The sequence below is a fragment of the Lissotriton helveticus genome, chromosome 1_1 (assembly GCF_964261635.1).
Source record: "Lissotriton helveticus chromosome 1_1, aLisHel1.1, whole genome shotgun sequence".
In the NCBI taxonomy this organism is placed as follows: Eukaryota; Metazoa; Chordata; class Amphibia; order Caudata; family Salamandridae; genus Lissotriton; species Lissotriton helveticus.
The window spans coordinates 1,421,349,199-1,421,421,287 of NC_136057.1; the positions used below are offsets into that span (position 1 = coordinate 1,421,349,199).

Consider the following 72,089-nt stretch of genomic DNA (forward strand, 5'->3'; position numbering starts at 1 on the left):
AGAGTTTAATTTACTATTCCAACTCCAGTCCCCGTGTATAGTAGGGAAGGTGTTGGATAGTAAATTAAATCTATTCCCTATCCTAGAGCGCCCCCCAGCGCAATGCGTTGTAATGGTTTGCGTTGTAAAAGCATTGCGTTGTAAAAGCATTGCGTTGTAAGTGATGTTTCCCCCCCACGTCTGATGTGCATCCAATTAGACTTGACAGTTTTGCCAGTCATTGTCTTTGTTAAAACAGATTCACAATGGTTTCATTAACCATCCTGCTTTCTCAAATTTGCTTGAAAATGCACCATTTGCCGACTTTTTCAAAATTTTCTTGGGGGGTAGAACCCCCCGAAGGTTGTTCGGGCTCGCTCACTGCAGTACAAGTATTTATTTTACCCCCACCAATTTCAAATGTCACCAGCCGCCAACTGTGTACAATGGGTCCCTAGAGGAATGCTTGTATGTTTTCCATAACTCTTGGTGTAACTGCTTTGCAAGCGGCAGGCTCTTTAAATGCCTCCTTCCCATGATCCAATATACTTGGTAGCATGGGTAGAAACTGGCTCCTCGATTGAATAGGCAGTAAAGTCTCTAAACATGATTGTGGCTCTTCTTCCAGTTGCACTCCATATGGGTCTGCTGCCCTTTTTAGGACTTGGTTGTACAAAAGAATCTCCAAGTATGTATTGGGTCAAAGTAATATACTTTTTATACGCCCAGTTTCAGAGTCACCAGATTGAGATGTAGCCATAAATAATTCAGAAACTAAACTGTAACAAGCAATGCAGAAAAAGAGCTACAAAAAGTGGGCATGAGCTTAATTTTAAACTTTTAAATGCTAAAAGGGCCTTAATGTTCCTTACGGTGAATCTCGGGTGTTTAAATTAATGCTGGGCCACATCCGACACCTATTTAATATAAGAATTACAGCTGAGTTCGCAGCACAAGATAACACATTAACACCAATCAAGATTTGAAACAATTTTATTCGACTACATTCAGCTTACCCCAGATGTTCTGTCTGAATGGTCCAGCGACATACAAAAAAAATTCCCCATTCCCCCCCCTGTTTCATAAAATAAAATCTTCACTTATAAAACTGAAAACACTAATGCATTAAAATACAGAAAGCTTGTTAACACGCACAAAATTATTTTAACTTTCAGAAAATAAACTCAAAAACAGATGAAATACCCCCTTCGTTCAAAGTCCATCAACCACAGAAAGGTTGGGAGTAGAGCAAAAGGTACAGTTTAGTGAACTCAAAAGGTTCTAGTCAGAGCTGGCTTAAATGGCAACTATGAACCATTAAATACAGATGTCCAAAATACATCAAGTATGGAATTATTTGTAGGCTCCATCATAGGGTGAATCACCACATAAAAGCACTGCAACATGGAAATGCAGGTTTACAAGTCAACTGTGATGTCAAAACTGAAGTTGGAGAGTGAAAGTGCCAAATAGTCAAAGCTTTCACACCAGAGGGCGAAGCAGCAATTTTATCTATATTGATAATTCATATCTGTATTCCTGCTGTATCCACCACCGCCACCTCCTCCTCCTCCTCCTCCTCCCCCCTGTGTGGGAGGGTAAGACGTCTGAGAACTATTGTAGTTCGGTCCCCCACCCTGGTTGTAGTTTTGCTGGGAATAACCTAGAGAAGGGGAAAAGAAAAAGTAACTTTACAATATCCTAGCAAAAAAAAAAAAAAAAACGATTGAAATAGTTTTAACCGTCTGCCGCAACAATATTGTCCGATTTTCAATCATTTAGTTTGATAAGACAATTCCAACACAATTTGTTACAAACCTGTGCTACCAGCTCCACCACCATATCCACCGGAGTATGAAGAGCCCCCGCCGGACCCATAGGAACCACCCCCACGACCACTGCCACCACCAGCAGAAGCTGTTGGTGCAGCACCATCCCCACCAGCATATCCCCCTGGGGAAAAAGAAAAAAATATTCAACAACATGCCTTTAAAGGATGATCACAAAAGACACTATCACTTAAATGGTTAAGATGAGCAGAGGGCATTTGGGAAAAGTCACAGGAGATTACAATTAATGTATAGGTGAATAGTTTACCTAAAAATAAAAGGAGAAAAGTAAAACGTGTGAATATCAATATGGCTGCAGCCGTTCAATATGCGTTGCTACAGGGACACAAACTGTACAAGGCTTTTTCCTAGAATTACTCAGCTGACTAGTGGCAACTTTTGCTTAAGTGGCAACCAGACTGGACTTTATTGATGGCCACTGCCAGACACACAGATTGCATTTCAGCATCATCCCAGTTAAGGCTCCCAGCACCTCTGAAGAAATGACAGTCACATTCCGCATTTGGGACTTTAAAAAAATTCAGCAAGACATCTTTAACCGTGGTGGCAATTCCGCCAGTGCGTCGGTTAAGCGCAGTGGACGGGACCGTGCCAGACAACGGACGTGCGCAGCACTACGAAGGTAGTGTGTGCGACAGCCGATGGCCGTCAGAAGCAGCGAAGGGGGTTAAAGCTCCAGCAGAATTAAACCGCACAAGTAGCTGCCCTTTGGTTCCAAGGCAGCAGATAGAATTTCAGCAGCAGCCCGCTCAAGGATGATTTTTTTTCCCCTCAGTCTCTGTGTGGACTCTCAAGCTTGGACTTCTAGACTTCCACTGGCCAAATCCACTGGTTGTATCCCACCAGGGCACCACCACAGTTAGCCTCAAATCATGCCTAGGTGCTAGTCTACCACTCCCATGGAATGTCTTTTGAGCTTAACTTAAATCTTTAAAATTCACATCTCTGGTTTCCCTTAATGGATTAGTGGTTCGTCTTACTTTAAAAAAAAATTATATATACACAATTCTAAAAGTAGTAGTGGAATTGTGCAGCTTTCTACTGGGTATGCGCTGCCTAAATACTTTAGACATGGCCTTTGATTTTAGCCGGACTGCTTCCGGTCATTACCAGGGATTGGGCACACATTTTGTTTAACGTGTGACATCTAGCAGAGGTGATGGACTAATCCTTCAAGGATGCACTAGTTCACCCCTAAACATACACTTTCATATACGCATGTACCATGAGTGAGGCACAGGCAATGGGTAAGTGAAGGCAGGCACCAGATAATGTGCAGAGTCATGTAATCTGCCCTGTCATGCAGGGTGGACATGAAATGTTCTGACAGGATGTATTGGAGGCTAGAGGTGTAGGATACACCCGAGGGAAAGTTCCTTTTTGGGAATGAAGGCAAGCGTATGAACAACTGTGCCCATGCACTAACACAAATGCGTACAATTTCAAAATTTGTATACGATTGTTAACATACAATAGTGACATATAGCACATGAAGGCAAGCGTAGATACATTTTCCCGAATTGTGTAGAGTTATCTATTGCACTCGAGAGGAGTGCATGAACCTCTTCCTCAAGAAGGCAGAGGATGGTCTCTGCTGAGGACATGTGAAATTCCATGCAGTAGCTGTGGTGATCCACCACTAAAACAGTAGTCTTGTGATTGCCTCACGGAGAGAGGCGAGATCTTGGATTAGTTCAGACAGGTGACGTGATTGGAGGGCAGGTGGCGCAAGTCACCGCGAACAGATGGAAGAGCCTTTATTTTAACCATCCCCCCATCACCCCTGTGTGAGGGTATAACACTGCCAGCCTGTGCACACGCACTGGGTCAGCTCACAGTGAGGCTAAACCCACAAAGGGACGAGAACACTTCAAGCTGAAAGTTTAAATTGTATTTATATGGCGGCGGCTACTACAATTTAAGAATATATCCATTAAAAGAGAAATCATGCTGCCTTGAGTTACCCATTGGTGGTAATGAAAAAATTAAAGAACTGTACATAACGTTCATATTAAAAACGTCTCGAAGCGGTTTCTTCAGTGATTTAATAAAGAACCCCACCCACATATTTATTTAATACCACTCATACATCAGCAGTCGCGAGCAGCACACGGCAATTCCCTCAACTCCTTTTTATGCAGACAAAGTTCCTATATGAATTGCCAGAAAATCAAGAGAACTCACTTGATAACCCGTGTGCAATACCGTGAATTTTTCTATATATTAAACAATCTCATCAAAATTTCAATATTCATCCCTGGAATGTGACAATGTACACAACCAAGTAAATGGCACCAACTGAATGCAGTTTAACACAAGTTAGTTATTTGCACAATAAACAAATGTGTACATAACATTGTATATTGACCAAAAAGTTTGGTTCAAGCATTGCTCGGGAGGAAGCTGCCCCTTCGGGATCCTTAGACTTCCACAACGTCGAGTCGAGAACTTGTGTGTTTCAAGATTTGGAAACGTTTCACGATTCCAGCAGTTCGGTCAACGCCTGAACTGGCGCCTTCTACAGAACATTTTTCCACACTTTCAGCATTCAGTGACCCCCGAGGAAGGGAATGGTGTTCCGAAATTCATCGGGCTATCACTAAATGTTTTGGTGTTCTACATAAGATGTGATAACCGAACAGACATGATATATAGAAGAAACATAGAATGTTTGATCATGTGAAGTGTCAATATACAATTTGGTTATGTACACTCATGTTTATTGTGCAAATATCAAACTTGTGTTAAACTGCATTCAATTCGTGCCATTTACTTGGTTGTGTACATTGTCACATTCCAGGGATGAATATTGTTGAAATTTTGAGGAGATGGTTTAATATATAGAAACATTCACGGTAGTGCACACGGGTTATTAAGTGAGTTCTCTTGATTTTCTGGCAATTCATACAAATGTGGGACAGGCAGCCCACATACACTGTAGCACACCTATAACATCAACTCATCTTGTTAAAAAAACACTAATTTTACGCGTTAACCTGTCAAAATAACGGTGTGCACCGCTCACTCCTTTTTCATATAAAGTTCCTATATGAGCCATAGACCCGATTACGACTTGAGGCTTATGTAGCCCATGCGTGAGGCACAATGCCTCTGCGCATTGAATTGTATAAAGAGATACCAAAGGGGATGATGGATGGAGCGCTTGAGCAAATCAAACACTGACCCCCAGTCAACTGAACTGGGTTTAATCCATCACCATTCTTTAGCTCACTCCACCACCCCAGTTCAGACATGGCCATATGCATATCAGTCTGACCTATGCCTCATGGGAACAGTCCAGCCCGAACTGCCAAGTCTTCCCTGGCCCAGGAACAGTTCGGGCTGGACTGTTCCCACAACGCACAGGGTCAGACTGATTTGCATATGGCCATGCCTGAACTGGGGTGGAGTGAGCTAAAGAATGATGGATTAAACCCAGATCAGTTGACTGGGGGTGTTTGATTTGCTCAAACACTCCTTCCATTATCCCCTTTGGTATCGTTTTGTTTGCTCTAAGTTGGCAGGGTATGCCCAGACATGGGTCCCTTGCTCACTTTTGCCACTGGATTCAAGCTAGCCTGGCTGATGACGGCTGATTAGCCAGAAACCGGTCACAGGATGCTGGTTTCCGGTCCAGGGAAGACATGGCTTGGCAGTTCAGGCTTGACCGTTCCCATGACGCACAGGGTCGGACTGATTTGCATATGGCCATGTCTGAACTGGGGTGATTGAGTGAGCTAAAGAATGGATTAAACCCAGATCAGTTGACTGGGGCGGTGTGTTTGATTTTCTCAAACGCTCCGTCCATCATCCCCTTTTGTAACGCATTGAATTGTATAGGCGGAGGTCATTCAGACAAGGATTTATGGTCTAAACTTTAGCCTATCAGCGTGATTTGCGTTACTGGGAGGAACCTAGTCCGTGTGCATTTGACTCGTTCACTTGGGCCACACGTGCAGAAGCTCTTTAGGCTTCGTGCCAGGTCCTTAAAATTCTCAACCCCACTAAAATGAGGGTCTGCGCCTTGTAAAGAGGGTAAGCTCTTGTTAAACATCTGTCAAAGTAGAGCTCATCAAGCATAACTGCTATGCAACATGTACAAAAACATTGGCAAAGCTAATTGATTTTGCATAGACTAATCCTTTTGGCTTACCAGTTGCTTGTAAAATTTCACTTATTTTCTTAATGCTGTATCTGGGTGTTACTAAAGGTAAGATTTTTTTTCATGCCCAAACAGTGCATAAATGACACGGTACAATGAAAAGAACACAAAATATTGTGCATTACACAGCAGGTCTACTTTCAGCATAATTTAGTCACCCTGCTGCATAATAGAGATGATAGTCGCACTAGCTTACTATAGCATTTGAGGCAGATTGGCAGCATTTGGCAAGCCATCACATACATCCAGAGCACCCAGGTTTAAACTGGTGGCATCAACCCAGGCTCCAAGGTACCATTCTGGCAAATTCATTCATCCACACTGGTTGAGGTCTAACATCACTCACCACACTTCATAGCCCGCTTAGACTGTGTCAAAAGACAATCTACCTTGAAAATGTGATGCTGCAAACACACACACACACAAACACACACACTCGGCACCCACTAATAATGGAGTGCGCCGCAGCTAAGCTCACAGTAAATCTCAGCAAAAGTCAACATGCTCACTTAACTGCATTTGTTGCATAACCATTGCTAGAAGCCCCCTGAAATGTCAAACTAACAACACTGGTGCACGAGAGCACCGACACTACACAAGTGCCAAGAGGCATTTTTTTGCAGATCCGTATTATGCAAAAACACGGAGAAAGTGCTAAAATGGATTTGGAAAGCGTACAATGCGAAAACTATCACAAAAATACACTTTAAGCTTACCTCGGTACTTCGTTTCAGAGTAGCTGTAGTCGGAACCACCAGAGCCCCCACCAGCACCACCAGAGTAGGAATTGGAGTAAGAATAGTTTCCTGCAGCACCGCCGCCGCCTCCTCCTCCTCCTCCTCCACCACCACCACCACCCTGGTTGAAGCTTTTCTGTTTTGCAGAGGATGGCCCATAATTGCCATACTGATTCTGATTGTAGGAGGGTGGCTGGTTCTGGTGTGCTCCGTAGCCTTGATTGTAGGCGGCTTTTTGTGGCGGTTTCTTAGCCACGTGTTGTTTGGAGGGCACTGGAGAGATGTAGTCATCATTGTAGTTGTAGCCGTAGCCGCCGCCACCACCACCACCAGATCCGTAACCGCCACCTCCGCCACCAGAGCCATAACCACCGCCAGAGCCGTAGCCACCTCCGCCGCCACCTCCAGAGCCTGCACCTCCACCGTTGCTGTAGAACTGGCCTAAGGAGAAGGAGAAATTCAGTTCTGCTCCACACCTTTGTATGAAATCATTCCTTCAATAACAGATTTTCGCTATCTGGACTGCTTCTAGAAAGTGAAACTATTTCCGACTGACCCTTTTAGATCGGCATTAGGTTAGCATCTAAGCTAGCAGCCATTAACATAGGGCAGAAGTAGGAAAGCACGCTGTGCTCCTTGCATGTCTGAATTGGAGCTGTTGGTAGTGGGTTATTGGTAGGGGCAAATGTAGGTCAGCCACTGGCAATAAGGCCACCAACATATGCTAGGACTCAGCATAGGAAGTATTCCTTAGCTCAACCCTTGGTAACGTGGCTGCGAGCTAACAGGCTAAACTTCAAAGACAGGTATGTAAAGCATTTAAAAACACAATTTCAGTAAATAATTAAGACAGAACACAACATAAAAATCCAATACCAATTTATAAAAATAGGTAATATTTGTATCTTTTAAATGACACCAAAACTAAAATAATCCACTGTAGGAACCAGAGATATGAATTTTTAAAGGATAATCACTTTCTAGTGCTTAGAAACCAACAGCGCCCCTTTAAGTCATTTCGTTTTCTCTGTCAGGGACACACCTTTATAAATTGTTCTGAAGAAGTCTCACCACTGTAGTGGGCCGCCTTCTTCAGCAAGCGGGGTCCAGTTCGAACACCTTCCTGGCGTTCTGCTTGCGGGTCCCAAAGTATCCAACACGCAATCCAAGGTTCTGGAATCTCCAAGAGGGTCCTTGAAAGTGTGAAGCTTCAATTCCACAATCCACTTGAACAAGGCTTTGAATTCTTTGTGGGGCTGTCCAGGTGAGCTGTTAAACTGTAGCTTGCAGGGAGTCCACTCTTAGTCCTTTGGCAGCAAGGTAATCCACAGGGCTGTAGTTTCAGATGGTGCAGTCTTCATAGGTCAGGCCTTAGAGTTCCTTGCACAGCAAACAAACTTTCCAGCAGGACACTTCTTGCTTCATTCAGTTTCAAGCAGCAGATCTGGAGGGCTCTGCCCCTCTCAGATAAATTCTCTGGGTCAAGCACCAGGTCACTGCTGACCAATGAGAGCAGGGCAACTCCTCATAGTTAGGACCACATCCTGTAAAGTGTGGCATTAGTTGTCCCAGAGTGCATCATTCTTCCAAATCCATAATGACTGATTTTCCAGCAAGGAGGTAAGAGCTGGCTAAACACGCTAAACACACCCCCTGGGATGTCTTATTTCCATGGACTCTCCCCCTACCATCTGCACATACCTTCCTTAAGCCTAGCCCCGACTCTGGGTCTGACTGTCATAGTGGACTGAAACCCAGGCCTCCCCTTTGCCTTTGAAGAGCATAGTTTACGACGCCACCTCCTGGCCTGGCATTCCTATAGAACAGCACACTGCCCTCCCAGCAACCTGGCTAGTCCACTTAACTGACCAATCAGGGCAGACCACTGAAAGGCTGAATTTGGACACAAACAAGAAAGTCTCAACTTATTGTATGCACACTTTAGGAGAAATCCAACAATATTGTTGGATTTACTACTAACATTCTGGGAAGTCTTTGAATGGTCCGGCTATTCCTCTATCAATATTTATTAATCAATCACTTCCTACCATGTTAACCTATGGGCCATGGGGTTTGTAATGGGGAAAATGACCTGGGCCACTTTACAAGAACCAGGGCTTATAAAATCATATTTAATAAGTATTTCCCTAATTTCTACAGGACCCCCACCCCCCTGTGCAACTAGGGGAGACTTCAGGGGTTCTGAATCTGCAGAAATCATGCAGATTATCCTTATCTGATTCTTCTAGCATCAAGGTCGAATTTGAGCAGCTCTTTAACACAATATGGGGAGTGAAATGTAAAATTTCACTTTACCAAGGCATATAAAACTCCTTATAAGGGCGCTCCTTATAGATATTCCTCCCCCCCGGATACCTAGGGGTGACCCTGGGGGTCCCTAATATGCAAAAACATGGTAGGTTTTTTATTTTTAACCCCTTCGGTGCTCATGACGAGCTCAGCTGAGCTGGTCATGACCACACCCGTTTTGGTTGCTGTCCAGCACAGCAGGGGAATAGCTCTAGCAGCCATGTGGTTAAGGGTCCCTACCCCCAAAGTAGAGCTTGGGCTTAATTTCAGGTTTAAAAGCGGTCCTGGCCACCAGGGATGCTTTAAAACGGACCCCAGGCTTCAGCACTGCACACATGCTAGTGCAGAAAATCTGCTGGCCTCTAAACTGCCCTGCCCCAGGATACTGGAGACTTCTAGGTAGTTTCAATCCCCTGCCCTATTACATACTAGGGGCTTATGGGCTAGGTCATGCCAATTACTGGGGTACCCCACCATACCATAGTGTACCCTAGTGTATGTTGGGTGTCTTCACCGAAAGGTGATGGGTTACTAACCCACACCCTGGTAGTCCTTACCGGCTAAGTGGAAAAACCTGGAAAGTCCATCTGCGTGGGCAACCCCAGGTCTGTGTTCCACTGTAAAATCCATTCCCTGTAGGGAAATGGACCACCTTAACAGCTTGGGATTCTCCCTGCTCATCTGCATGAGCCACCTGAGAGGCCTGAGGTCAGTTTGAACACGAAAGCGAGTCCCAAACAAATAGGGTCTTAACTTTTTCAGTGACCACACCACAGCAAAAGCCTCTTTCAATGGCACTCCACCTCTGCTCTCTGGGAAGAAGCCTCTTGCTAATAAAGGCAACTGGTCGGTCAAGGCACCCTTCATTTAGCTGTGATAAGACTGCCCCAATCGCTTGCTCTGAAGCATCAGTCTGAACTACAAATTCTTGTGTGTAGTCAGGGGCCAGTAACACTGGTGCTGAACACATAGCAGCTTTCAGAGTGTCAAAAGCCCATGTTGGGCCTCTTTTTAGAAGTCCGTTCTGTTAGGGGCCCCACAATGGTCCCATAATTTTGAACAAATCTTCTATAGTACCCTGTCAGTCCAAGGAATGCCCTGACCAGATTCTGGGTAACAGGAGCTGTCCAATCAAAAATAGTTTGGATTTTATCTTGGAGAGGCTGTACAAGGCCCCCACCTACCAGGTGGCCCAGGTACACCACAGAACGCTGCCCTATTTGGCACTTGCTTGCCTTAATAGTCACGCCTGCCTGCTGCATGGCCTGAAGCACTTCCCTTAGGTGGTGTAAGTAACCCCTCTCCTCTCCCCCCCCCCCCCCAGGTAGAACTGTATACAGCTATATCATCCAGGTAAGCTGCGCTGAACTGTTCCAACCCAGACAAGACCCCGTTCAACCTTTGGAAGGTGGCAGGTGCACTCTTTAATCCAAAGGGCATTACCTTGAACTGATAATGTCCCTCTGGTGTGGAGAATGCTGACCTCTCCTTTGCTCCATCAGGGAGGGCAATCTGCCAGTAACCTGAAGTCAAATCAAAAGTACTCGGGTACTTAGCAGCCCCTAACCTATCAATGAGCTCATCAGCTCTAGGTATAGGGTGAGCGTCCGTCTTTGTGATTGCATTCAAACCTCTGTAGTCCACACAGAACATTAACTCCTTGGGTCCCCCCGGAGGATTACGTTTAGGTACCAGTACCACTGGACTGGCCCATGGACTCTCAGACGGTTCAATTACCCCCAGCTCCAGCATCTTAGCAACCTCAGCTTTAATGCTGGCTCTGACATGGTCAGACTACCTGTACAGTTTATTTTTGACAGGTAGGCTGTCACCAGTGTCAATGTGGTGCACACACCACTCAGTGATGCCTGGGGTCAAAGAGAACAGGCCAGCAAACTGCTCCAGCACCTGCTTACAGTCTCTATGCTGCTGGTCTGTCAATTTGGGAGAGAGTACGACTCCCCCAACTGACCCATCTTGCACATTAGTGGAGAGGCGGTTGGGCACAGGCTCAGTTTCCTCCTCCACACCCTCACCAGACATGGTCATGTCTGCCCTGTCATGGTGTGGTTTCAATCTATTCACATGCAGGACCCTGTGAGGGTTCCTGGGGGTGCCAAGGTCAACCAAATAGGTAACCTCACCCTTCTTTTCTAAGATTGGATGGTGCCCACTCCACTTGTCATGGGGGGCCCTGGGAGACACAGGCTCCAACACCCACACCAACTGTCCTGGAGTATACTCGGGCATAGTAGCCTTTTGATCATACCAGTGCTTTATTAGCTCCTGGCTGGCCTCCAGTTTCCTGTTTGCCTTGTACATGTACTCCGCCATTCTAGATCTCAGGCCTAGCACATAATCCAGCACATTATCCTTAGCTTCTTTAAGAGGCTTCTCTAAAGACTCTTAGCAGGCTCAATGGCCCCCTCACAGGGTGTCCAAACACCAACTCAAAAGGACTGAAACCAACCCCTTTCTGTGGCACCTCGCTGTAGGCAAAGAGTAAGCATGGGAGGAGAACATCCCATCTCCTCAGTTTCTCTGACAACCCATTTATCATGCCCTTCAGGTTTTGTTCAATCTCTCAACAAGACCATTGCCTTGTGGGTGATTGGTGAACTTGTAGTTGACACCACACCCATCCCACATAGCAGTCAGATAGCTGGACAGGAAGTGTGTGCCTCTATCTGACACCACCTCTTTTGGAAAACCCACTCTGGTAAACACACCAAGCAGTGCTCTAGCCACTACAGGTGCATCAATGGTTCTAAGAGGTATGGCTTCAGGGTATCTAGTAGCATGGTCAACTACCACTAAGATATACCTATTCCATGATGCAGTAGGTGGGTCCAGCGGACCAACAATGTCCATCCCCACCCTTTCAAAAGGAACCCCAACCACTGGCAGTGGTATTAGGGGAGCCTTTGTCTTGCCCCCTGCCCTGCCACTGGCCTGCCAAGTGACACAGGCGCTGCTAAACTCCTTCACCTTTTCAGACATATTGGGCCAGTAGAAATGGTTCACCAACCAGTTCCATGTCTTTGTCCGTCCCAAATGTCCTGCCTAGGGGTTATCATGACCCAAAGTCAGGATGAACTCTGTACTTCTGGGGCACCATCAATCTCCTGGTGGCCCCCTCCTTGATGTTTCTGGCCTCAGTATAAAGCAGTCCATCTTCCCAGTAGAGTTTGTGAAACCCACTGTCATCCCCCTCCTCTGGCTTAGAAGCAATCCGCCTCAAGCTCTCAAGGGTGGGACAGTCACACTGTCCCTGACTGAACTCCTCTCTGGAGGGTCCACCTGCTCCTGTCAGTTCTGCTAAATCTGACAGCGCTGGAGTCCCTCCCTCAGAGGCCAGATCCTCCCCATCAGGGTTAGATTCTTCCTGCACCTCTGGAGTTCCCTGGGCTGGCTCACCAGGCCCAGTGCCCTTGTATGCTTGGCCCTTTGTTCCAGGGTCCAAGTGTCCAGCCCCTCACTTCTGGCTAGTCTGGGACCTAGTCACAGCACATACCCACTCAGGGAGCTCCAATATTTTCATAGAGTCCTCTCTCCACCTCTGACCACGCAGAGGCTTCAAGATCATTATCCAGTAAACACTGGAAGCACCTTTGACACAGCTACCTTCATAGGGCCTGTCACACCTCCCCATTCCAGATCCACCTCAGCCATGGGGTGGAGTTTGGTAGTGCTGTCTGCATATGTCACCTGGTGAAACTCACCAGGTAACAACCTCTCTGGTGGCACCAGTTCATCCAGGACCATAGTTACACTAGCCCCAGTGTATCTGATAGCCTCAACCTCAGTCCCATTCACTTTAGGCCTCGGTCTGTACTTGTCCATGTTTGGAGGTAAGGCAGCAAGGGTGGCAATACTCACCCCACCCAGGGACACTAAGGTTGCTTCCACCACCTGCCTGTTCTGTACACCACCCTCCAAGCCTACACTGACAATCCCTGTGGATGGCCCCTTAAGGGGGAGCTTCTTGCTGCAGACAGCATCTCCCTGCTTATGCCCTGGCTGGTTACAGTCAAAGCACTTACCCACCTTTGAAGGATCAAAGAACCTACCAGGCTTTCCCTGAAACCCCATCCCTTTGAATGTGGGTTGGCTCGCCCTCCCTCCCTGTGCAGGTTTGTGAGTCTTTGGAGGACTCCTTAGGTTTTTGACCTTCATTTCCCTGGGCTTTCCCCTGGGGAGGGACTTGTCCTTTCTTCTGGTCACCCCCCTGGTGCTGAATGGAAACCCGGGTTCTCACCCACTTATCAGCCGATTCCCTCAGCTCTCTGGGGTCTGTCAGCTTAGAGTCCACTAGATACTGGCGTAACTTCTCCACTGCACAACGAGTCAAAATGTGTTTTTTCAAAAACTATTTATACAATCCCTCATATGTGTAATTTTGGTTCCAGCCTCCCAATGCCTTTACTGAAACGTCCACAAAGTCTACCCAAGACTTTGAACTTAATTTCTGCATGCCTCTAAACTTCACCCTGTACTGTTCTGGAGTCAGACCAAATCTCTTGACTAAGCATGCCTTCATCTGCTGGTATGATTCTGCATACTCTCCTTTCAGGGTCAGGAGCCTATCCCTCCCAGCTACTGGAATCAACTCCCACAGGAGTGCACCCCAATATCTAGAGTGGACCATACTCATTTTAAGGGCCCTCTCAAAAGCTGCTAGCCACTTATCAATGTCATCCCCCTCAGTGTACTTTGGTACTATGCCTTTGGGAAGTTTAGGTTCAAATCTACCACCCCTGGACATCTCAGCATCTTCTTCACTTTCGCTGCCACCATTCCTTTTCTCTTAGCCAATTCGAATTTCTCCTTCTCCAAGGCACTCAACTCTAATTGAGCCTGAAGCGGTCTCTCTGCAAGGGACAGTAGTGGTACCTGAGTAAGGGACCCTTCCCCCCCCCACCACCTTGATTTACCTGGCTAACACTAGTCACAATGGGAAAGGTATCATCCTCACCCCTCATTTGGGTCAGGTTTGGGGGGGGGGGGGGCACATCTCCCCACCCCCTTGGGTTCTCCTCCGCTGCCCTGGCCCAGGCCTTTAGGGACTCCAGCAACCCTGCCTTCCTCATCTTTGCAGGACGTAGCCCCCTAAGCCAGTGGTTCCCAAACTTTTTCGACCCCTGGCTCCCTTGACCTATTGGCCGTGGGCCGCGGCTCCCAGTTATGTTTTAGTTTTTTTGTAGGTGGCGGAATATACACCTCGCCTCTGAAGTACTTCCATTTTTCTCCCTGTAAATAATTGGGATGAAGCCGATGAAGGTATTATAATCATAGGGCCTACCTCTTGCCTACAGCCCCCACAGTGGCAGCATGGTGCACATTCACAGATGCAGGTGTGAGGCCCTTCCCTCCAGCCTTTGCTGAACACTGTGTGCCAGTGGTGTTCCTACAGCATCTCAGACAAGGTATTTACCTTTGGCCTTCTCTCAGTATGTGCACAGGGCACACACTGTGCACACATAGAGCAGTCGCCTTGCTGGACCTGCTCTTGCTTCCCCAGTACGGCTCACGCAGTAGGTCAGCAGCCCTCATTCTACACCCCAGTGTGGAAGTATGCCCCGCCTGTTGCTCCTTCTTACCGCAAGCCCCATCATCATCACCTTGGAACTGCTGCCTTGTGTTCAGTCTATCCCCCTCACAGGGCCAGTAGCACTCTCTCAATGCTGCAGCAGGAGAGGCTTACCTTGGGTCCTTTGTCCCTCTCCCCTCTGCTACTATTCCATAAAACGAGTAAACTACCAGCTCCAACTTTCTTCTAATAGCTGTTATGATTCTAGCTTGTTTTATGTTGATAAAGTGAAAACTGTATTAATAACAGTGTAAAATTCCAACTAGGTATATATATATATATATATATATATATATGACATGGATAAAGCAATATATACCTGTTACGTACTCAAAATTCCATACAAATGCAGACTTACAAAAAGAAATCCCAAACCACTTCACCTTTTACAAAACATGCATTCAAAAAACAGATCAGACCTATTTACTTAGAATATGTTTGTTATTAATAGCAGGTGCAATGCATGCTCTTCAGTCTGAGCAGGGTAATGTATCTGTATGACCCCAACTGCGTGTGCACTAAAATCCAGATGGACAACTGATAACCACTGCCATAAAAATGTATTTTAATTACGAGAATCTACAATTTAGATTTCTACAGATAGTTGGTTTCAAGGGGTGGCTACAAATACCAGACATCTTATAAACTTGTTATAGGCTGAGTTGCAGCACTCCACTGATTCAAGAAACTGTTAATTCTAGCACTTGGAAAAATGTGTTTTCTAAATCTCTGGAATTTCGCTCCTAGTATTTCTTCTCTTTAGGACTGCAGGGCAAGTGTACAACTCTTCAGAAAGTACTAAATATCTAGTTCAATTAAATTATTAATAACAGGGGATACGATGAAATCGCTTGTATACACGGTAACTGAAAGGCCGCTCCACGGGAAGGGCTTCCACGCTGGTCCTTTCCTCTGTATTAATGAAACAGCGAGGCACCTTTCACCACACGCATGCTTACCATTGCAAGTCAGGTGCCCTGGCCGTGATATCCATGCTGGCCACGGCCACTAAGACGACCTTTGTTCACTACCTGTGAATGATGCTGGCAGTGGCTTTCCTGCAGGCGCCAGTGCTACACTGCACCGTCAGCACTGCCTACTTTCCTCGTGCCGTGCACTGCCTCTTTGATAATGTCATCCATAGCACAAGACCAAGAGCGGGTGGGAGGGGCAGATCTTAGCCTGTATGTGTTGCTGTAACCCACCAATGAGGTGAGTACACCGGAAGGAAAAGTTCAGCAGCAACTGAACTGTCCACATCAGCTCTAGCTTTAATTTACGATGCAAACTAACAGGAACAGAGTATGTCAGTGGTTCCCAGACTAGTGCGAATCCATTTGCGGCGCCCCTGGCTAGTTTTAACGGCGCACCAGGGCGCCGCGGCGCACAGATTGGGAACCACTGCCCTAAGCCTACACTGTTCCCTAAGATCCGCCATCTTAAACTGGGATAGTTTAGCCACGTCCAGCTCCATGGTTCCCTAGTTTTGGGTCACAAAAACTAGGCACAATAGACTTAGAACAATTTGGAAAAAATCAAAACAAAAGGATTAAAAACCGTTTTAGTCCAAATTCGAAAAATAAAACTCAAAAGTTTGATTCTAAGGCAATTTAGAGGATTTTTATAATCTTAAATTATTCACTGAAAGGTGTACTTTTTAAACACAAGTCTTCATCCACACCGCTGAACACCAAATGTTGGAAAGTGGGTTATTGGTAGAGGCAAATCTAGGTCTGCCACTGGCAATAAGGCCACTAACACATGCTATGACTCAGCATAGGTCTTAGAAAAGTATTCCTTTGCTCAACCCTTGGTAATGTGGCTGCGAGCAGACAGGCTTAACTTAAAAGATAGGTATGTAAAGCATTTAAAAACACCATTTCAGTAAATAATTTAAGACACAACATAAAAATCCAATACCAATTTATAAAAATAGGTAATATTTGTATCTTTTAAATGACACCAAAACTAAAATAATCCACTGTAGGAACCAGAGATATGAATTTTTAAAGGATAATCACTTTCTAGTGCTTAGAAACCAACAGCGCCCCTTTAAGTCATTTCGTTTTCTCTGTCAGGGACACACCTTTATAAATTGTTCTGAAGAAGTCTCACCACTGTAGTGGGCCGCCTTCTTCAGCAAGCGGGGTCCAGTTCGAACACCTTCCTGGCGTTCTGCTTGCGGGTCCCAAAGTATCCAACACGCAATCCAAGGTTCTGGAATCTCCAAGAGGGTCCTTGAAAGTGTGAAGCTTCAATTCCACAATCCACTTGAACAAGGCTTTGAATTCTTTGTGGGGCTGTCCAGGTGAGCTGTTAAACTGTAGCTTGCAGGGAGTCCACTCTTAGTCCTTTGGCAGCAAGGTAATCCACAGGGCTGTAGTTTCAGATGGTGCAGTCTTCATAGGTCAGGCCTTAGAGTTCCTTGCACAGCAAAAAAACTTTCTAGCAGGACACTTCTTGCTTCATTCAGTTTCAAGCACCAGATCTGGAGGGCTCTGCCCCTCTCAGATACTTATTCAAAATTCTTTGGGTCAAGCACCAGGTCACTGCTGACCAATGAGAGCAGGGCAACTCCTCATAGTTATGACTACATCCTGTAGAGTGTGGCATTAGTTTGTCCCAGGGTGCATCATTCTTCCAAATCCATAATGGCATTTTCCAGCAAGGAGGTAAGAGCTGGCTAAACACACGCTAAACACACCCCCTGGGATGTCATATTTCCATGGACTCTCCCCCTACCATCTGCACATACCTTCCTTATGCCTAGCCCTGACTCTGGGTCAAGAATGTCATAGTGGACTGAAACCCAGGCCTCCCCTCTGCCTTTGAAGAGCATAGTTTACAATGCCACCTCCTGGACTGGCATTCCTATAGAACAGCACACTGCCCTCCCAGTAACCTGGCTAGTCCACTTAACTGACCAATCAGGGCAGACCACTGAAAGGCTGAATTTGGACACAAACAAGAAAGTCTCAACTTGTTGTATGCACACTTTAGGAGAAATCCAACAATATTGTTAGATTTACTACTAACATTCTGGGAAGTCTTTGAATGGTCCGGCTAGTCCTCTATCAATATTTATTAATCAATCACTTCCCACCATGTTAACCTATGGGCCATGGGGTTTGCAATGGGGAAAATGACCTGGGCCACTTTTCAAGAACCAGGGCTTATAAAATCATATTTAATAAGTATTTCCCTAATTTCTACAGGACCCCCACCCCCCTGTGCAACTAGGGGAGACTTCAGGGGTTCTGAATCTGCAGAAATCATGCAGATTATCCTGATCAGATTCTTCTAGCATCAAAGTCGAATTTGAGTAGCGCTTTACCACAATATGGGGAGTGAAATGTAAAATTTCACTTTAAGGCTGAATTTGGACACAAACAAGAAAGTCTCAACTTGTTGTATGCACACTTTAGGAGAAATCCAACAATATTGTTAGATTTACTACTAACATTCTGGGAAGTCTTTGAATGGTCCGGCTAGTCCTCTATCAATATTTATTAATCAATCACTTCCTACCATGTTAACCTATGGGCCATGGGGTTTGCAATGGGGAAAATGACCTGGGCCACTTTTCAAGAACCAGGGCTTATAAAATCATATTTAATAAGTATTTCCCTAATTTCTACAGGACCCCCACCCCCCTGTGCAACTAGGGGAGACTTCAGGGGTTCTGAATCTGCAGAAATCATGCAGATTATCCTGATCAGATTCTTCTAGCATCAAAGTCGAATTTGAGTAGCGCTTTACCACAATATGGGGAGTGAAATGTAAAATTTCACTTTAGCAAGGCATATAAAAACTCCTTTTAAAAGGACGCTCTATAGATACCACCCTCGCCCCCCCCCCCCCCCCAGGATACCTAGGGATGACCCTGCGGGTCCCTAATATGCAAAACAGGTTAGGTTTTTTTATTTTAAGGGCCCCTACCCCTAAAGTAGCGTTTGGGCACAATTTCAGGTTTAAAAGCTGTCCTGGCCACCAGAGACGCTTTAAAACTGACCTCAGGCTTCAGCACTGCACACATGCTAGTGCAGAAAATCTGCTGGCTTCTGAACTGCCCGGACCCAGGATAATGGAGACTTCTAGGTAGTTTCAATCCCCTGCCCTATTACATACTAGGGGCTTATGGGCTAGGTCATGTCAATTACTGGGGTACCCCACCATAACAGTGTACCCTAGTGTATGTTGGGTGTCCTAACTATTCCAACGTGTTCCTTTTAGCTTGGCACTGGGCCTGGTTAAACAGAGCCCAGGGCCAGTCAGTTACCACCAGTTCCAGTCAGCAAAAAGTTAGGGGGGGTGCCCAGGGCACAGAATGACTGTGCAACAGGAGCAAAAAGCGAAGTATCTAAGATGCCTAGAAGAAAAAAAAAAACTGTACATATTAACGAACTAACGGCCACTCTTAGCTTAGAACGTGCTGACCGATTGCTAATCAATTCAGTGATTTGCAAAACATTGCTTAAATTATTTCATCTTACCTAGTACTTCAGAACCCATCACCTTGACGGAAAACTTAAACCACTGGTAAGTACAACTCTTGTAAATGTGGCCTCTTGCAGCGAAAATCTAACAGCATGTACTACAACCTAAACTATTTATGGTAAGACATTATCCAGTGATGGGCAAGGTTTAGCAGTCCAACCACGCATTTTAAAGCCAGGGGTAGACAACAAGCATAAAAGGTACCTTAACCACATCGGTGCTCGATGAGGTCCGCTCCTGCGCTGAGTTTTTTAAAAACCCATTATTCATGACGAGCTGGGCTCGTCATGAGCGTGCTGGGAGGCTACTGCATGACGAGCCCAGCTCGTCATGAGCGTCGAAGGGGTTAAAAGCGTAGTGTTTAAATAGGTCTGGGCGCGCTCCGCGTAGTGCAGCAGAGTTTCCCCCACGCTCACAAATGGTAAGTTTGAGAGCTGCTGCTCGGGTAGAATTTCTACCCGAGCGGCAGGAAGACGCACGAACAGTTCGCTCTACGCTCCGACACTTACGAAACTTCGCGGTGCTCCGCGTTGCAAGTCAGAAAACTACATCCAGGCTTAGTCTGCACTCTCCAGCCACAAATGTTTTGTGGGTACTGTGCTGTAGGGCAGAGACCAAGACAATTAAGGAATTGGTGCCAAAAATAAAATTTCATGGAATGTTTTAACCCCAGCCACTGAGTTCTCGGGCCAAACTAATTCGGTGCCATACTACAGGAACCAGCCGTATGTAAAACAATCCCAATCCTGCCTCAGAAGACCAGACTAGCCTAGCTTCCACACCCCTCTGAACAACCAGAGGCTCACTTCTGCTCCATGAGTCCAAGCTAGAGTATTGTGGCAGTGAGGACCACGTGCCCCAGTGGGCCACAATTCTCAGTTTACGCCTCACTAACTAGGCCTTAAATTAATAGGCTGATCCCGCTTGGGGTCGCTCTTAGGGGGCGTCTGGTAATTGACTGCTACTGGAGCATGCGTTACAAGCACAGTGGGCCGATCGACTGGAATGCGACCAGATGCTGATCTCGTTTATTTTCATCCGTTTCATATGTACTTTAGTTAACCATTTTTTTATAAGCGGCAATTGGCCAAAGGATCGCTACTCTTTGCTTTCATTAAGGCAATGGCAGGGCACTCTAGAATGCACTTTTAACAATAACCACTTCTAGTTTAAGTATTTTGATAATAAATAGCGCCTGTTCGGGGAGGGGACCACCTCAAGCTGCGGATTTAAGTGTCTTCTAACCTGTGGGAATGTGGCTCCTGAGGCAGATACGCATGGGGTGCATAAACTGTTCACAGATGCTCCTGCTAGGAGCCAAAGTGAAGCGCACAATTTCTGTAACTGGAACATTACCACTGAAAAGGATGCGTTTTACCAATCTGAACTCTGGTAAGGAGACCACACGGTCCGCCCAGAAACAGTATTTCAGTGGGGAAGGGACTCACCTGCACTAAACCAAGGACAAATTGTGGAAGCAGTCATGCAGGAAAGCTAGGCTCCGTGTGCTTGTGTCGAGCCCTCAAACTAGCTGCACTGAACACCCACGTAGAACATTAAAAAGCTTTAGCAAATCTAGTTACAGGTGAAGACTTAAAACATGTACCGCACCAAATGAGAACCTACAAGTGAACATGAAGCTCATTTTCACAAAGTCGTTACAAAAACATTTATTTATCCCAAACAGTAATTTTCGAAATAAAATCATGCAAACAAGTTTATAAAAATCAATAAACTGTAGGACTGGAGACGTGTTGGAAACGGTACCACCTGCAGTGTAAACGGGACGCTCCCCACAGAGCATCCCGTTTACATTTACAACAATATCCAGAAAAGCAGAAGGACCGGTGTATACATTCAGCAGACCCTGCCCCAGCCGAAAATGGCACACAGTACAGATTATACGTGGTTCCTCGCTGTTGAATGCAGCAGACGTGCAAGGTCTTAAAGAAGGGGAGGCAAGAAACAGCGAACGGATCTGTACACTAACTGCTTGAACGCATTCCCGAAAACCGGAAAGTCAAAGCAGCCCAAGGAAAGGGGACCATTTTTCTGGGAAGGTACTCCCACAAACACCGTGTTGAGACATCACCATGATTGCCATAGTGTTTGGTCCTCTATCTGTACAAGATTAGCCCCATGCTTTTGGTATTGCGATGATCCAGGTGCCTGCATTCATAAGCAACACTCCCACGGGATGCAAGTCTTACAACACTGAATAGAAACAATCAATTCCGCAGCAGTAAATTTCCATCAAGTGGGCGAACGGTGGGGGCATCGGATTTGGATAAAGGCAAATGAAGGTTCAAACTGAAAATGATTTAAAAACATTGAAATAACTTAACATCGTTCCCATAAAAGCTGGCGAGTTGGAAGTCAATGGAGAGTGCGTTTTCAATGCACCACAGCACTACGTACTCTGCCCTCGTCGCACACATCAATAGGTTATGAGTTTAGAGGCAATTAAAATGGCCAAAAACATAAAAGTCTGTAGGCTTAAAGTTAAGCGGAGGTGAAAGTCACGGTTGAGCAACCCAGTGAAGTAGAGCCAGCGCGAAGGTTTTTGGAGGTCATGAGAATTGGAGCAAAAACTGTATGTACGCAACACTTTAGTTGGTTTAGGCAGACGCAAAGTCATGATAGCCGAAGCAGTCTGTGAACAAGTCACCTACAAAAGGGGGAGACAGCAGAGAAAAAAAAAATTAGAATTTTAAAAATGGCAAAATGTGCCACATATTTTTAAATTTCTTGTTTTAGATTTCTCTGCTCGTGTCACCCCCAGAAGTTGGCTTCTCCAAAGATAAAATAATAAAGATGTGTATTTACAAGGTCAGATTTTGGCGAGTCCTTCACTTGGCTCAACCAAAGCAGAGAAATGTAAAAAGTACACCGAGTAAACTCGTTACTTGGGTTGGTTTTGCATTTGGACACCGAGCTGCCTTTCTACACCAACAGACAAATGCTGGCATTTGTTTTCTAGACTGATTTCGCAAGCACGCGGGAAACTGCCTAACACTTACTGTATCCTGCAGTGGCGTTGTTTGTGTAGCCGTAATTTCCGCCGCCGAAGCCGCCACCTCCTCCTGCAGGAGACAAGGTACATTAACGTTGAGTTCATGGCTTTGGCCAGACGCACACTTAAGTAGAGCTCAGAAAAGCTGTACTCACCAGCATTAAACCCGCCGTAGCCGCCTCTGCCTCGCCCTCGGCCGCGGTTTCCAGCTCCTCTCCCTCCGCGGCCACGCATGTTGGGTGGAGGTGGCACTTCATGCATTCCACCCCCCATTCCAAAACCTGGATGCGACTGGAAACAGGAGATGCACGTTAGAACTATAAGTCAAGCACTAACAGGCTACCTTTATAGTCTGCCCTCTGCAATAAGTAAACAGAAGTAGGGTTGTTATCCTCAAGTGCGGCAAAAGACTCGCCCGCTCCCCTCAGTCACCTACGTGCTTGCATTTTATGAACAGCCTCACCCCCGGTTCTGGGAAAAGGGGCACTACAGGCTCAACCAAGGCCATGGTCTTTTTAAGTAAATTTCGCTGCGCAGCTACCAGTGTGCAGATAACCAACACGTGGAAACCAAAATCTACCGGTTTTCAGCATGTTCCACGAAATGGGGGTGGAGAGGGGCTTGCAGTGTCAGCTTCCACCTAAACTCGGAGGTACAAATGGGAGTATTTTTCGTTTTAGCGGGACAATACCTGAGCGACCTGTAGCAGACTGGGCTTCTGACTGTATGGAATGAAACACTATTGATCAAAAAGCTAGCACCACTCAGTAAATCACGAGCTCGTGGTAAAGCAAATACACTTGAGAAAAGCTCCTCAAAATTGCCCCACCCGCCATTCCAGCATACCTTCACAAACTTGGGTGGACCACCCCCTCTAGCCATTATCGGAGGTTTCTTCTTCTTGGTAGGTTCGTTGTGGACGGGGGCGTCAGGAAAGAGCTTCTCCAAAGCAGCAAGTGCAGCATACGCCTTTGCAACCTTTTTGTTTGAGCCAGCACCTTGAAATTTCTGCCCATCCACTTCCACCTTAGGAGAAAATTGCCAACAGATTAATTTATTTCACTGTGAGAAACTACTAACTGCGGGGAACACTCTGCCCCAGGCCCCACGAATCCTTATATCACATTGGTTATTTCAAAAATGAGAACATCTGGGACTAGTCTGGAAACTAGCAAAACCCAGGAAAGTGGTTAAAATTGCAGTATTAGCAAAAATGACAGAGCTAAACTATGTAGTGAAATTAATCACAATCTTGCACAATGGACCACGACAGAAATGAAGAATTCTATTGGAAGCAGCACCACGGGGTGTGTGCAAATCAGTGCTGTAGATGCTTAAGGACACCACTACGGGTAGTCCTCATGGAGATGCCCGAGCACAAGGCCCATGAGCTATGCATGGCTGCCAGGATGGAACTAGCAGTTTTCCTAAACAATATGACGGGGAGAGATGATGTCCTTCCCTTCAATCTCAATACCAGCACTTGCCTAACCGCAGGTGCAAAGGATCACGTGTTAATGAATACTTCTGTGCGGCATCACCTCACCTCCATGACAAAGCGTTTGTCGTGACTGCCACCAATCTCCGTTACCAGCTCATACTTCAAACCACGCCTCTTCTCGTTGAGCTCCATCACTGGGTTCTTGCCATGCTTCGTCAGGATTGGTCCTTGTGCTTTCGCATTCTAATAAAACAGTAACATGTCAAACTTATCTTCCATATAAGCAATCACACGCTTCTTATAATGAACGTGCATGCCAAGCCACAGAAACAAGGTAGTGCCGGCAACGAAAATGGTGTATTTTTTTTTTAATTTTTTTTTTTTTTAAGTACGGACACTGGCAGAAGGCAGACACTGTAGTGAATCCGAAGGTGCCTACCTCAGAATCAGGAGAATCAGACTCCGCTGCTTGGGCAGTTTCCACCACAGGAACGGGAGGAGGAGCGATCACTTTTGGCTTCGGTTCTACCGGCTCCGGGACCTCTTCCTTTTCTTCCACACCAGTAGGCAAACCCATGTCTTGTAGAACCTAAAGTGCGATAAAAGTTAAAGGCAAGTTTAGAAGGATAGCTCTTTGAACAGTAGCGTTAAAAATAAAGCTATTTGGGGCAGGTATTGGCGCTGACGTTCGGGAAGGGGGGGGGGGGGGGGTCAACAAACCTGTCTTTCAATAAGACCGGTTCCTTTAATTTTTGTACAAGCACAGGGATAAACTAGTTTAACATGAGACTTCATAGTCACCATTCAACAATGGCTCAATTATGCTGTGTGGCACAGTGCATGCTAACGGATGTTAGGATATTGGATCTGTCCCACACACCAGCCTTCCATTGCAAGCAGTGACGGCAGGACATTAGGTAATAGACATTTAATGGCAGCTACTGATACATGCCGCCACAAGCACATTGCTAGCTCGCCAATTTCTTCAGTTTCTCAAGGTCGACGCACATCAACCCCAAATGGTCAGATCAGGGAATCAAGCAAACAGAATATACTAATTTTAAAGTGTACTCACCCACATCGCCCGTATGGAGGTTTCCTAAATCCACCACCCGCTCCCGACACTGCGCCTGCCCTTAGCCACTGTCACTTACCCGCCCACCAACTTCCCAACCCAAACATTCCAATTGCACCACCGTGTAGATTTACAGTTGTTTTAAGCTTAATGTACAGCGTGGATGCTATGACCCCTTGCATCACCATGCAATCTATACTATTACCGTGTGTGAGAAGGTGGTTCTGACCATCTGAGCAGGCAGATATTTTGCTTTCTGATAACCGAATTTGAGCTTTTACTGTGGGAGAACCTTATAAGCAGGGACTCTCTCCCCTCCCCCCCCCTGCAAATTCATGATAAAATGGACCTCATATGGGTTCCAACTTGTCCGCCTTATGAGATAATGTTGCAGCCAAGGTAAAGGGCACTGGACTGTTTACATGTAGACACGTGTGCACACCTATATAAGAGCCCCTCCCTGGGCCCGATGAAAATGAAGACAGGGAGCACAGTCATTACCCCGTGAAAGGACTCATGGGCCCAAATCGCATCCCTGGACCCGGACGAAGAGGAAGTTGGGGAGCGCCGTTGTGCTCCCTGTGAAGGTGGGTGCCAGTGTAGGCGATTAGGTGGGGTCACACTCACGCCCCCCCCCTTCCCAAGCCAACCGCCCAAGTCTGCTTGCAGGAGCAGGAAGACCAGAATGAAGGGCCAGCGAGAGAAGCAGGTGGGCTCCCCGATCTGCTCTCCAACTTACCAGTGCACAGGGTGCTCGGGCCCCCAGGGGAAGTGCAGTGTGGCGTGAGGCCGGTAGACCTCAAATCTTGTAGTTTCTAGTGAGGCTGTCTGCAGAAGCATATCTAGTGAATACGTATTAACTACGTATGCTCCTGCAGAAATCTTCTATCTGCCTCCGTGACGTCACACACTGCACCCGTGGGAATCGTCCCAAAAGGCCCTTTAAAAGTCAGCTGAAAGCGATGTCAAGCAAGCCGGGCTGAAGACGGCTGTAATGCCAGAAACCGGTCCTCGGAAGCTTGTTTCCGGTCCAGGGAAGGCATGGCTTGGCAGTTCGGGCTGGACTTTTCCCATGAGGCACAGGGTCAGACTGATTTGCATATAGCCATGTCTGAACTGGGGTGGCAGAGTGGGCTAAAGAACAGTGATGGATCAAACCCAGATCTTTTGACTGGGTGTGAGTGTTTGATTGGTTCAGATGCTCCGTCCATCACCACCCCCTTTTGTACCGAAAGCGATGTCACGGCTGACTTAAGGGCCTTTTGGGAAGCTTCCCGTTTGTGTTTAATATACAGTCAGTGACCAGGCGTAAGATGCTGAAATTAAATTAAAAAAAACTAAAGGGGTGGTTGTGGAGGTGTCGCCACTGCAGGGGCTTGTTAGATCTCAGGTTTTTTTTTACTCTAGCACCGCTCCTACTGACCCCCCCCCCCCCCCCCCCCCCCCCCACGGGTGTGGCCCTCTGTCACAAACCACTGTATATTTGGCACCCAGCAGAAAGTTGGAGTACCCATGAGCATTGGTACTCATACATTTGCCCAGGCTCCACAAAATAAGGTCTGGTGTGAACGAGGGCTGCACTGATGCCAGCAGGGTGGCGGTATTGGGTCTGGATGCGTCAGGGATTGTGTAAGGTCTAAACCTATTAAATAAACAGGCAAGCAGGTTAACAAATGCTTGCTGGTTATATATTTTTGTTCAATCTGATTATTAGTATTCAGCAACTAATATTGCTCGAGCTGCTGTTCACGAGGTGGGCCACATGTAAATACCAAGGGCCGGAAAGCAGCCCCCAGACTGTACTTTGAGGATAACTGCGCTAGAGTAAGCGACCCATAATGCCTGGCAGGGTGTGGTTATTCTGTTAAGAAACCCAGCTAGTTTTCAGTGAGCGGTGACTCCAGGAAGATGGGGTCACCATCATTTGAATGCAAAGGTGCAGGGGGAGCTGCAGGAGCATCGAACACTCCCCCAGCACAGAAGTGGAAAGTTCCATCCTAAGTCTCTGGTGACTTAGAGCCACCCCTCGGTTTTAGGACGATTTCAAGCCTATTTATCGCCGAAACTTTTGGTCCTCCGCTGGGAGCCGATGGTTACAACTACACTGAGTTGGGAGATGCTTAATATGAATTCTCATAGAGGAGACAAGTCTTAGGGGGTGAAAGGGTGTAATTGCAAAAGGAGGTGCATTTAAGTAAACGTGGTCCTTTTGGGGACTGGAGGTCAAATACAATATGTGATGTTATAAGAGAACTGGAAATAGGTTGCTAGCATCCTTACCAGAGTGCCTGATGGTAATTGCGTAGCCATGTGATTATAACTGATGCCTTTTAAGGGCTGTGATTGACTTGCATTGTAAAGGTTACCAGATATCAAAAGTATCCCTCATTCCAAGGTATGCTTAGACATGCATTCTTGCTACTGCATTAATTGAAGACGGTCAGCCACTGTGATTTTAGTGTGTATGCTGGTCAGTGTGATGTGCTACGTCAGGGTTGTGTCACTATGGCAGGAGTTCCCATTATAAATGCTTGTTGAAATACAGGGGTGGGTAGCCACTGGGGTGGTTGTCAGTGGAAAGGGCCCTCAATCCAAGTTATGGTCATCCCGTGGCATCTGGAGGCAGGATATGTTCAAACGTGAGTTGTGGTACTAGACCACCCCCCCCCCCGCCTCAAGGGGGGACGGGGGGGATCATATACAATGTCAAGTAGTAATTCCATCAGCTTATGTATATTTGCAAATTGATGTACAGCAGTGTTTCCCAAACTGGGGTCCGTGGACCCCCAGGGGTCCCTGACACATTCCTAGGGGGTCCGTAGGCAGCAGTTTCAAAAGCACAGCAAAGTTTTTTGAATAATAAGCAGAGTTCAAGCAACAATAAAAGTGTCAAGATAATGCCAGTGATTAATGTACCTGCTGTAGAGAGAGGAGAGTTTTGTTCAGTGGCAGCTTTGACAACTAATGTAGCACAGATGGTTAATGTGCCTACTGCAAAGTATGTGTAACATGCATTTGAAAAAGCATATTTTATGTGCAATGGTCCGCGATTACTGCTTTTGTCACAGAGATTATTTCGTTACTGTGCACTTCATAAGAGACAATCGTAATCTAGCAGAGGGACCTATAAACTGTCAAACAGCTGCTTGCAAACTGCATGGTACCTGTTAGTAACTTATGTTTTTTCCCAGTCATTCATTATACTGATGCTGCTAAAAAGATTTTTGGGTGGAAATAAATTTTTTATGTTAGTCAGTGCTAGCCACTGTGTTATGTTCTGAATCCTGAGTTTGTGCTTTTCTAGACCAAGCACTCTTTAAAAATGTCTACCAGTATGAATGACATGTGAATACTACACTTTGTAGTCCCCTTTACCTTATGTAACGTTTTCTATACAGGGATTTACATGTATGATTCATGGTCTCTATATGTGTGTGATGTAAAGTGCTCTGACATCCTACAATGGTATGAGAGATGCTATGAAACAATGGAAATACTTGTGACATAAAATACTACGGGCCAGATATGCGACCCTTTTTTTATATGTGCAAACGGGTTTGCGAACCCGTTTGCGCATGCGAAAACCTATTGGGCCATGTACATAGCCTATTTCGCAAGTCGCAATTTTTTTTGCGACTTGCTAAATAGGTTTTGCAACTTGCTATTTGGAAGGGGCACTCCCTTCCAAATAGCGAGTCTCAAAACCATGTACAAATGTTTTGCAACTGCAATTGCGGTTGCAAAACACCCGCAATTATCACCTACTTCAAGTAGATAAGTAATGCATTCGCAAATGGGAAGGGGTGCCCAGGCGACCCCTTCCCTTTTGCAAATGCATGCAAATTTATTTTTTAAGGGCAGGCAGTGGTCCCAGGGACCACTGCCTGCCCTTCAAAATTGAAACGAAAACGTTAATTTTTTTTATTTTAAAATGCATGGAAAACAGGCTGCATTTTTTTTTTAACTGATTTATTTAAAAGCAGTCCCAGACATGGTGGTCTGCCGAGCCCAGCAGGCCACCATCCCTGGGAGGGCTGGCATTCCCAAACAGTGTTAGACACACTGTTGTACATTTCATTTAGCGACTCATAATTTGCCACTCGCAACGGGCCGCCAATTGCGAGGCGCTAAATAAAATGGTCGTACATCTGGCCCCAAAATCCTTAGTACTTTGAGTATTTGATTTGTGTGCACACGTGTGGTTTTTTTTATTTACTGTTTTAATATTTGAAATTTAACTCATACAAATTGCTTGGGGGTCCCCGGCTTCCAGTGGTGACTCAATGGGGGTCCTTAGGAGTGAAAAGTTTGTGAACCACTGATGTACAGTATTGAGTAGTGTGTGTAATAAATGTACTCTTCCTTTATAAAGAAAAAGCACAGACTGGACAGATCAATTGTGTTTTTTCTGCGTACCTGTAAACAGCGATTACTGGCCCACACCACCTCCCTTGAGTAAGCCTTGGTTTGCTCTGCAATGCTACCCTCAGAGTTAAGCGCTACAATGGGGTGTTTGGTTCCCAGTGACATACAAATGTAGACCCATTACTTGTGCAGGCGTCAAAGTTAATGCCTCGTTTTTCTACACTGTTCCATAACTGCATAGGAACAATTAGCTTCTTTGTCAGGCACTGCTGCCACTCGCTGTAAAGTCAACACATGCTCATGTGTAAATTATAAAAGCAAATCGAGATTTACCAAACCCCAAAAAAAGTTCCAATGCTCCATTGCCATCTCTCGGCTGCCCAAACATCTGCGGACCAATGTTACGCACACACTTACGACGCTTCTCTGATCTGCCCTCATCTTTATTCCTCTACAGGTTTTTCTAAAATTACAGTAAACAGAATACAATTTGGCAAATCAGATTTTCTTGAGCACATTTTATCGCTAGCATCATTTTGGCACTCGCCGTGTATGGTTCCCCTCTGGCACTTTATCCGTGCTCATTAGCCAGTGACAAGGGATGCTCGCCATGGTGTGAACAAATGTCTAACTTTTCCAGGGCCTGTGGCATTGCCAATCACCTGGTAGGCCTCTGGTGTTGGATAGTGGTGTAACAAAGTGAATTGGGGCGCCTAATCCTCACTTTCTATTAGCATGCTTTTTACTTCCCAGTCGCCACCAGCTAGCGAACTTTACCGTATACCAAAATATAAGCAGATTGTAAATTTCTGAAGGAGGATCTGTTCAACACAAGGGGCGGCACAATAGGTCAGTAATCTGGGAAGTATAAGTATTTTGGTCACTGCTACGAGCTCGATCGTAAAAAAGGGTAGAGCTGGCCACAGGACGTCAATACTGTGCCTAGGTTACCATCTATTAGATGCTTTTAGTCATGGAAAATGTGGACCCCCAGGTAGTCAAGTCACAAGCTTAAGCCGGTTCTGATTGGAGAAGTCTACTTGTTGTCTAATATATATTAATGAAAGGGAATAAACAGGATGGTCCCACTTAATTTGCAGTCCTGATACAGATTTAAACTTTGCTAGTGCGGTAAGGGCAGACTGCTATTATGAAGTATATCAGGGCATTGACAGTGATATTAAATGCCAATTGTTGCCCTATTTGGGGCCATGAGGAGGCATTTATTTATTTATTCAAAGTTTTATATAGCGCGAACAAGATCTTTACAGATATCAGAGCACTTCACAGACAGGGGTAGGGGCAACAGGACTGAACAGAAATAATGGGAGCAGTATAATAGTCACTAACATAATAGGATAACAGTTATGTACAGAAAACATACCGATATACAATCAGGTAACAAGTAATATAAGACGGCGCAAGTCATTGATCCCGCTACAATAGAGTTCAGGTAAACTTTGGATGTAGGGATGGCTTATACCAATTTCTTAGGATAGAGAGAACACGGGGTGGGGGCATCGGGAGGGTGATTCAACAAACTAAAGTGCATCATATATTGGTCGGTAGTAGGAGAGTAGCATAATAGTGTCACAATCAAGTAAGAATATAGTGCCAAGAGACAATCAGGTGATCAATAATACAAAGCGATGCAGTCTCTGATCCAACACCTATAAAGTTCAGGAGATCTTGGCCAGAAGGATGGGTTTCACCTCTTTCGTGAAGAGTGCAGTGGAGGAGATAAGCCTGGTTTCAGGAGGGAGCGCATTCCAGATCCTGTGTGCCATTCCTGAGAAGGAGCGTTTGTATGTTTTTTCTTTCCGGAATCTACGAGGTTTCAGGAGTAGATTTTTTGTACTTCTATTGGATCTCGAACCTCCTGATATAGACAACTTTTGAGCGAGGTAGTTGGGTGCCTTGTGGTGCACGGCCGAATGTGTCATAACGGCAATTTTTAGCTGTATTCTGGCTTCAAAAGGCAGACATTTTAGAGATTTTAAGTCTGGGGATATATGCAAATGTTTTCTTGAGCCAGTAATGAGTCTCGCGGCAGCGTTCAGGGAGGCTCTTAGGGGTGCTGTTGTGGATAGCGGGAGTCCGCTGAGGGCCACAATTCCATAGTCTATGCGAGGGAGGACTAAAGCTTGTACAGCAGTTTGGAAGTCTTTGGCTGGGAGGAAGGGTTTAAGTTTCCTCAGTGTGTCGATTTGGAAATTAGCTCCTTTTGTGGCATTGCTAACGTGCTGTTGCATGTTGAGCTTGGCGTCGAGTGTGATGCCTAAGGATTTCGCAGAATCCACGATGGTAGGTTGGACATGGAGTGCTGTTAGGTTATTGAGCCAGGTTTGGGTGGTGGTAATTTTCGCCGGAGGTGAGATGAGTAGGAACTCTGTTTTCAGAGCATTTAGTTTGAGGTGATTATCGGCCAACCAAGATTGAGTGTTATTAAGTGTGGAATTCAGAAGTTTGATATCTTCCGGGGATCGTAGCTTTAGGTAAAGTTGTGTCATCGGCGTACATATGGAATTGAACATTGGATGCTTGGAGCAAGGCGGCGAGCGGTTCCATGACGAGGTTGAACAGTGTGGGGGAGAGGGAAGATCCTTGTGGAACACCTAGATCTGCTGGCACAGGTGTAGATAGCACATTGTCTATCTTGAACTTCTGAGACCGGTTATGAAGGAAGTAAACCATTTGAGAACAGTTCCCGATAGACCCATTCTAGTGCTTAGCAGCTCCAGTAAGTTCTCGTGTTTGACCGTGTCAAATGCTGAAGAGAGGTCAAGAAGGATGAGGCAGGACTCATTGCGATCAAGGATTGAGGGCGTCAATTATGTGTGTCATAGCTGTTTCCGTGCTATGTTTCGCTCGGAAGCCTGATTGATGAGGGTTGAGGAGGTCAAATTGGTCAATGTGTTTTGTTAGTTGGAGTTGGACACATTTTTCCAGCAGTTTGGCCAGGGTGGGGATATTGGTGATAGGGCGGATTGTTCAGGTCAGACGGGTCAGCTGTAGGTTTCTTGAGTATAGGCGTGACTTGCCCCACCTTGAGGGAGTCTGGGATGAGACGTTGAAGGGAGCTGTTGATTTTGGTCCAAAGTGGGAGGAGCAGGGGGATGAAGTCTTTTACAGCATTAGCAGGTAGGGGGTCTATGAGGTGATTAGAGGGCTTCAAGGTGCAGAGCAGTTTGTGTATTGCTTCTTCCGAGTAGGTGTCGAAGGACAACCATGATGCATGATTTTTAGGTTGAGTGTTAAGACATTCTGGTGTGGCTGGGGAATCGGCTTACATCCATGATGAGGTCATTTCTTATGTTGTCGGTCTTTAGCTTAAAGAAAGCAGAGAAGGCGTCACAGTGTGGGGGGTCGCTTGTTGTGCTGTTTGATTGTAAGGGTTGTGTCTGTTTGAGTTGATTAGTTCGAACAGCTTTTTTGGCCTGTTTTTAGCTTGGTCCAGCTGGCGGCTAAAGAAGTCAGACTTTGCGCGCTTTATTTTCCTAAAGTAGGCATTTCTCTTGTTCTTACGCGTTTTGAGATGCAGTGATGAGGGGTCAGATCTCCAGGTGCGCTCTGCCATTCGCATAGCGCACCTGTCATCATTGAGTCTGCCGTCATACCAAGGGTTAGAGATCTTGGTGGAGACTCTTCAGTTGCAATGGGGCGACTTCGTTGACTATTGAATTCATAGAGTCAAGTTAGTGATTGGTCAGTGATAGAACATCCGAGGCACCTGAAGGGGGAAGGAGGAGACTGCCGATGTGGGGAGGCAGGGTATTGGGGTTAAGATTCTTCATGTCCCTTTTCCAGGTCTTGGATTTGGTAGGTTGAGCCGGGTTAATTTAAACTTTTTCGTTGATAAAGGTGATAATGTGGTGGTCTGACCAGTCACAGGGTTGGATCGCCTCCAGTTGGGTAGAGTCCTCTTCGGCGATGATGAGATCGAGTATCGAGCCTGTGTCGTGTGTCGGTCTATCGCATATTTGGGTGAGGTCAAGCGCATTAAGGAAAGTTTTGAGACTAAGGTAATCAATAAAGGGAATGGACACTAGTGTCTACCATTGGTTCAACTATGACAACCCTCATAGGCAACCTGATTCAGTCGATGCAATATATCTTTTATCCGCCCCGTCAGGTGTCATGGCATATTCATAGGGTAGTCAAATAACGTGTGGTATGCCTGCCTCACCCGAGGCTACCTCTGGTCCAGGTAGAAGTGTCCAGAAATAATAGGGAGGGAAAACTTATTTTAAAAAACAGTGTGTCACCAGAAAAATTATTTAATGAGAAGGTTGACACTGTTAATAAAAGTTGTCGATATATATATGTAGTCGGGTAACTAGATTACCATATATCTATGTATATATGGATGCGTCAACATGTTTCAGCTCTTTGGGCCCAGCCGGTTCTGTAGAGCTTTCATCAGGACAAAAAGACAAAAAAACATACAAATAAGGTACTCACACAACTTGTGTAGGTTCCTTAAGCTATTATAGCATTTCTTATTTAGTCACCTTAATAGGTTACGTAACCAGGGGCAGAGTCAGCACAGGGACTGAAAGCTGGTCCTCGTGGCAAAGACCACGTCTAGCGACTCTTTATCCCTGTTGAAGCTTCTAAGAGAACCTATTAAGGTGACTAAATAAGAAATGCTATAATAGCTATAGGAACCTACACAAGTTGTATGAGTACCTTCTTTGTATGTTTTTTGTCTTTTTGTCCTGACGAAAGCTCTACAGACCCGGCTGGGCCCAAAGAGCTGAAACATGTTGACGCATCCATATATACATAGATATATGGTAATCTAGTTACCCGACTACATATATATCGACAACTTTTATTAACAGTGTCAACCTTCTCATTAAAGAATTTTTCTGGTGACACACTGTTTTTTAAAATAAGTTTTCCCTCCCTATTATTTCTGGACACTTCTACCTGGACCAGAGGTAGCCTCGGGTGAGGCAGGCATACCACACGTTATTCGACTACCCTATGAATATGCCATGACACCTGACGGGGCTGATAAAAGATATACCGCATCGACTGAATCAGGTTGCCTAGGAGGGTTGTCATAGTTGAACCAATGGTTTAGTAGACACTAGTGTCCATTCCCTTTATTGATTAACTTTGTATCTAACTAGGGGAACTGAATGGACCTTAAATCCTCTTCCCTCCCTTTTGATAAAAGTTTTGAGACTATTCACCACTGCGTTATCGTTCCAGTGGAGATTAAAGTCACCCAGGTAGACTTGGATGGTCTGCCAACCGGCATTGGATGTGATCGTGTCCATGAATTGTTGAGTGAATGTGAGGTTGTCACCAGGCGGGTGATATCTGTTTGCCCTCGCTGGTGATAGAGGCAGAGGAGTTCACAGGAAGTAAGGGAGGGGGAGGTGGCTTTAGTAAGGTTGTGGGTGGGAGTTATGTCAGGGGAGAGTGGAATGGGAGTGGTATGAGTGGGGATCAAAGGGATAGTGTTAGAGGGGCGGCTAGTGTAATGAGGGGGAGAGATGTGTGTCTGCGCTTGGGAAGCGTGGGGTGGTAACAGCAGGTGGGCTATTGACTAGGGTGCTGGGGGTAGAGGTGAGGTGCGTGTGGATCCGATGCTGAACTATGTTAGAAGGGTTGTGGGTGGAGGCTGCGACGTCAGGAGTGATAGTGCTGGAGGAGTTATGGGTGGAGGTCCGCAGCTTGGAAAGGTGCTCTTTGAACAGGTTGTCTAGTAGTTCCAGGTTCTTGTCTGTGGATTGAATTAGGATAATCCTGTTATTGTAGATAGTAATGGTGGTTCTGCCAGGGAAGAGTTGTGAAGGTGTGATAGAGAGTTAGGCCATGAGCGGTTTTCCTGGTGGTGGAGACGGTGAGTAGGGTTATGAACGCTTTTCTCCATTGAGCTCTGCGTGAGGTGTGGAAGATGATATCAATGTTCAGGGCTCCATTGCCCGGTGAGAAGTAGGTGTCGGCAAAGGGGGTTTCAGGGTGCGACCTCATGAAGTTGTGTTTAAAGCGTTTAGCGGCTTTTTTGGTGAGAGTGGAAGGGTAGTTGATTCTATATGTGTGCTTGCCAATGAGATCCATGTTAGGATGGCTGTAACGGTGGGTGTGGGATAATACACATATGCAAAGAACAACTATCAACCGTTGGTTACAAAGCACAGGAGTGACACTAGTGAGTGGCCAAAAGTAGGCAGAAAATATAAGAGGTAGCAGTCGGTGCAATCCAGGAACAAACAGTGCGCAGGTGCAGCTTACAAAATGTACAATATATGAGTTAGCAATCAGTTAAATGGAGCCAAATTGACACATCAGAATGTAAGAGGTAGCATCGGTGTAATCCAGGAATAGAAAGTGAATGGGTGCAGCTTACAAGACTAAATGAAATAAATGAGGTAGTAATCAGTGCATCATAGTGATAAAGTGAGATGGGAGCAGCTTACAAGACTAAATGAAATAAATGAGGTAGCGATCAGTGAATAATAGGGATAAAAGTGAGATGGGTGCAGCTTACAACTTATACAGTATACAAATAGGAATAAAATATTAATGAATTACTGGAACCAATATAGGTGCAAACAAATGACTGCAATGAACAAATATGACACTAGTGAGCAACCGGTAGAATATGAGGTAGCAATCAATGCACTGTCGGTGAGGAAAAGTGAAAAATGGGTGTAGGTTACATAAAGTGTAAAAATACCAATAGTAATATAATACTGCAGTAAAAGGCAGACACTTAAGCACACAGATTTAAATACAGAGCTATGTAAAGTCTGTGGCACCGATAGTAAAGAGTAGTCAGAACCCCTAGTCCATGATGGCCGCCAACGAGAGAAAGAGTAGTCTAAAAATGGCCGCCAAGTAGGGGGGATAGAATCATTAGTCCTCTTTTAGTTGTTGCTGTTTTCAGAGCAGTTTCAGATTCTATTCCGGCTGGCTCAGGATCTTGCATGCCATGGGGAGTCTTCTCAGTTTTTGTTATCTTAAATGGAGCTGCTGAGGGGCCTCGTGGGTTCAGGTGGTACAGGAGGGGATTAAGTGCTCAGTTTATGGCCCCGGCCATTTTGAACAAAAGTTTTTTTTTTTTTCAAAACAAAAACGAGTGGGGCAAATTAAGTACCTTTTCCAGCAAAAACGAGTGGGGCAAAGTAAATACCTTTTCCAGCCTTCGCTTCAGCATGTGCTCTGCAGTCCCAGCCTCAGGGGCAAAGACGATCTTTGCCAGCGTTTGCAGATCTGCTCCCAGGGTCACGGTGGCAGTGGCGCCCAGATCGACAGGCTCACCTCCGAGCCGAAGGGGGCCGCCTCTGCTCTTGTGTATTTTAATTGTGCAGCACATCAAAAACGTGAGCGCACGACAAGCGAGCGATCCTCCCTCCCACGGGAGCCTCCCCGGGGGCGCAGACGCCCCGGCTCGCCCACGCTGGATCCGGCCGCGCCGACCTGTCTGCCTTGCTGTCGGTCGGTGGGCTCATGATACCGCTGGGGGTGGGAAACAAAGAGGGGGGGGGACAGCGAGCCCCCCCCGACAGCAAGGCGCCAGCTTCCTCCAGTGTCCCGACAGTGGCTGCAGGCGGAGGAAAGCAGCCAGGCACACAGCTCACCAGGCAGGGCAGGATGCGCTGGACTCAGCCCGCAGCGATCAGCCAGGCGGGGAAGCCCTCGCTCGCCCACGCTCCGCCAGTCCGCCACGTCCCACGCCTCTTCTGCCTCCACGACCGCCGGGCGCCCACCTCCTCCGACGTCGTCAGGCATGTCAGGGATCTCTCATTGGTAGCGCAAAAATAGTCGGTTGTACAGGGTACATCCCTGCCTGGTGCCCCTGCTCAGGCCCGGTTCTAGCGGGTGGGCCCGGCCCACCCGAACATGAGCCTGGCCCACCCAAACAGGAGCCTTGGCCCTCGCAGTGTGGGCTTGAAGGCAGGTGAGCAAAGGCATTGGGCTCAAAGGGTGTCTGTGTGTGTGTGTGCGCCCGGGCTGAGAGAGCTTCCCGGGCGCATACACAAACACACAGACAGTTTTAAGAGATTATCGCAGCCGCACCCGAGTAATTCGCAGGTCTTTGAAAGACCATTTACATGTGAACGAGGCTTTGTTTATTTTTTCACCCCTTCATCTCCACTGGCGAAAGGCAACAACGGCTACCTTTGCCTCCTATTCTGCTGTGTGGATATTTCTTTTTCAATGCAGTGCAGGAGAAACTTTTTTTTTATTCCTATTCACCTTTCTTGACCCCTGCAGCGGCTTATCACATCAGGCTGTGATACAATGTTTCACTAATGGAGTAGGTAAGAGAATGTGTTCCTAAACTTTTTTCTTTTTAAAATCTGCCCAGGCCCAGTACCACACATACTTCGTGCGCTTCATTTGAACAGTTTTTCACATTATCACGGCCGATGCAGGACAACAATAAAACAATAAAAAATGCCCAGATAACGCTGGTGATTAATGATCCTGCTGGAGAGCAATAATTTGTCTGTTAGTACTTTTTAAATGCAGATGAACTGTATTTTATGTGGAAGCTCAGTGGGTTACTGCCTTTGTCACAGAGATCCATGTGTTACTTGCAGTTCAGAAGATACAATCCTAACATAGGACAGAGACAAATGAACTGTCACCAAAGAGCTGCATACAAACATTAATGGTATAGTTAGAGCTTCACTTTTTTTGTGATCTAATTAGAACTCCAGTCGTTCATTATTCTAATGTTGCCAAAATTAGTATGTTTGGGCAGATATACATTTTTATCAGTAAAGCTGACCCCCATGGAATACTCTTTAAATCCTAAGGTTGTGTTTCCACAGACCAAACCCTCTGAAAATATACTGCCCACCAGTAGGGATGACATGTGATTCATATACCTTGTAATCCTCATTGGCTTACGTGACATTTCCTGGAGACTGATTTACATACTTGTATGATTCATTGTCTCTATAATGTGTGCGTGATGTAAAGTACTGACACACACTACACTGATATGAGTAGTGCTATACAACAAATGAAATGCATATGAGAGAGGGGCTACGTAAAGATGAGGGGCACTGTTGGAGGGTGGCAGTGAGGGAATCCGAGGAGGAGGTAGTGGGAGGGGCTATGGAGCGATGAGGGGCACTGGTGGAGGATGACAGTGAGGGAATCCGAGGAAGATGTCATGGGGTGATGGGAGCTAGGGAGAGATGAGGGCACTGGTGGAGGGTGGCAGTGAGGGAATCCAATGAAGAGGTCAATAGGAGGGGCCATGGAGGGATGAGGGGCACTGGTGGAGGGTGGCAGTGAGGGAGTCTGAGGAGGAGGTCATGGTGGGAGGGGCTACAGAGAGATGAGGGACACTGGTGGAGGGTGGCAGTGAGGTAGTCCGAGGAGGAGGTCAATAGGGGGAGGGGCTATGGAGCGATGAGGGGCATGGTTGGAGGGTGAAAGTGAGGGAATCCAATGAGGTCAATAGGGGGGCCATGGAGGGATGAGGGGCACTGGTCGAGGTTGGCAGTGAGGGAATCCAAGGAAGAGGTCATGGGGTGGTGGGGGGAGCTAGGGAGTGATAAGGGCCGCTGGGGACGGTGGTAGTAAAGGTATTTACTGAGAAACAGGTTATTGGTGTAGTGCCAAAAAATACTTTTGCATAAGCGTCCACCTCCCCCCCTGTCATGGTCTTTCTGTTTTTGTTTATTTAATTAGCATTCGGGTTACAAGGGCTACTGTGGAACATACTTTAAAAGTCCATGCTAATTATATTTACTGCTATATTCAATGTTTTAAGTTTGAAGGTGATTTTACTAATGTTTTTACCAGGGAAAAATGAAAGTGGAGCCGATGGTGCCTGATATGGGGCTGGGGTCAGCTGTGAGATAAGGTGCACTGGAGAGGACTAGTGGATAATCAAGCCTGTAAGGGAGTGTGTTGCAGAGTCAGGGGTCAGGTGGAGGTAGTAATGAAGAGGGATTCTCCCTGAAGGCTCGTATAGAGGAAGCCCGAGAAGTGTCACTTGCCTGATACTCCCACCTCCGAAACCTCCCTTTCCCATCAAAGGAACATTACATGGAAAAAACACTTTTTGAGAGTGATAACATTTAGAAAGAGATTTGGAAAAGAGTGCGTTTTACTGGGCCTTGTAAGACTAAGAAGAGATTCAGGAGGGCCCTGACGCAGGCCTGCCCAGACATATATGCGACAATTCGAGACGGCAGTGGCCCACCCAAATGCACCCATGGCCCACCCAAATTAAAATTCCTGGAACCGGGCCTGCCCCTGCTTAGGCTCGGCACTTCAGGAGTCCAAGCAAAGCACACCGTCGCTACCGGGACCTTGAACAGGCATGTACAACACCCACTGGTATAATTCTGGCACTGGGCTGATTCTACCTTTGGCCGCCATTAAACAGTGCCAATTCCAGTGGCGAAAGCTTTCGACATCGAGGGAGATAAGTGAATGCTCATCTAGCCTCTCCTTCAATAGGCGGAGGCTGTGGAAGGTGTTACGTCGGGAATACACCAATTCTGATCTATTCTGTACTATGGTCTGGCCATTGGTAGCGCTACCCTATCGAGCAACAAGGTCAACTTAATTACACCTCTACTTAGGGTAGGGGTGCAGTGTCGCATAGTAAGAGCACCTGTGTGCTGGTACGGATCGCACCTATTGGCACTTCTAACCTCAGCAACCATGCTATTAGAATACGCCGATGTGTGTAGTGTAGGTAGCCCCAAAGGGAACGAGTATTTCTTACTTTCAGGGAAAAGTGAACGCCACAGATTAAATAAATACCAGATTATCCCATGCCCATTGTGGGAGGCTACCCATGGTAACCAATGTGTGGCACCTGAAAAAGTAGTAGATCTTGTGTGTAAAATTAAGTCTATCCCACATACACTAGACTTGCACATTAGTCAGAAGAGAAGAGGTTTAAGTGGACATTAAGGTACGCAATCCAGTATTTGGGACATAGCTTGCGTAGGGCACACGGTCTAGCACTCCTTCGAGGACCACATATCTACCCCCCCCGAGTCGACCCTTCAACATGTGTGGCACCTGCGGTCCAGTTACACACGACTGGCATAGCCTGAAATGGTGCCAACCAAGAGACCACGCCAGCAGAATACAAAGTGGATGTGAAGCACTCTTCAGATAGCTGTAAACTTTATAGCGTTTTGCTATAGTTACCATGCCCCCAACGTTTCACATCAAAACAGTTTAACCGGTGGAGACACTTCTATCAATTCCGGCCATGATGTCCTGAGAGGGACAAATCCATATTCCCGCTCACATTCCCACCTAGTCACGGGTCCAGTGGTCAATGCCCCCCCCCCCCCAACACTTACTCGCCATGTAGTAAGCGCAGGAACACTGCCATAAACTGGTCCATGGCTGCGATAGAGCTAGACTATGAAGCGGTCTCTAAATGTACAGGACTCCTTTAATATCGATGTAGTCTCGCCTACCACATGAAGCCAAGTATTCTGAAAGCCAGGAGCAGCTTTGTATCATCACTGTCAGATCTCACCAGATCGTACCAGCAGAAGGGGGGAATTAGGGAACCAAAAAAACAGTATATTTAAGTCATGTGAGCAGCCAGAGTAAGTCTGGGGCCATCTCTTAAAGGCGCCATGGCGTCCTCTGCACCAGTTTTCTACTGGCTTGTTCAGTGGTGCATCCAGTTCATTTTATTTAGCAACACAGGAGTCTACAGTTCTTAAACGCGCTACTCAAATGCTTGCTTACCTTCACTGCAACATGAAGCCTAGCTGTTTTCTTGGATGGACCAGATGCCTCATACACGCTCCCATCAATGTCAACAGCCATGGTAAAAAGTGGAGCATGAACTGGTCCGGTCTGTGAAACCAGCCTGTACTGGAGACCAGGCCTAAGTTGGTTCAGTCTCATGAGGGCATTGGACCCCATTGGAGGGTCAGGTTTGTCTTCTGAAATACAAAAGGCGGCAAATAAACTATAGGCACTCAATCACAGACACCTAATAGCAATAGCGTTGATGAGTTGTGATGAACCTACTCAACCATAACCAAGGGAACAACGAGGCAAGCAAAATACCTTTTTTCTGAACCCTTTTCTTCTTTTTGCTAGGGGACTTATCCTCCCCATCTTCTTCCATTGGGCGTTTAATAGGGGCAACTGCGTAGGTTGTGCTGGGAGGGATCTGCACAGAGTAAGAAAAGGCTGTGGAAAAATACAGAACAGACTAAGAAACAGAAACATAACCAGACACCACTATCCGCACTATACACATGAAGTCTTAACCAATGGAATTTTATGTATCTTCAGAAACATTTTTAGGAAATATGCAGTTTCCAAAAATTAGCTTCTCATTTTCATAGAGTACATACATGTGCCTCAGACAGATTCCAATTCAAATGTCCAGGTAATACAATTTTAAGCCATAGATGCGAACACCACAAATGTCTGCATTATGATAACTATGCTCAACATTGTACGAGATCCTTGATTATACTATGGTTGGACACTAATGGTCAGGATGCCCTCTGTATATCAGTCATAGCAATTATGTGAGGAGAGGCTGCGCCCATCATGTCAAGTCTGGCAAAAAGTAAGCCAGTCATGTACTTAATATGTCAATGATGGCTTCCAGTTTGCCATGTCTAGACCACAAATGCCCAAAATAATCATGGGTAACCATAATCCCATTGGCACCATAAAGCCACAAACGAGCAGAATGGTGCCAGAGAATACCATTTACAATTGGGGTCCTCAACATGAGGTGCACTTTTCCAGAAGCAGTATTTATTTGTGAGGAACACAGTGTCAGCCCCACACACAAATGCATTGGGGGGGGGGGGGGGGGGAGGGGGGGGGGGAGAACGCTCAGGTCAAAAGGAGCAGGCTGATAGCAGTGCTTTGTTTTACTGTAATGGGCCATTTTTTCAAGGTTTAGCATGACCCTAATGTTTAAGTCTAGACAAATCTTGCAAACTGGATAGAGTTGTTAAATTCTGAGGGGGAGCCGCAATTATTTTTATACTGGGGGCACGGCATTAAAAAGTGTGAAGACCGGAGGTGGGAGGCATGTATGGTAAATCCCTTTTTACAGAGAAGTTACTGCCCTCTTGTAATATTATCCTGTGCCCCGAGCACCTTCCCCCCCTAACTTTTTGCTGACTGGTTGGTACTGGTGGTAACTGACTAACCGGTCCCGGCTCTGCCTAACCATGCCCAGTGCTACGATGACACTTTACTTAGAATACAGTGAAAACATACTAGGGTGCACTATGGGTTAGGGTACCTGTGATTGGCATGACCTCCCCTTTAAAACCCTAGTACATAATAGTGCTATCCAAACAAATCGACGGAATGCTGAATAAATTATTATTATTATTATTATTTCGAGATTTCTATTGCGCATATAAATACCCAAAGGTGTCTCGGCGCATATGGAGGCTAAAACGATCAGACAAATCATACATTCTGCCCCAGTCAAGTGACCTGGGTTAATTCCATTGTTCTTAGTTCTCACCATGTCACCTGGGATCTCTGTACTGGGGCGAATGTATGACCTGGTTTTGCATTCTGTCCATCAATGGTACTTTTTGCATTTGTGACCCCGAGTGGGACGGGTATGCCCAGACGTGGGTCCTGTGCTCTCTATGCCAAAGGAGTCAAGCTATCATGGCTGATCGCCCCAAACTAGTCCTAGGATGCTTGTTTCCAGTCCTGGGAGGACCTGGCTTGGCAGTTCAGGCTGGACTGTTCCCATGGGGCACAGGGTCAAGACTGACTTGCATATGGCTGGGTTCAAACTGGAATGGTATGGTGAGCAAAAAAAACAATGGATTTAGACCCAGATCTCTGTACTGGGGTGAATGCAAGACATTGTTCTGAATTCTGGCCATCAATGGTTCTTTTTGCTAGTACATAACAGGGCAGGGGGATTGAAGCTACCTATAAGTCCCTAGTACTGAATCAGGCAGGGCAGTTTGGAGGCCAGCATTCTTTTCTGCATTGCTGGAGCCGGAGGTCAGTTCAAAAGCAGCACTGCTTTTAAAAACGCAAATTGTGCTGGTGTTTGCGTCACTTAAAAAATGATTAACTACAATGTTTGGTGACGGTTGGTACCCCCAGGGTCTCTCCGTGTCCATGGGGATGGGGTCAGGTACTTGGGAGAATCCTTATAAAAATGTTTATGCGAATTGGGGTTAGTGAAATTGCACATTTCACCCCCCAACATTGTAAAGGGATTCTCAAAATCGACTTTTGTGCCAGGAACACTACGAAATGAGGATCTGCAATAATTTGATATATTCAGAACCCCTCAAGTCTTTCCTAGATGTTCCAGGATTGAAGGAGATCCTGTATGTATCAGCATGGTCCTTATAAAGCCTGTTTTATAGGCCCTGGTATTGGAGAAATTGCCCAGTACACTTTTCCATTGCAGATACCAGGCCATAGGTTAACATTAGAAGAGGTTATTAGTTCATAACCAGAGAAAGTAAAGCCATATCCTGGAGCTCTACCGGTTATCAATCCAGACGTAGCGGCGGAAAAAAATAAATATCTGAAGATGGCAACCAAAGGTGAGTTTCCAGAGGAAGCACATCGACATCCCAGAAAGACACCAAATGGTGGGATGTCGACACCCACTAACAAAGAACAAGCATTTGTAATGCAATAGGTATCGCATTTGCGAGAGTTTGAGCTATTTTTATAGTAAATGACATTGCCTTTCATTTATGTTCTGGTTTTAGAAACAAAAATAAAAGCCATTGTCATTTACAATGCTACTAGGTCAAACTCGCTTAAATGCGAAACCCATTACATTGGCTTGTTATTAGCATAAAGCATGAGATGGCTTCTTGTTACCAGTAGTCCCATTGTTATCAGTGCTATTCTCATTGCTGTCAGGAGCACGTATCCCATTGGTATCATCAGCGCTATTTTAAATGTCATCAGCACTAGTCCCATTGCTGGCATCAAGGTTACTCCCATTCACTTAGAACAGGTCTTGAAAACACCGAAATGTGGCGCCTGTTGCTGTGGTCTTCCTGCAGATTTTGAAAATCCCTTGCTGTTGACTTTAAAGAGCAGATCTGCCTTCCGAAGAATCTGACAGTCTGGGTATCTGCTACAGGTGATTCTGAAAGGAAGCCAGGCGCTGACCAAAGCAACCTCCATGGGTGACAATGTATATGCTACAAATGTCTGCAGTGAGGATTAACAATTTCAGTCTGCCAACCACATAAAAATAGGTAGACTGTTTTAGAAACATAGCTATCCTGTGAGGTGTGCAAGTGGCGCTGAACAAAACACAACTTCTTTCATTTAGTTGCTTCCCTGAGAAATGGATCCCAAAAAAAGAACAAGGCAGCGAGTGGTGAGCGCGCCACTGCGAGTCATGTGGTTTCAAACATTGCGCCTGTGTCTGGACAAGATAATTGAAACCACATGACTGCCGGTGCGCGTAATAGACACCAATAGGCCATGGGGGGAGCAATGCGCCTGCCTATTGCGTGCTCTTGGTAAAAATAAAAAAAAATAAAAAAAACGCACAAAGCCCAATAGCGTGCCACAAAAGGAATAGCACACGCTAGTGCGTGTGCCATTCCTAGGTCAGCTTCTGAAACCCAATTTTTACCTACTAAATATCTTGCGCTGCATGAGCAATGCTGTGCACTGCAACGCTAGGCGTGAGACCTCGAAAAAACAAGGACAAATACTACAATTCCAGACCCAGCCACAAGATGGCAGAATAATGCACAGCATGTAAATCTAGAAAAGATTCACGCTGCAAAACTAGGATTAAAGGACTCAGTAGAATGGTATGGATAAATCCAACAAATATTGTTGAATTTCTTCTAAAATGTACAGACAAGTTAAGTTAGACTTTCTTTGTCTGCAAGCCAGAATTAAACCCGTAGTGGTCTGCCCTTATTGGTCAGAGATAGGTGGATTAGCCAGGTTGTTTAAAGAGGTGATAAATGACCCCTGGGGTTAGGAAGCCTTTTGAGAAGGAAAGGTTGCTAGGCATAGGAATGCCAGGGGTAGTAAATAGTAAAGAATGCTCTTCAAGGGAAGGAGGAGACAAGCTGAAGACACCAGTTTAATTTACAACTCTCCTCTTTGAACCAAAACAGATGCTAGGCTTCAGGAAGAGAAACTATGCTCTTGGGTGTTGCCCTGCACATCATTGGACAGGAGTGCCCCCTGCTTGACCCCAGAGAACATTGAATAAGTATCTGAGAGGTGCTGTGGCTCAGAAGGGCCCACGCTGAGAACTTTGATGTGCATTCACCAGGCCCTGCGCTTGAAGATTGTGCTTTTTACACCATCTGAAACTGCAGCCCTGTGGCTCAAACCTACTTCAAAAGGACTAAAGAGTGGATTCCCTGCAAGCTAAATGTCAGAGCTCACCTGGACCATCACCACACAGAATACTACCAGTGGATTTGTAAGGTTTCTGTTTTCAAGGACCCTCTTGAAATTGAGCTAGTATCCGTCCTTCTGGACATTCCGGCTCCAGTGCCCCATTCTATTCTTAGGTTAGTGGTACGAAATTGCGCTTTAATGTATTTAGCCAAGACCTCCCATGCGCAAGGACCCACTTCCCTTTTAGTGGCTCCTGGTCTGGAGTTAATTAAAATTCCTCTGGGGATAGGACGGACAGGTATCTAGAGACTGGGACACCTCACAGGGATTGATCTGACAGTGAACATACAGGAAAACTGCCCAAGGATTGGAGGAGCACCCAAGATGCAAAAAACGCAGACTGGAATTGGATCAGTCAGGGAATAAGTCGGGCCTCAGCGGCCAGCATCTTGTTCAAGGTTCTCTAAAGACGAGGCACCCACAAGGGCCTACAAGGGAAGCAGAGATCTTGTGAAACTCCCAGAGGAAGCATCAAGCGATTGTGCAGCTCATACGCTCATCCACAACACTGCACCCATTTTAGATAAAACTTCTAAGTCTGCACTCACCCCTGAATGATCATGGAAAGTGTAGATCTTTTAAAACTAAATCAGAACAAACTTAGCCTGTAATGTAAATAGTTTGTATATAGAGCAAACAGCCACTCTATGGGTATCCTGGCGCTCAAAGAAATTGAGAACCCGATGACAAAGATTCACGCTGTATGGCCTTCAAACTTCATCACACGGATAATGAGAAAAGCTTTCCAATTTTCATCTCTTCTACCTAATTGATCACTTACATCCTATTGTGGTAGGATTTAATTTACTGCATTTTTGGAATCAAGGCAGCAAAGAAAGGTCTAAATAAAATCACCTGAATGCTTAAGGGGAAATAAATTGCACTTACCTGTAATAAATAATCAGCGCTCCCAACTAAAGTAGCCTACCCACCCCAAAAAAGGGGCTGCAAAAAAGCCTTCTGAAAATCTGATGTCCCTCGTAATCAGTCTCCTCGAATAGCAGCAACAAGAGCAAAACTACACTTTAGAGACAACAGCATTTGTAGAAGTTATACTGACGCCTTATACTAAATACCTTTTTAGCACTTTCTTTAGCTGGGCACCCTTACTTCCTGTTCTGAGATTGTATTCAAATGTGAATACTATGGAGCAAAAAAGAATAGATCACATAGGCCCGCCAGGCACAACGCAAAGCACCTATACGTTGCACACGGAAAAGTGCAAACGTTACATGTTCCCTTGAAGAAAATTAACCTGGCATTTGATGTGCAATTTGGTAGTACTGCTGTTTTAAATTTAAAAACGTTTCGAACAAGCATTCATGCCCGCTAAACGCATCTACCTGCACACGGTCAAAGTGCACCGCAAACAATTACATAATCAAAACAAATAAGCTATGTACAGCATTAACACAAAATAAAAACTGCCAAAGAACAATATATATATATATCCGGTGAGATTACTGGCGATACTCACGCGTGCCAGTGTATTCCGCTGGTAGTTCGCCTTTTTGCTTCTTAAACATTTTGGGAGGGAGTTGGTCCATGCCCAAAACTTTGTGGAGTTGACCGAAAGCTGCGAGCCGCAGGGCATGCTGCAAGTAAAACAAGTTCAGTCCTGTACAAAGGTCGCATATCAGAAACAGGTTCAGTGAAACGGTACACCGTTTGTACGGAATAGCTAGGCATTTACAATTCCAAAAGGGAATGGCTTCAGTTCACTAGCTAGGACTAAGAAGCAGCAGACACAAACCCTATATGAAAACGATGAAGGCTGCTATCCCCGCTTGTGTGTTGCAGACCCTTGTATTTTTTCCCACTGGCCTGAACGAGACTAAAAAGGCATTCGATTGAGGTACCCACAAAGTCGCATAATCAAATCTCCGGTCAGACAGTAGAGCATAAAAAAAGGATTTTCAAATTAGATGTGCTATGGGCCTGATTTTTAGGACAGCGGCCAAATAAACGTCAAACACGTGTCAGTTTAACAACGTCTCCAGAAATAGTTACCTGGGCACTCTGGGTAATGTCCTCTCTTTCTTGTAAGTCCAGATGACCAATTGCATCAGTAGCCTCTTTCTCGCATGGGTCATAAAGGCCAGGGCCATCTGAAACATTTAAGGACTCTTCATGAAGAGTGGTCATTTAGAGTTTAGAAATGGTCTCGGTTAAAACACAAGCACATTCAATAACAGCGACTCCCTAAGATTATGTTTATTTGGAACAAAGCACTGAATGAAGAATATATTGCATTCCTATTCCGACTCGGTATTGACTGCACACCCTGGACCATGGGAAGGAGACCGGAATATCCACCTACCTGGCATAAGGATTCCAGAAGCAAGGCACTCTAGCACTCTCCGTATAGCTTCGCCAGCTCCCATGGGCCTGTTGGCGGTTCCGATTGCCTTTTCGCAGAGAAGTTCCAAAGGCTGACCAAAAGGAGGGTAGGAATCAATCATTTACACCAGAATCCAGCACAGACGAGAAATAAAACAAGACTAACAGGGTTGAAAAAATAGCTGGGTGGCTGGTCTAGGTCTAAGGAATGTAACAAGTAAAAAGCAAATGAAACCCTTGGTTCTTTTTAAATAAAGCCCCCCTATTTAATTGGGTATGACGGGGAAAGGGCTTGCCCCACCACCCATCCAATACCATGGTTTATCAAAATTTCCCAATTAGGGACTAGAAATGGGTATGTGTGGTCTAAACAAGCTAAGGGAATACCATTAATCACAGGTGCGAAGTGCAAAGAATATGATATTTACCCATCCTCTAAGAGGAGACCAAGTGGGAACACGAGCACAGAGATCCCTCAGAACACGGATTACTATGACGCACGATTTCAAGCCATTCGCTCTCGCCTAGAATGGGCAATGGGTAGAAATTTAGTGAAAACATACATCCCACAAAAAGAACAAAAAAAAAAAATGACTTACTGCTACTTTGTCAAGGGTAAACTATGTATGGTTTTACTGGTTTACAAAATACGTAATTAAGTTACAAGAAGTTTACAATTACTCTTAACACAAAGCAGCAGCTACGTAAAAGTCGTGCCTCGGCATTAAAGTGCTTCATTAGCAACTGTTCCTGGACAGACGCTAAGTCCTGCACAGCTAGTAACGAATGTAATCTTAAGTGTTAACTTAGTTTAAAATTAACCATGTTCTACTATAAGACAAATAATAACAAAATGCAAACCTGGAACCACTTGGCGTGTCGGAGTGACGCCAAGGCAGCAAGGCATTTCTGCCTGTCCAGAACGTCCGGGGTGTCGTTGACTGATAGCGTTTCTATTCATGGATGGAATAAGAAGACAAGGCACAGTTTGACCAAGGGGGGTCTGTCAGATGGAGAGGGGAGGAGGCAGCTTCCTAAAGGGCAGCTGAGGCTCCCTACAGATAATGTCCCTTCACATAAGAATTAATCTAACCCTTAATGCGCTGAACTGTAAAAGAAAAACTGCAGTAAAAGAAAATATATTAAGAGTAGTGATAGCAGAAAACAAAAAAATGGACTATGTGAATGATCCATTAATATTTAACCTGTGCTACCCAAGGGACGGTGCTGGGAAAGGTATGGTGGAATCTGATGAGTGCCACATTCAGCTTCTAAAGCAGATCTGGTCTCTTCGTTGCTCTATAACCAAGGGAACCCCCTCCGCCCACAAGGCTTGACTGCCCTGGCCCCGGCCCGTGACAGAGAGAGTCCTGTTGGTCAAAGGTCCAGCGTCCCTAAAATCGACACAGAAGGCTTGATACGATCAGAACCATAGGAAATCATTAAATGACCACAATATAAATATATCATAGTATGTGCTGCAGCAAAATTGAATCTTGTATTTAAAATATCTTGAGAGGGTTTTAGATAAGGCTAGTAGAGCAGTTAATATGCTTACAACCTCAAAACACGAAAGAAGTCTACTTAGCATTGAAAATGCTCATTGAGGTATTAAGTTAGACACGTAAAGTACTTTTTGAATGTTTTTGGTCTGTAGGCATTTACAAATCTAACTTTATCCAAAACTGCATCTCTCCCTGACAATGCAATTGCCTGAATATCAGACAAGTGATCCAATAAAATCTTGCTCATTTTTGCTGCAACACACACATCATCGCAGTTCTAAGACATGCATGAACAGCAGTAGCCTTCCGTGGTGCACCAAAAATTATAACGGCAGCCAGAAACTCCCAACCCACCAGCTTCAACCAACCCAGAGCAAGCATCGGCGTGAAACAAAAACTCGTAAGTTCGAGATGAAAATATTAATTGAACTGCATTTCATTACTGTGATTTACGATTTCGTTTTGTGCACTCTTCTAAGAAATCAGGAAGAGACAACAGACGTACACAATACATTCTACCCATATTCCCCCAAGTAAAGAAATAACACAGCAAGTGACAAACTAAGTTTGCAGCTGTGAATCAACGTTCCACAAAACCATCTATCCTCGCCCTACAGTAATTTACTAAATAAAGCACCACATTTAAAAACCAAGCTAAATACCAACATTCATCGTACAATAAACCATTTCAGGCTGTCTAACGTAATGGCCTCGGCACCCACTCACATCCACTATGTTCCTACAGCAAATGTTAAGTTACGCGATAGATAGCTCCTGATCGAGGCCTGGCGTCGTCAGTCGCATACCTCCAGATAGTTTTTCAGCTTCTTCCCGAACCAGTGGTGACGTCATTCTAATGGTGAGCTCCAACGGAGGCTCCTTGGCGTTCTTGATGAGGATTGACGCGTCCTCGATACACTGGATGACTTCATACTTCTCTTCGGTAACATTCTAGAAAGGAGCACCGCAGAACCTTAGTCAATGGCTCTTGAACATCAAGTCCACAATCAACGTGTTCACCCTTTCTTCCAGCTAAAAAATGTGATTCGAAATACTATACTGATTGAGGGGAAGTGATGTTAATAAACACTATGGCATGCTGGGAGTAAAGCAGAGTATTCACCTGGAGATACTGCTGTAATATCGCTATCTTTAGTAAATAAATTGATTGCACTCTCGCATAAGAAGTCATCAAAACGTATACTCACAGCAAACTGAAGCTCTAGATTATCCGCTACTTTCGTCAAAAGCGTAACCGTTGGCTTATCCTTGCATAGGAGAACCAATTCAAGTTCCAAGTCGCCTTTCAACAAGAGGCCCTTAGCCACCAGTCCAACTCGCATGACTCCTCGGAGGGTCCTGGTCATGTTTTCTGATGTGGGCTTGGCTTCTGCCCTGTGAGGCAATGGTCAAATTAATAAGACATTAAGCTCGCATGGATTTATAGGTGTACCTATTAAACGAAAAAAAAAAAAAAAAAAAAAAATCAGACCTACCCCTCCTTTGCATCTTCGTCTGTAGTTGCCTCCATGACCTCGGGGTCCGGGTCAGGCTTTACTTGCTCGTTTAGTACCTTCTCTTGCTCATCTATCCAGTCTGAAACCGCTTTAAGGGCCCTCTCTGTATGCGAGACCATGTTCTGCACCGCTTCCAACTCTTCCTGAGTTGGATACACAGCTGAATGCTTTGCCATGACATGGCGGTCATCGTTTACGAAGATACGCATTTGACGCTGTAATTACAATGAGAAGGCGGGTTGATAGTTCGACAAACTGCTAAAAGAACATCACCAGCCAAGACCTTACCATGTCTCTGCAATTGTACTGCCTGTATATATTTAATAACTTGTATGTCACAAGTCAAGAGTTCACAGCAAAACATAAAAACGTTAACTAATTTGGTATCACCTCCTTGGTTCGTCCAGTATCACCAACATATGTTCCTCATATGCATGTACAGCGAACTAACTATACCCATACCGGATTTCTGCCTCAGCGACAGTCGCACACTTGTGCCCACGTACTTTCAGTGGAACCAAATCACCATCCCGAGTCATTGTGCAGTGTATTTTATGTGGCGAAAGGGCTGCGAAACACATTTCACACATTGACTCATTCAAATAGGACATACCTGGTGGAGAAAGACAGTTAATACATCCCTGATGTAGAGTAAGCGGTGCAAAGACTGAAAACAAGCGTACAGGTTTAAAAAATGCGTTTTTTATTTTACCGATGACCAAAAGCGCAGCACAGCGGAGATTGATCGCTTGTAGGCATAATTAAAACAGCAGTACTACCAAAGGCTCCGAGCACAGTCCAACAAGAAAGGCAATGTTTCTAGACTATTTTGCAATGGTCTTAAGACCAGTACACCTGAGCTATTGAAGAACAGCCCAATGTATTCACAAGCTGGAGACACATTCCTACTTGTAACCAAACCCTACTTCCCCGTAACGCATTACAATCATTACTAGGCATTCATACCATGCACTTGTTTTCATGGTTGTCGGTTGGTCACTTCAGATGTACCGTGCAGAAATGCCGGCAGTGGCTGCAGAAGCAGCTATTCAGAAAGGTATGTTACCAGTAGATTTTTGTACTGCAACATGGAAGATTCGGCATAAGGGCGTCCCACGTTGTATATCCAATTTCTTGATACATCGTTCGGACATGACAACCTATAGGTACCAAAACGCCCATCCTCCTTGTACTCTGGGAATGTTCAAAGAGCATTTCTATGACGGCTGCAAAAAGCTATGCGGCGTGAGTACTAGTTCAAAGGCCACCACGCCAGGTTGGGCTGGTGGTAGGGATAAAGGAACCCACGGTGAACAGATGTGGGCCAGGGCAATGGTGTCAACCGGTATAGAACCATCGAGTTAGTCACTCGCGTCCATGACACTGTCGCTTTTGTTGAAGACCGCACCGCCGTTCACGACGGAGTGCAGAACTGACTCCTGCTTAGCGTAAACAAGGCATAGAGAAATTATGCGGGCATATGTTTATTCAGCGCACGAGCATGTGAGAAAGCGTTACATTATAAAAGCAATGGGTACAAAAATGGCCCATGCCTACAGCAGGTAGTTTCATGGGGAGACTTGCACCAGAGACGCAGATGGGAACTGGGGAAGTACCCGGCGTCCGTAATGAAGCCACAGAGATAAGGATGGGATTAGTTTGGAGTAAAAGACAATTACAAGCGGTGAGGGTTTGAACTCCTGGTTCCCAGAAGCACCGCAATAATGATAGGTTCGATACTATGTGCAAAAGAGGAAACGCACGAGTAAATCAGTGTCCACATACCACAAAGTGGTATTACCCAGTGTGCCTCGCGCTTCCGCCATTACAGCGGCACAAAAGGCCGTCAGCCGCCATTACAAGCCAGACCCTGCACCGGTCACGGCGCCCGAGCGCTTAAAATGTGGTCAGCGCAGTACCAGCTGGATAAGTAGCGCAGAAAAGCACACCAAATGTAAGCCAGCGAAATAAAGTGCGTACTTAGGCTGTCGACGTTCTTTTAACACCCGTACGATTCCGAAAAGGGGCCCACGGCTTGAGTAAAAAAAAAAACGTGTTTTATGATCCCCGGTTTCCCTTTAGTACCGTTTAGCCCTTTAGTCGAAACGCCTTCTCCCGTCGTTTCTATTGGGTTCCCCTGCAGCTTGCCGGCTGCGACACACGCTGGAGCCGGCAGTTGCGCGGACGGAACCATTGACAGTACAAAGATGTAGAACTATCCCACCTGGAAAAAGACCCACAATATTTTCGTTTACTTACCAGTGTTTGGATAGCGAAGGGCCGCCGCCGAAAGTAAGCCTGGAGATGGTTACGGCTCTTCTCTCGCGCCCCTTCGCCCGCGACCTCTTTGGTACGGCCCGAGCGCTACCACTGAACAATGGCGAACCAAAATGGCGCCCGTGAGGAATACGGGCGGTCACACGACGCCAACAGAAATCGGCGTTGTGAAGAGAATGTCGGCCGTCCGACTGCACATATATACTGGGCTTGTTCCTGCGAGGAATAGGAGGGGTCTATTCGCGGGTCAAGCCTCGTTTGGGCGAGTGAAAAGGCGGAGTATAGGTGAAGATTTCGATCTAGTCTCCACCTCCTGCCTTGGAGCTCAACGGGGCGACGTCACTGTGCTACTGTTACCAACCGTCTGACTGTGCTCGCGAAGAAAGACTACTGGTGAGTCGCATAGCAACAAAAGAGGGAGCTCGGAGTAATTGAGCAGGCTTTGCCCTAGAAATGAAAGAAAGACGACACTGACAACTGCATGAGGGGGGAGAGAGAAGTGCCCTTTAGAAGGCGTTTGGGAAGTGAAGAGAGAATGGTCCAGCACTCCGTTCAACATTTGTTCCTTTTGCTTTCGTCACCCTAAGAGGGAAGGGTATGCCCAGACGGGGTCCCGTGCTCACTGCATCCTTGTATTTATTCATTTTATGCTTTTTTATATAGCGCTTCACAATAGGAACAGTAATGATACATAAGGAAAAATTTACAAGTGAGCATGTTACAAAATCAAATATTACGTTCATGAGTGTAGTATCCTGGTTTGGATACCATGTGCCTTTTCCATTAACCTGTCTTGCTACTCAGCCTATCTGGGTGAATGGTGGAATGTTGAGTGTATGAGGTAATATGGAATGTGTGGTGTACCTGTAGATGAATGACAGTTGGAAAAGAGGGCTGAATAGCAAGAGAGCTATTCCTGGTGGGGCTTAGAAGAGGCTTAGGAGAGACTTGAATGATACTTAAATGATTACCTGATTTAACCTTGAAAACCTATCAATAAACCATCTTCAATCAATACCACTCGGCTACAGATCATCTTATTACAATGAGGCAATAGTGACAATTGTGCATGTATCAAGAGATACAATAGGTGGCAAACGATACGTTACATGAGGAGAAAAAGTGACGTGTGTGCATGTTACAAGAGCGTACAAAGTACAAGTAGAGGTATAAAACTGCAATAAAGGGCCGAAACTCAAAACACCAGAACAAACGTTGCGTTACATGAGGCAATGGTGGCAATTCTATGGCAGGACGGAGGCTCCGATTATGCTTTCTCAATTTCTTTACTGAAAAACACAGCAGCCAATCAGTACGCAGTCAAGAAATAACAAACTACATTACCCATAAACCCAGGGTAACCATAGAGTATGTGAATGTATAAATAGGGTCATAGAGGTGAACACTTCCTCTTTCTTTGCTGCTTCGCAGCCAGTTAAGTGCCTTTCTTTCATTACATTGCTGTTTATACATTGTGTTTATTGATAATTGCAGCGCTTACTTGCTCTAACTTTGTGCTTCGTTTTCACGCTGTGTGCGCTCTTTTCTACGCCGCTCGGCGTGTTGGTTCGGGGTCGCTGACCTCGTTGTCGTGTTGTGCGAGGTCGCTGACTTCGTTGCATTTTTCGGTTAGGAGCGTGTGCCACCTTCATTTCTTCAACACGTATTTCGCGTTGTTTATTACTTGGTGTGGAGCTGGAGCTGGAGCTGGAGCTGGAGCTGGAGCTGGAGCTGGAGCTGGAGCTGGAGCTGGAGCTGGAGCTGGAGCTGGAGCTGGAGCTGGTTGGGACGCGCTGCCTCGCGCGTCTCTTCCTATCGGCAGCGGCTTCGCGCATGCGCGGGAGCTTTGTTTACACGCCCGGTGAAGGCATGTGTTTTCCTCAGCCGTCCGCTTGCCTCAGACGGAGGAAACATCTGGTGTTCTTCGACACCTGCCCTTTGGTGCTGCCGCTTGAGCTCCCTGAAGCCCTCTTGCATTATTATCACTGAGGGTTGTATACATTTGCATAGGCTCTGCCTAGAGTGGCAAAACTTGCTGGTATTCAGTGCGAGTCCTCCCTCCACGTGAATTTGTATTTTTGGTCAGGTTTTCCTGCGTTTTCAGACTTGCACTAGGGGTACCACTCCCCCAATTTGGCTTTGCCTTTAATAAGTTCAGAAAAACTTATCACTTCCCTTCCTGTGGGCTGTATTTGGTGGTCTTTGTCGCCATGGCGAATTACTATGATGAGGAAGGTGAAGATTTTTATGAGGAGGATGAGCCTTCAGCGTCCCTGGATGATTACATGGGCCAGGCATTGTTTCAGGCGATTGCGCCTTTGAAAAAACATCTTTCAGACTATGCCGCCCAACAGGGTTGGGTACCTCCTGCCTCTAGTCGTAGCAAGAAATCGCCAAAGAACCCTCACAAATCCAAATTTGCTACACTGGCAAAAACTCTTTCTGCTCCTTCATCAAGGAAGCGTGCTGCGCCTGCCCGTTCGGACCCCCCGTCCGACACAGATGATGGGTCATCATCTTCTTCCACGTCCTCTGAGTCTACTAAGCCTCCCCCATCCAAGAAATCTCGGAAGGAGCACTATGTTGATGCGCCATCTTCTCCTAAGGTTTTGACATTTAATCCTGCGGACATCATTCATCCCCATTCCTCTGCTTGGTTGCCATCCCCCGAGGTGGCTGATTATGTCCAATCCCACATCCGTTCCCCTTTTGAAAAAGATGTGCGAGCTCGTTTACGCTCGGAATGCCCCCGCCCTGATCTTTCAGACAAGCTTGCTTCCACGCCTGATGTAGACCCTACCATGGTCACATATATGCGCAAGTACTCTAAGGATCCTACTAAGGGTTTGGATAGGTTATGGCGTTCGTGCCAAGACAAACTTCTTGATTTATTGGGCCCACTCACTAAGATTCTGGACTTGGGTTACAGGGCGAAGGAGTCTGGCTATCCTATTGATCCAAATGAATTAATTGGTTGGTCCCAGCGAGCTGTCTGTTTTCTTGGGAATGCAAATTGTGCCTTGTCGGCGGAGCGTCGTCGCTCCATTTTGATGAAACTTGATCCACGTCTCACGGATTTAGCGACTTCGGAATCTGGCCCCCAGGCTCAAGGTTTGCTCTTCGGAGCTCCTTTCCTCAAAGAACTTACCAAGTTTGTTTCAACCTTCAGCGGCCTCGATAAATCTCAAGCGAACCTGAGACGGGCCTTCCGTCCGGTTTTCGGCAGGGCCGGACGAAGGGGACGTTCGTCCGGCCGTGGGTCAGACCAACCCGCTCAACGGGGGAATAAGTCCCACAGAGGAGGACAAGGCAACTCCTCCACCAAATCTTCATTCTACCCTTCACGAAAAGGCAGAGGGCAGTATGGCAAAGGCGGTTACAACGATAGCCAAGGAGGACGTCCTGACTCTTCCGCCTCAGGTGAGCTTGATTCACGCTTCCAATGTCATTCTGGGGGGAAGGATTCAGTTTTTTCTGCACAATTGGCATTTGATCTCAAACGATGCCTGGGTGCTGGAGACGGTGCAAGGGTACAAGATAGAATTTTATTCTCGCCCTCACCAGCATCTCCGGCCACGCCCTCTTGTTTTTTCCCCGACTAGATCAGGGGGTTATCTCCACAGAAATCTCTTCCCTGTTGACCAAAGGGGCCATCTTTCCGACGTTTCCTCATCCCCAGGGATTCGTAAGCAACGTTTTTCTCGTGGAGAAAAAAGGGGGAGGGTCTCGTTTAGTTCTCAACTTAAAAGACTTCAACGGTGGCGTTGTTTATTGTCATTTCAAGATGGAGGGCATCCATCTTCTCAGAGACCTTCTTCAAGAAGGGGATTGGATGGTTCGACTGGATTTGAAAGATGCATATCTCCCGGTTCCAGTTTATGCTCCTCATCGTCGCTACCTTCAGTTCCAATGGTTGGGCAGTTGGTACGAGTACACGGTCCTACCTTTCGGCCTTTCTTCCGCTCCGTGGTGCTTCACGAAGCTCCTTCGTCCTGTGATGGAATCCTTAAGATCCCGCGGAGTTCGGTTAATCGTTTACCTCGACGATATTCTCCTCTTGGCTGAGTGTCCGGTTCTTCTTCTATCACATTTGCAATGGTCCGTGGATCTTCTACAGTCTTTGGGTTTTCTAGTGAATCCCTTAAAGTCAAATTTTTCTCCATCTCAGACTATGGATTTTCTGGGCTTTCACATAGATTCAATCTCATGTCAGTTACTTCTGCCAGGCCAGAAGATCAGGTCCATCAAGAGGGATTTGAAGTTACTTCTCGCTCAAGAGACAGTCTCTTTGCGCTCAGTGGCTCGGATTGTGGGTCTTCTTTCTTCCTCCATCCAAGCGATTTTTCCAGGTCCATTACACTATCGTGCGCTTCAGCGCCTCAAAATCCGTCATCCCCAGAAGGGTCTTCGGTACTCGGATCATGTCCCTCTTTCAGAGGAAGCCCGGACAGAGATGATGTGGTGGCTGGACCACATGGAATCCTGGAACGGTTGTGCGCTATTCGGGAGGACTCCCGATGTTGTGATAGAGTCCGATGCCAGCCTTTGGGGTTGGGGAGCCCGTTGCGGTTCAGTGTCAACAGGGGGTCGTTGGTCTCCGGAGGAGTTGTCTCTCCACATCAATTGCCTGGAGCTTCTGGCGGGCTCCTTCGCGATTCGATGTCTCTCTCCTCTCCAAACGAATTGTTGCATTCTTCTCAGAATGGACAATGTCTCGGCAGTTCGTTATGTGAACAAACTGGGGGGTACCAGATCCAGACTACTCTCAGAAATTGCGAAGGATTTCTGGCACCTTTGCTTGGACCGCAAGATCACAGTTATTGCCGAATACCTGCCGGGCTCCCGCAATCTGATTGCGGACTGGAACTCTCGCCATCTACGAGATTTCAGCGATTGGAGGCTTCATCCACGAGTATTTCGCAAGTTGTCCCGAATTTGGGGGACTTGTCACCTGGACCTCTTTGCCTCTCGACTCAACACCCAGGTTCCCCAGTTCTACAGTTGGAGGCCAGATCCGGAAGCTCTAGCCACGGATGCATTTCTCCAGGTCTGGCCTCCTCTGCTATGCTATGCATTTCCACCATTCATAATGATCTCCCTAGTTCTAGCCCGGGCTAGAACTCCTTCTAATAACCCCTCTTTGGAGGGCTCAAGCGTGGTTTCCAGTTCTTCTGGAGATGAGTTGCTCGTCACCGCTCCTCCTTCCACATGTTTGGAACCTGTTGCTGGACCCTCTTCGGGAGCCACACCCTCTGGTAATGTCGGGCCAACTCCTGCTAGTAGCGTGGAGAATTTCGGGGAACGCTGGAAAATCCCAGGCTTATCGGGAGACGCTACCAGATTCATCAATGAGGCTTGGGCCCCCAACACACATAAGCGCTATAAATCAAGTTGGAAGCATTGGTGTGATTGGTGCTCACAGCGGTCGGTGGATCCCGTTTCAGCGGATCTCTCTTTGATCGTGAACTTTTTGGCTTCCATGGCATCCTCTGGGCTAGCTTACAGAACGGTTAATAACTTTCGTTCTGCGATTTCTGCAGGTCATATTCCTGTCGATGGTAAACCAGCGGGAGAACATCCCTTAATATCGAAATTGTTGCGGGGAATCCGGATGGTAAAACCTCCTTGCCCCAAATATGTTGCCCTTTGGGATGTTTCTATTGTTTTACGTTTTCTATCTGATTGGCCTTCCAATAATCTTTTATCCCGCAAACAACTCTCAGCTAAGCTTACTATGCTCCTGTGTTTGGTATCTTGTAAAAGGGTGTATGATGTACGAGCTTTGGATCTCGCGGGTCGCACCTATTCTCCTGAGGGTGTCTCTTTTGTCATTTCAAAGCGAACAAAATGTAATACTGCTGCGGTTACTTATCCTTGTTTTCCTCACAACCCTCGGTTGTGTGTGGTTCAATGCCTAAAGGATTATGAGGTAAGCACTGCACCTTTTCGTTCTGATTCACAAGGTCAATTGCTTATCGCTTTACAAAAGCCTTTCAAGCCTGTTTCTCCAGCTACGTTGGCACGTTGGTTACGTTGGCTCATGCAGGAAGCGGGCATTGATATCTCCATCTTTGGGGCCCATTCTGCGAGAGGAGCTATGGCTTCCAAGGCTTTTTCCATGGGTGCTAGTCTTCATGATATCATGAGGGCTGCGGATTGGTCATCTGAGTCTGTTTTCAAAACCTTTTATTTTAAACCAATTGTAGATGTTGCATCTGTTGTGGTGGAGCAGCTTTAAACAAGCATAATCGGAGCCTCCGTCCTGCTATCGAATTAAAAATTTGCTAACATTCGTGCCAAGAATTTTCAATTCTATTAAGGACAGGAGGCGAGGATTATCCCACCCTTATTTCATTATTGTCTTTATATTATGCTTACTGCTTTTATGCTGTACCGTTTTGGTCACTGTTTATGAAATGTTTCCCCTCCCTGTCCTGATTATTGTGTTCAACTCTTTTGGGGAACAATTTTTACGGCTTCTGTCTCTTTTCAGGCTCCGACCTTAAATTAAGTGTGCCGTGACTTTCTTCTCCTGATTGGTCTGTTGCTGTTCCTGTGGCTCTGGGAGGTTCCTTCCCCTCTTCAGCCGGATAATGACCTCTCCGGGGGACTCCTTTGATGGATTGTTTAAGTTTTACGTTGGATCCTTTACTAATTGACTATGGACAAAGAAAGAGGAAGTGTTCATCTCTATGACCCTATTTATACATTCACATACTCTATGGTTACCCTGGGTTTATGGGTAATGTCGTTTGTTATTTCTTTACTGCGTACTGATTGGCTGCTGTGTTTTTCAGTAAAGAAATTGAGAAAGCATAATCCTCGCCTCCTGTCCTTAATAGAATTGAAAATTCTTGGCACGAATGTTAGCAAATTTTTAATTGTACATGTATCAGAGGCAAACAAAATACAAGAGGTAGCAAACGATACATTGCACGAGGAAAAGTGACGTGTGCATGTTACAAAAAGTACACAATACAAGTAGAAGAATAATACTGCAATAAATGGCAGGCACTCAGACTACAAGAACACTATGGGAAGGCACTTCTATAGTCATGGAGAACATAATTTCCTATAATGGAAGGACTTACTTCAGATAATAGAGAGGGCGGGAATTAAATTTGGAAGTGTCTTTGATGGAGGAGAACTTTGAGGTCAGTTTTGAAGGGGGTGAATGTTTGTATTGTTCAGCATTCCGTCTATCATTTGTTCCTTTTGCTATTATAAACAAGCATTGGCATAGCCAATAGGTCTCGCCTTTGGAACCTTATAAGTGTTTATCCATGCAACAGTTAATGTTGTTGCACAAAGGATATTGTGCTGGATAACTAAACACTTATAAGTTCCCAAAAGCGAGACCTATTGGCTATGCCAATGCTTGTCTATAATGGCTGGTTGAGAACATGTTTACTTTATGACATTAAACGTAGTACAAGCGAAAAACGTGGTTTAGTTACAAATTGTGTGCCGTGTTTTTCATGTTCTCATTTTCCTGTATTATTAAGGTATAGATTATAAAAATGAGAGTATAAATGAAAATGATGCGAACTTCAAAAGCTGGTGACTATAGTCATGCCTTCGTGTGCCCCAGAATTTCCTGCAAGTACTTGATATCCACATTGGCTTTGGCACCCGCAGCCATGTGACTAGATGGCATCCATACCTTATGTTTTGCAGAAAGAAACTAAGAAATGCACAATACCAACATTATTGTCCCTTTGCATTTGCGTTTTTTTAACTCCCCATTGTGGTTTTGAAAGCATCAAGCTGGCCGCCGTGAGGTGTTTTTTTAATGTCACTAAATTATTATACGTTCTAGACTTTGACATTCAATTGCAGCAGGTAGTAAATAAAATGACTACATTCTGCAGGCCACAGGTTCTTAGTAAGGTTGCCTCAACCATCCACATTCACAAGGTCGATTAAATCAGTATCATTGAGTTCAGTAATGGTAAAACCTAAATGAAATTTTGTTTTTACTTGAATGGTTGCACAGTGTTGACCCACATATGAAAATACATTTGGGTGCTTTTATCTGCTTCTGGGAGTGTGACGGCATGCTTACCCAGTGGTCATTAGAAAGGCCTGTTTTGAGCCATTTGTGTGACTGCAGGTAACTGTTGCATTGTGTGTTTGTTTTCCCAGTGACCTAGATTTTGGGCATCCTGTCTTAGTCAAACTGCATACAACCATAATCATCTGTGTGCTTCTAGAGGCGACTATATTCTGGAAGCCTCAGCTGGTTTAATATTTCTGTGTCTAAATGTTTTTAAACATAATAATTTTCACTACTTTTGAGAATTACAAAGGTTGTTTAAAAAAAAAATATTAAAAAAGTGAAATCAAAATTGCTGTGCCCCGAAGGGTCTGTTTAGATGATTATACACACTCTGTTATACTTTATTTTCTCATACAACCGTGGCTGAACTCAAGTGTAGATTGCATGCAGAATTTACCTTTTCTGTTAACTTTTTTTTTTTTTTACAGTTTTTATGTAGCTGACAAAAGATCAGAGTCTTGTGACTCGGTTTGAAATCTGCCAAACGTTTTGAACTAACATTTTCTCATCCCAAGGCCCGCCTTCCATTTCACAGCATGTACAGACATGTTTTTGTGCTACAGTCCGTTTTTGAGGGGAATGTCCAGAAATTAGCTACTTCTAAAGAGTGTTGTCTTGTTTTTTAGGCATAAATACAAGTTTGAAGTGGTTAGGTATTAAGAAAGGACAGCTATGTCTGAAAATCTCCTTCAAAGGTACAGCACAGTGGATCTGTGAATCCCTCTACAAATAAGCATCTAAACAGCAGAGCAGCACTTGCGTCATTTAACTATAATCATTACGGTGGCAGAAATGACATCATAAACCCCTTACCCTAGGCACCATGTCATTACAGGAAGTACCGTCATATGACTTTTGAAGCTGATAGCACCCCTATTGTCTGTCTTGTTTTAACAATCTTATTTGAAACCTGAGGCTACAGCATGGCAACAACGCCTGATGCACTGACAGTGACAAAAACTGAAGTGGTGTACTTTTGAAAGATCAGAAGCGAGATGGGTTATAAGCGAAGCAGTCGACAGTGCTCCAACGAGCAATGTAATGGGAATTATATCAACCATCAGCAATAGAGAATTGATGCCCCATGGAAGCAAATTCTGTGACTTAACTCTTGATGCACACATGTGTAAGATGAAGTAGGTAGTAGGTATGCTGTATGCATCATAATGGCCAGATAGACATGTGACATATCTAAACTAGCAATGGCAGCGCGGCGGTGAAATTGACACCGCCGCCCGGCCACAAAAGTGAAAGTAATGGCCAGCGGAGTAAGAGATAACAAAAGGCAGATGGCGACTGCACGCAAGCTTTAGGACAGGAAAAGCTTGAGGGTAGCACTTTGAAAACCTTTTTACTAAAAGTCGAGCAATCAGCGCATGTGCTGCTCTAGTCTCGACCTAAAAAGCCCAACAATTCAAAGAAAAACACTTGAAATGGAGTAGATCATTGCAAATGGACCGAGGGTTCAGGGAACTTGTCACTTATGCATTATAATTCATAAGAGGCTATTTTGCATTTTTAATGAACATTGAATCGTGACACATTAACCATATGATGTACTATATGCCTAAGAAAATTGCCTATTCGCATACTTGTCAACCCTCCAGATTCCTGCATGATACTACCGATTTCAAGGATAGTCTCCCGCCTCTCTGCATCCAAAAACCTGATTCCTCTGCAAGCTTTAGCCGACTGGGACTGGTCTTGTGTGATTTGGAGTAATTCACTGCCAGTAACCTGCTCATGCATAACATTTTTGCCACGCTCTCTCTGCCTGCCATAGTGCTTTCTCTGTGTTCCTGACAGGTAGGGGAAAGTGTTTTCTTCATTTCAGTTATCCGATCCAGCAGCAGTCCCATACATACCAAGAGACTGATTCAGGCCTGAATAGAAGTCAATGGCGAAAAATACATTCTCTCAACGATTTGTTTTAAATCTCCCACTCCCCTCTTCTAAAAATATTGGCATGTATTCGTTATACTTCACAGCATCAATTTTTTTTGTTTTTGTTTACTTTCGTAACAACTCAAACTGCAAGCCAGACCTCTCGTATTTGCCAATAAACAACTTCTTACCCCTACGTCACTGTCTCACTTCATTACACAGAGTGCCCCGGACACTACCTATTTGCATAGGCTCAGGTTCTTCTGCGCCGTGTCAATTTCTGCTCGGTTATCTTTATACATAACCAACTTGGGTTCAAAATGCCCTTTTTCTTGTCTCCGCTAATTAAGTTGATGATCAAATTTAACTACGAGGTCAATAAGAGCATTTCAGAACTGTGGGGCATCTACTGCTTGTGCCAGTATATCTTTAAGTTCACCCTTAAGCCTTTTAATAAAAACATACATTCAGTTTTGCCTCAGGCCACCCTGCCTCCGCCACCAATCTACTGAAACTAGAAATGTAAGTCATCAAATCTTTGGACCTTTGTTTTACATTTAAGAGTTCAGTGTCTACAGATAATAACAAGCATTTACAATGCAACGGTCTCGCCTTTGCAAAAGTTAGAGCTATTGACATTGTAAATGACAAACTTTTTATTTATGTGTTGGTTTTGAAAACAGATAAATAAATGGCATTGTCATTTACAATGCCAATAGCTTCATCTCTCGCAAATGCAAGACCTATTGCATTTGCAATGCAATAGGTCGAGTATTTACGCGAGTTTGAGCTATTGACATTGCAAATAACAATGCGTTTTATTTATGTTTCAAAAACCAAAACATAAATAAAAGGTCTCACACTGCTCTCTCTCACACTGCTGTCTCTCCCTAGAACACACACACTGCTGTCTCTCTAACACAAACTGCTGTTTCTCACACACTGCTGTCTTACTTACACACATTGCTGTCTCTCTCACATTGCTGTCTCTCTCACACTGCTGTCTCTCACACACTGCTGTCTCTCACACGCTGTCTCTCACACCCTGCTCTCTCACACACCATGCTCTCCCTAGAAAACACACACTGCTGTCTCTCTCACACACACACTGGTGTTTCTCACACACTGCTGTCTTTCTCACACTGCTGTCTCTCACACTGCAGGTGTGGGTTGTGGGATGTGGGTTTCCAGCTCATATCTGGAGGGTGGGCGCTGCTGCGCTTCATGGGTATTTTTTTTACATACTCCCCACAGCATTAGTGGTAGCTTCAGAAGCTTTTGTTTTGGGGGGGAGGGATGTTGGGGGTCAGATCTCAGCCCAAAGCCCCGACCCCTCTTCATGACCTTGTGCCCTCATGCCTCGTAAACGCAATTGGCTTATGATTTTGTCCCTTTATAGACACATCTCCTATAAGATCCTCCCACCAAACCCCCTCCCCCTATTGTGAAATGTGTCTGCAAGTTGGCATGCCGGGCAGTAATTTTGTGGCAGTCAATGGATCACTGCAAAAATGCAGCGTACAATTCATTCTTTTTCTAGTCCCAGCAGGCAGAAAGCGGATCATTTTGCACCCGATTCACATTTGTATACTACGGCTAAGAAAAAGAAAATAATTGCCCACGCAAACTGAGCCACACACACAGAGCCACACACACACAGAGCCACACAGATAGATAGACAAACACACACACACGCACACACACACAGAGCCACACACACACAGAGCCACAGCCACACACACACAGAGAGCCACACACAGAGAGCCACACACACAGAGTCCCCCCACACACACCCAGAGCCACACAGAGACACACACCAAAAAAAAGCAACATTTTGCATTCAGATAGTAATGGCAGATGCGCAAACACTGCATTAAGACACTGAAAACCAGCGGTGCCATGAAATGCTGTCACTACCAGTGAACGCCCATTTTACGTCTCTTCACGCAAGGTGGCATTAAAGACTCGAAGACGAGACAAAATAAAATAGAAACTCGTCGTTTTGTCTATTTCCAGGCTAGAGCAGCTAATTCGCAAGGTTGAACTGCCAGGGTATGCAGTAGTGCATTTTTAGACGTCCAAAAACCACTTTTTGTAACTTACTCGCGCATTACAAGCAGCAGATTATGGCAACGGGCAGTTGCTGTATCAGCTAATTATTTAAAACAGGCAAGGGCGAATGTTTAAAGGGTAAAGCAAATAGATACAAAAATCTACATGACTGGGCGTGAGCTCTTCATCCTACTGCTGCTACGTTAAGTGACCAAATTCTGCTGTCAACCCAAAATTAAACACTTGGCTACATTTTCAAGACCTTTACATGCAGAACTTAGTCGTTTCAAGCTGACTTTTCATCTCATCTAGGTGAAAGTCACATCTTTCCTTTCCGTTACGTCTGTGTATATTTATTTTATTTTTGGGTTAGGATATTTCCTTTCTGCGCATTTTCAGACTATGTACCTTTCAGATTGGTGACCCTTAGACTGCCTTGGGTGACTTTTTTGTTGTTGTACAGATATCACACGGAGGCCCCTTTGCAAAGGATAATGTTGCTAAGGAAACATTCAGCAGTTATATTTTGAATCAGAATACATTTTAACTCGTGAGTTAAAGTAAAATAACATAAAAACACGCACATGCACCCCTTCAGCATTAAAAGATACTATAGGGTTGGACTCTGTCTCTCATAAATGAGTGTCGTTTCAGGAAAGAAAAGTAGACACAAATCTCGGATGCAAAACCAGCCGTGATGGAGGGGAGGCAGAGGCACTGATGCAAAACCAGGTGTGGGGTGGGGCGGGGGAACTAATGCTAAACCAGGCGGGGGTTGGGTGTGGGCCGACTGATGCAAAACCAGGTCGGGGGGTGGGGGGGCACTGATGCGACAAGGCGTGAAGTGGAGCGGGCAGTAATGCAAAACCAGGCGTGGGGTGTGGGGGTACAAAAATGCATATTACGGCGCTGCCTTGCCTCATAAAGCCGGATTGGCTGAGGTTGAATTTGAATACAGCTGCCTTGCTTCGGCTTTGCATCTCTCTGGCAAACTCTGCGCTCCCATCTCATCCTCGCTTAAACGAACTGCAACAATTCACCACGAACAGCACCACACACACCCTTTTGAATTCATCAGTACACACGCACCTACCTTTTAAAGGTTTTCGGAAGGTTTCAGATAATTTGGACTCCAATTGGTTTAAAAAGCATATTCCAGCACTTTATCGCACTTTCAGCATCCCTCGTCTGCAGCTATTAGGATCACGGAGCAGCCACCATTTTCTCGTCAAAGGACGCATGGTACTTCTAAATAAGGACCGTCACCTGCCCACTGACAGCTGAATCCACGCCCACACGGGCCCGTGGGGATGAGTAACAGCACCCAGCGACTTTCTGATGCTGACTCAATGCACCCACACAAACTCTGCTTTCTCTCACCACAAATGCACGTGTTCTGCCGCGCGCCTATGTACATGCACAAGGATGATGCTTGCACGGAATGTAAAATTAGGACTGCCCAGTGCTGGACAATTGTAAACGCTTCGCATGTAATCCAAGAAATTGTGTGCTGCAGGCAACCACAGCGCCAACACAGCCCCCGCAGAGCGGATCTTCCTGCCCAGCGGAGTCCGTTACAAGGCGAACGGCAATGAAACTCTCGGCCAGTTGTGAAATGCACAGACAACTGCGCGGCATGGACCAGGCTACAAAAGGGAAGCACTGATTCACTCAGCTGAGACTGAAAGCGCGAAGGTGCCACAGCTTTTTAGGACTCAAGCGTTTTAACTTAATAATCATTGTAAAGAAAGGATAGACATGGGGAGATCACGCTGCCCAGAGAAGCCTAGTGTGTTCAACACATTCTCTGACCTTCTTTAAACTTGTAATTTGGACGGCGCTTACTGAAACTATGTCCTATATTAAAGTATTTTACATTGTAACGTTGTCCCCTTTAAACGCGGAGGCAGGGTAGTGATTGCATGCAAAAGAGGTATTTTCTTCGAACTCATTCCCTTTGAGGGAAAAAAAGGAGGCGGGCGGGGAACTATTATTTCAGTGTTACATTTTCTGCTAATTGTTCCTAGTCTGTATTGAACCTTTGCATGCTCTGGCTGCTACCTGTCTCTTAAGCAGCCGCAGGGCCTCGTGTTTACACCCCACCCTGTCAATGCTTGTCTATTTAATGGAGTTTGCGCCGGCCTCCATGCGGTACTGATTACATGGTGTCCGTTCAGCCCCAGCAGAATACAGCCGTCTCCTCCCCGGGCTGGTAAAAAGGTCTTAATCTGTTGGTGGAGGATTCCTGGGATGAAACATGCCTTATCCTCCCTCGCCGAGATTGGACGCGTGCCCCTCGTGATGGTGCTGTAAGCCCCAGCCGCCTCTCAAATTCAGGGTCGTGACGGAGCCTGTTGGAAGTAGCAAGTTTTTACAGATATATCAGCTCAGTGCAAACCTCACCCTTGTCAGAATCACTGTGGGGAAAAAGGACCAATAGTGAAACATTATGTGGAGGACCAATAACTTCGGGAAATAATGGAGTTTTCTCCTTGCATTCCTATTCAATACATTTAGAGTACTCTCCATAACAGCTAAGGGTGTTCTACATCATGAAGAGCCCTGAAACATATGTCACAGACAAAATCGCGGCACCCGCGCTTTACTTTTAAAATGTTACAAGTAAAGCACGGGTGCCGTGATAATACTAAAATGAAAGAAATAGATATGTTTTCTATTTCTTTCATGTTGGTATAATCGCGGCACCCCCGCTTTACTAGTAACATTTTAAAAGTAAAGCGCGGGTGCCGCAATTATACTAACATGAAAGAAATGTCTCTTTTAGCCCCGTCCCTTTCAGACAGGGTGCCCCGACTTCCTGCTGTGGTAAAAGGTTCCTTATCTTCTTTATGGGGCCATCTGGACCCATGAAGAAGAGAAGAAACCTTTTACCACAGCAGGAAGTCGGGGCACCCAGTCTGAAAGGGACGGGGCTTAGAGAGAAAGAAGAACATCACTAGGACCTCTTCTCCAATGGCTGGCCACCGTTTAGGACGCCAGCCAATGGAGAAGAGGGGCAGGGCTTAACCTCGCTAGTGAACAATCCTCTATCTCATTAAGTGTTGCCAGCTCGACTGCGCATGTGCGCAGTCTTTTGTAGGCCGAGACCTAAAAATGAATGTCTATCAGACAACTTACGTAATTCGCTCTTGAACTCTGTATAGTAGTACAATAAGAATCATTTAGTTCCACTAATGGTATAGACCCAGAGGCAGCCGTTCCTCCTAGGTATGACAACACAAATGCTACTTTAGCTTGTTCAATGGGGAGATAAGATTCTTTACACATGAAATGCAATTGACAATATTTTATAAAAGTAGCATACTTGGCAGGGTCCCACAGAAATTGCTCAGGAGGAGCTTGAGGTATTGTGGAAAGAGTAGTTACATGACAAACCGGAGACCCACACTAGAAGAGGAGGGCACTGAGGAGAACAGATTACCAGCAGCCCCAGCATTGGAATCAGCTGAGGCTGCAGGGGAGGAGCCTTACTGCAAGGCATCTGCTCTAATTGTAAGAGCTTGGGTTTCTTTCTTCAAATTCCCTATCATATGAGCTAAGTCAGCTAAATTGATCTGCCCTTCTTCCATCTCGCCCAGGTGGAAAATAAACGTGTTCTTCACGTTCTGTAATTCTCACCTGTTTCTGCAGTGCGTGATGCACGATATGAAGATAGGTCCCAACTTCCCACACCCACCAATGTCAGACTAGCAATGTCATGGCTAGCACAGTAGATATGGGGGAGGGAGGGAACAAAACAAGGAAAAACACGGCATCAACACACACGAGGTATGGATATTCCAGTTGGAAGGTCCTTATGTGATTCCTGTAGTAGAGATAAGGTTATATGTATTACAAAAGGCATGCAGAATGAATATAACACTGTGGTCCAATTTATCATGCGATAGGATAACTATCTAGAGAGTTCCCTCTTCCACTAGGGTAGATCGATATTTAGCAACAGGCTCACTGGTATATATACAACTATATGGAAGAGATGTGAAATTATGAGCAAACACTTAGGACAACATGACACAGTAATCAAAAGCGGTATACATATAACCAACCTAAAAGAAGTTCAGCGTAGAATCCAAATAGGCCCCAACTTATTCATATTCAATAGAACCAGGAGAAAACCAAAAAAAAATTCACCCGGGAAGGATAATAAATAATACAAAAATATACACAAAAATTTGGAGGGCTAGTTACTGAGAATATAATACAGCCCCTTTTATCTCAGGAGACTATTATCCATCTATCTTTCTTATTTATAGCCTTCAAGCAATGCCAGCAAGGGAGCAGAATCTCCATGACCCAAGGAGAGTATCTCAGATAAGTACCATGTATGATTTATGCAATAGTAAGATAAATTTACCACATAGAAGAACGTGGATTCTTTATGAGCAATTTCTTTGTGTGTTTTCTTAGTAGGAAACAACTTAAGAACCACCATAATCTGGCAGGGTTATGAAGGCCCCTGCAGCGTCAAGTGAGCCACCTTAATTTGGGAAACTCAAAAAGCCCTCAACAGCATCAGGAAATATCAGTGAAGCAGAACAAGGAATGAAGACCCCTAGGTGTTGAGAAATGTCAATTGCGCAGAACAAAGATTGAAGGCCCCTACGGCATCAGGAAACAACAGCGGAGTAGAACAAGGATTCAGTCGAGAAGACTCCAACAGCCGTCAGAGCTACCCGGAAGAAGTCAGGTAAGTGAAGAAAGGCAGAACAGGAGACATGAACGCGTCAGCTAGAACGCAACAAGTTCTTCTGTCCTGCTCAGCCCCTTTTGTTTCTGGCTTGCTCCGCCACCGCACACACTTGATCGAAGCAAGCTTGACGACATCTTCCAGATCATTTATAAAAGATTCCAAGTCATGAGGATCAAAGTACTCCTTAGTTTGTCCTTGATATGTTATGATCATAGTTGCCAGTTCTGAAAGATTTTAGTTGGTGTCTCATTTCCTTAACCTAGGAGGAAGAGCCAAACACTGTTTCCTCTTGAGGTTAGTAGAGGCAGAAAAGCTGGCAGAAATGATAATCTGAGCAGTGTCATATGTGATAGAGACTTCTAGCTGCAGATTCCTTACCGTAGAATTTCCCAGGCGTCAGACTGGATCTGGAAAGTTTTACTCTAGCACTACCCCTTGCGTGCACCGTTGGGTGGCTCCATTCGGCTCCGCGTGACGTTTTCGGCATTGCAAGTATTGGTTATGGCTTTACAGTCACCTAAATAGGCGCCACCCGGGAACGGGGACGTCCGTTCTTTTCTTTCCGCACCAGTTCAGCACCGATCCAGGAAGAGGTATCCCTCTGTTACTTTTTGACAGGTTTTTTTGACTTTTTGTCAGCTTCAAGACTTTTTTATCGTGCATTGAGGGTTGTTTTTGAGGAAGACAGGTGTTTAACCGTGCAGTGCTGGTCTTTGCACCATGTTGGTTACCTATCCCCACCTCGTCTGCTTTTGGTGTCTCGAGCGTGACCACAACTCCAAGTCGTGCTCACACTGTCAGGCCATGGCTCCAAAGGCCTTGCTGGAGCAGCCTATGAAGCTCCTTGCAGCCTGGCAGTCAACACCATCCAGCAAGACTCCGCAGACACCACCTCGCTGGGTATGTATCGTTCAGCGCTTGCCGCAAGTGGGAATCGCTGGGAACGACTTGCAGCTTTTCCATTCATTTATGTCCAATAGGGCTCATATTGTCACATGTGGAGGCGTTGTCTTCCCTGTGGGGTGCCCCAAGTCTCGTCTCTGAGCCCCACCCTTTTTTATCTTTATGTGACTCCTTTGGTCAACCTGGTGCAATCCTTTGGCTTCCAGGTTCTAGCTTATGCGGACAATACGCAAGTTATCAGCTCCATTTCGAACGACCTACAACTGGTATCTGAGAGGTTCAATAGGTGCATGTCCAGCATTATTTGCTGGATGAAGGACAATTCACTGAAGGTCAACGCAGACAAGAATGAAGTGCTGCTGTTTGGCTCGCAGAATTCGATCTGGTCAAACTCCTGTTGACCGCAGTCTGTGGTCCCCTCCCTGTCCCCATTAGGACAGCAAAAAATCTAGTGGTCATTTTTCAGCTGCACGGTTAGAACATGTTTTTACATTCTGAGGACTTGCAGAAAGGTTTTGCCTTTTATCCTGTCCGAACTGCACCAGTCGATCATTATCGCTCTTGTCACTTCTCGGCTGGATTATTGCAAAGCTCTTTACCTGAACACCAATGCAGTCTCCCTTAATACGCTTAAGGTGGTACAGAACGCAGTCGCCTATCTGATTCTGAAAATTCCCATGTGTCTGTCAGTCAGGGAGGGAATTCGCTCCCTGCATTGGCTCCCCATCAGGGAGCGTATCTGTTTTATGGCTCTGAGCATGGTATTCAAGGCTATGCATAGTAAGGGTACGCTTCATCTGAAGTCTCTTTTGCAATGATACACCCCTGGGAGGCTCCTGAGATCCTCCTCACAGAAAAAACTTGTGATTCCCAGATTTCGTAGGACCAGATAGGGTGGCCGCTACTTTTCGGTAGCAGCTGCAAAGCTATGGAATTCCCTACCCACTTTTATCTCCAACGCAGACTCTTATCCGGTTTTTAAAAAAGCATCTGAAAACCTGTCTCTTTTTATCCTAGGTTGTTGTAGCTGCGCCTCTTGCCTGTCTCCTTGTAGTGTAGTTCTTATATTCCCAATAGGCTCTGCGCATTGGAATAATATATCCTATAGATATTACGTAGGACTTAGGTCAGTAGGTTTCTATCGAATATACTAAACTTAATTGTGATTGCCAGCTAGCTTAGAGGTCACTAGAAACGTTCTCGAATACACAAGAAGGGATTAGTTTCCGACAACCGCATAAACATGACAACTTTGTTTTGTAAGGACTGGAAAATATCTTCAGAGTCGTAGAAACCATAGATAACTATTTTAACTAGTCAATCGTGCATGCTTCGTTTCTACAGAGTTGCAGAGAAATAGTGAGACAGGTGTTTTCAATAAAAGGTTTATTGAACAGTCTTCTTTCTCATGCAAGAGAGGTGAACTGCTACAATCGTTAGAC

At 45.6% G+C, this 72,089-nt stretch overlaps 1 protein-coding gene and 1 long non-coding RNA gene across 5 annotated transcripts; one reads left to right on the forward strand and one right to left on the reverse strand.

Annotated features, from left to right (window-relative positions):
• Positions 1-956: 956 nt before the first annotated feature.
• Positions 957-53,384, reverse strand: ILF3 (interleukin enhancer binding factor 3). Of its 4 annotated transcripts, none has more exons than XM_078685260.1 (19): positions 53,021-53,384; positions 50,741-50,976; positions 50,453-50,639; positions 50,051-50,195; positions 48,601-48,692; positions 48,168-48,263; positions 47,720-47,831; positions 47,410-47,525; positions 46,877-46,994; positions 41,056-41,181; positions 40,729-40,928; positions 24,019-24,168; positions 23,685-23,822; positions 22,985-23,164; positions 22,294-22,429; positions 22,146-22,208; positions 6,708-7,169; positions 1,798-1,932; positions 957-1,642 (listed from the first exon to the last, which is right to left on the reverse strand). In XM_078685260.1, exons 2-19 carry the CDS (start codon positions 50,968-50,970, stop codon positions 1,488-1,490), a joined length of 2,841 nt encoding a protein of 946 aa, XP_078541386.1. In that variant the 5' UTR covers positions 50,971-50,976; positions 53,021-53,384; the 3' UTR covers positions 957-1,487. The 4 variants fall into 4 exon arrangements, with proteins under 4 accessions (XP_078541386.1, XP_078541394.1, XP_078541403.1 ...); XM_078685268.1 differs by having other exon boundaries at positions 47,410-47,507; positions 53,021-53,261; XM_078685277.1 differs by lacking the exons at positions 957-1,642; positions 1,798-1,932; positions 6,708-7,169 and adding an exon at positions 20,780-21,793.
• LOC144826682 (uncharacterized) lies at positions 26,272-40,358 on the forward strand. The gene is made up of 5 exons (XR_013609882.1): positions 26,272-27,411; positions 28,984-29,820; positions 29,869-30,238; positions 36,765-36,843; positions 39,267-40,358. It is a non-coding gene; the product is annotated as an uncharacterized LOC144826682 (long non-coding RNA).
• Positions 53,385-72,089: the final 18,705 nt, after the last annotated feature.

Bases quoted from the DNA above. Each gene is read 5' to 3' on its own strand.
- ILF3 (XM_078685260.1), bottom strand. From the start codon at position 50,970: ATGCGTATCTTCGTAAACGATGACCGCCATGTCATGGCAAAGCATTCA. The intron at 41,182-46,876 runs GTGAGTATCGCC...ATTTTTCCACAG, and splicing joins AGCGGAATACACTGGCACGC to CCTTTTCTTACTCTGTGCAG. The intron at 1,933-6,707 runs GTAAGCTTAAAG...CTTTTTCCCCAG, and splicing joins CTCTGAAACGAAGTACCGAG to GGGGATATGCTGGTGGGGAT.